Raw genomic sequence first — 66816 nt, 5'->3', positions numbered from 1 at the left:
GATTTGTGAAGACCGGCGGACTTCCGCGCCGACCGCGCCTGCTTGTCGGCCACGGTCTCAAATTTAGTCCCCGGCTTCGTCGCGGCCTAGTAGCAAAAATCCCGCCCCCGGGCCTGCCTGTCAGGGGTAAGGGCGGGACTGCCGACCTGACGTCGAATGTGAGGGCCGGAGCATCCTGTATGTTTCCTCCCCCCTCACTGATCACTGTGGGGACCCCATATTCCCGCACTTTTTCTAGCACCGCCCACGGCTCCACTCCTCCCCTGAGAGCTCCGTCAGCCATGTTTTTGGCATTCTGCCGGTGGAGGATTATCAGAGAAGAGCTCTGCAGCTCTGGGAGACCTAAGGCAGGGAATCTGGAGGACACACACTCCGCTTTTTAGCGGTCGGTAAGCCACACCGGTCACCCGGTGCTGGTCCCCCCTAGGGTGCCGGAATAGATACGTATTTATATACATATTTCTGTTCGGTCGGGCTGTATACCCCTTCCCATATACCCTCAGTGATCACTCTCCTAGGAGACAACAGCATGTCGTCCACAAGGAGAAAAGGTGCTAAGGCACAGGGTTTTTTTGCGACCTGTACCTCTTGTGGGGCTATGTTACCTGCGGGTTCCACCTACCCTCACTGTGAGCAATGCTCGACCCCTGTTTCGCTTGCTCAGCCGGAGCCTCGGTCACTACTGGGCCCCTCCGCTCAGGTAGACCCCCCTGCTCCCCCTGTCCAGGCGGCAGGGACAGAGTTTGCTGCGTTTGCTGAGAAACTCTGAGTCACTTTCACAATCCATGGCTCAGTCTATGGACAAATGGTCTGCCAAGCTGCTAGAAGCTTTGCAGTCCAGACCGGTCCTTACACAGGCCCCGGTCCCCGTTGGATCGTCGCCTCCAGGCCCCTCTCGGTCCGCGCCGCAGCGCGCTCCCAGGTTGGGCCCTAGGTCCCACGCGGAGGACTCCTGCTCGGACCACAGTCCCAGACCGGCTAAGCGGGCCCGCTGGGAATCTTCCCCGACTTCTTCACACTGCTCGGGTTCCCAGCTTGAGGACTCTCTGGAGGACGAGGTGGACATCGCAGCTCAGGGCTCTGAACCTGACGTTGCCCTCCATCTTGATACACCTGAAGGGGACGCCTTAGTAAATGATCTTATCTCGTCCATCAACCAGGTGTTAGATCTGTCTCCCCCGCCTCCACCTGTAGAGGAGTCGGCTTCTCAGCAGGAGAAACACCAGTTTCGGTTCCCCAAACGTACACGGAGTGCGTTTTTCGATCACTCTAACTTCAGAGATGCTGTCCAGAAGCCCAGAGCGGTTCCGGACAAGCGCTTTACTAAGCGCCTTACTGACACACGTTACCCCTTCCCCTCTGACGTAGTTAAGGGTTGGGCTCAGTGTCCCAAGGTGGATCCTCCAGTCTCTAGATTGGCGGCTAGATCTGTGGTATCGGTGGCAGATACTCAACAGACATGTGAGCACCAGACGGTTTCAGATGGAATCTCTCCGCTCGGTCATCGCCTCGATGTCACAAGGAGACTTCCTAGCAACGATCGACATCAAAGATGCTTATCTCCATGTGCCGATCGCACCCGAACATCAACGCTTCTTGCGTTTCGCCATCGGGGACGAACACCTTCAGTTCGTGGCATTGCCTTTCGGCCTGGCGACAGCCCCACGGGTGTTCACCAAAGTCATGGCATCCGTTGTGGCGGTCCTACACTCTCAGGGCCACTCGGTGATTCCCTACTTAGACGATCTCCTAGTCAGGGCACCTTCTCGGGTGGCGTGTCAACACAGCCTTACCGTCGCTCTGGCGACTCTCCAGAAGTTCGGGCGGATAATCAACTTCCCAAAATCCAAGTTGACACCGACCCAATCACTGACTTACCTCGGGATGGAGTTTCAGACACAGTCAGCGGTAGTCAAGCTACCGCTGGACAAACAGCTTTCTCTGCAGGCAGGGGTGCAATCTCTTCTTCGGGGTCAGTCACACCCCTTGAGGCGCCTCATGCACTTCCTGGGGAAGATGGTGGCAGCGATGGAGGCAGTGCCGTTCGCGCAATTCCATCTGCGGCCACTCCAATGGGACATTCTCCGCAAATGGGACAGGAGGTCTACTTCCCTCGCCAGGAACGTCTCTCTGTCCCTTGCAACCAAGACGTCTCTTCAGTGGTGGCTCCTTCCCAATTCTCTATCGCAAGGAAAATCCTTCCTACCCCCAACCTGGGCTGTGGTCACCACGGACGCGAGCCTGTCAGGGTGGGGAGCGGTTTTCCTCCACCACAGGGCTCAGGGAACCTGGACTCCGGTAGAGTCCTCCCTTCAGATCAATGTTCTGGAGATAAGTGCAGTGTATCTAGCCCTATTGGCTTTCCATCAGTGGCTGGAGGGCAGACAGATCCGTATACAGTCGGACAACGCCACTGCCGTCGCATACATCAACCACCGGGGCGGCACGCGCAGTCGTCAGGCCTTCCAGGAAGTCAGGCGGATTCTGCAGTGGGTGGAAGCCACAGCCTCCACGATCTCCGCAGTTTACATCCCGGGCGTAGAAAACTGGGAAGCAGATTTTCTCAGTCGTCAGGGCATGGACGCGGGGGAATGGTCTCTTCACCCAGACGTGTTTCGAGAGATCTGTCGCCGCTGGGGAACGCCGGACGTCAATCTCATGGTGTCACGACACAACAACAAAGTCCCGGCATTCATGGCCCGGTCCCAAGATCACAGAGCTCTGGCGGCGGACGCATTAGTTCAGGATTGGTCGCAGTTTCGACTGCCTTATGTATTTCCTCCTCTGGCGATGCTGCCCAGAGTGTTACGCAAGATCAGGTCCGACTGTCGTCGCGCCATTTTTGTCGCTCCAGATTGGCCGAGGCGATCGTGATACCCGGATCTGTGGCATCTCACGGTGGGTCAACCGTGGGCGCTTCCAGACCGCCCAGACTTGCTGTCACAAGGGCCGTTTTTCCATCTGAATTCTGTGGCCCTCAACCTGACTGTGTGGCCGTTGAGTACTGGCTCCTAGCGTCTTCAGGATTATCTCAGGATGTCATTGCCACTATGAGACAGGCCAGGAAACCAACGTCCGCCAAGATCTATTACAGATCTTGGCGGATCTTCTTATCCTGGTGCTCTGATAATGGTTTTTCTCCCTGGCCGTTTGCCTTACCCACTTTTCTTTCATTCCTTCAATCCGGAATGGACAAGGGTTTGTCACTCGGCTCTCTCAAGGGACAAGTATCGGCGCTTTTCAAAAGCGCCTGGCCAGGCTTCCGCAGGTCCGCACGTTCCTGCAGGGAGTTTGCCACATAGTCCCACCTTACATGCGTCCTCTGGAACCCTGGGACCTTAACAGGGTGCTAACGGCTCTTCAGAAACCACCTTTCGAGCCGCTGCGGGATGTCTCTTTATCACGTCTTTCGCAGAAGGTGGCATTTCTAGTGGCAGTTACATTACTCCGAAGAGTGTCGGAGCTTGCAGCGCTGTCATGCAAAGCCCCCTTCCTGGTTTTTCACCAGGATAAGGTGGTTCTGCGTCCTGTCCCAGAATTTCTCCCTAAGGTGGTATCTCCTTTTCATCTCAATCAGGATATCTCCTTACCTTCATTTTGCCCTAATCCAATTCACCAATGCGAAAAGGATTTGCACTCATTAGATCTAGTGAGGGCACTCCGGTTCTACGTGTCTCGGACGGCGCCCCTGCGCCGTTCAGATGCACTCTTTGTCCTTGTCGCTGGCCAGCGTAGGGGTTCGCAGGCTTCCAAGTCAACCTTGGCTCGGTGGATCAAGGAACCGATTCTTGAAGCCTACCGTTCTTCTGGGCTTCCACTTCCTTCAGGGCTGAAAGCCCATTCTACCAGAGCCGTGGGTGCGTCCTGGGCATTGCGGCACCGGGCTACGGCTCAGCAGGTGTGTCAGGCAGCTACCTGGTCTAGTCTGCACACTTTCATGAAACACTATCAGGTGCATACCTATGCTTCGGCAGACACCAGTCTAGGTAGGCGAGTCCTTCAGGCGGCGGTTGCCCACCTGTAAGAGGGGGCCGTTTCGGCTCTTTTTATCGAGGTATTCTTTTACCCACCCAGGGACTGCTTTTGGACGTCCCAATTGTCTGGGTCTCCCAATGGAGCGACAAAGAAGAAGGGAATTTTGTTTACTTACCGTAAATTCCTTTTCTTCTAGCTCCTATTGGGAGACCCAGCACCCGCCCCTGTGCCCTTCGGGCTGGTTGTTCTTTTGTGTACACATGTTGTTCATGTTGAATTGTTCTTTGGTTCATGGTTTAGTTCTCCGAACATCCTTCGGATTGAATTTACCTCAGACCAATTTATAAGTTTTCCTCCTTCCTGCTTTTGCACCAAAACTGAGGAGCCCGTGATGCACGGGAGGGTGTATAGGCAGAGGGGAGGGGTTACACTTTTTAAAGTGTAATACTTTGTGTGGCCTCCGGAGGCAGAAGCTATACACCCAATTGTCTGGATCTCCCAATAGGAGCTAGAAGAAAAGGAATTTACGGTAAGTAAACAAAATTCCCTTCTTTTCGGACCATAAGACGCACTTTTTACCCCCCAAATGTTGGGGGAAAGTGGGGGGTGCGTCTTATGGTCTGAATATGGCTGCGGGGAATGAGGGTGCTGCGGTGGAGCGTGTCATCAGGGGCACGAGCAGGTTGTAGCAGTGTACGTGGGCCCGCTCATTACATATGCACGCCCATCCTCCCGCCCATCTCTCAGCGGTGAAGCCGGCACTGACAGGTGGGCGGGATGATGGGCGGGGGGGTGCGCGCATAATTAACAGCCGGCCCGCATGATTACCCCTGGCAACTACAGCCTGGAGGGATCATGTGTGGCTGTATTCACTGCTCCCCGTGCATCATTATCAGCGCGGGGTGCAGTGAATCAGTACACTCACCCGTCACCGTGTGTGGAGCCGTCCCCCTGCAGCATCGCGATGTCTTCCTGTCTGTGCCGGTCAGCTGATCTGTGTAGAGAGCGGTGAGCACAGTGATGATGTCATCGCTGTGCGCGCCGCTAGTGTCCACACAGATCAGCTGACCAGCACAGACAGGAAGACATCGCGATGCTGCAGACAACGGTGACGGCTCCACTCAGCGGCGCTGCAGCTGAGACAGAGAGGAAGATGATCGGTGCTGCAGGGAGTGAGGAAAGGTGAGTATAAACGTTTATTTTTTTTTCTGTGCCATAGGATACAGGCCATATACTAGGATGGGGGAATTTTATGAGCAGGATGGGGATATATTATGAGCAGGATGGGGATATATTATGAGCAGGATGGGGGTATATGAGCAGGATGGGGGGTATATAGCAGGATGGGGGGTATATGAGCAGGATGGATGGAGGTATATGAGCAGGATGGATGGGGGTATAGGAGCAGGATGGGGGTATATAAGCAGGCTCATATACAAGGCAGGAGGATCGTTACCAGAATGGGGTACCTTAGTAGAGAATTTGGGGACATTACCCCCATAAATGTCAGCAGCAGATCCTCGCCCCATAAGTGTGTCATGACCACATTTTTTAGTTAAAATTTTATTTTCCTCCTCTAAAAACAGGGTGCGTTTTATGGTCAGGTGCATCTTATAGTCCGAAAAATACGGTATATATTTTTTCTCCCATGTCTACTTAATATTTATATCCTTTAATATATGGTCAGTAATGCCCCACATTTTCTTTGAGTATCTTTGTCTTTGATTTTATAAAAAATATAAAAATGTTGTGGTGTGTGGATATTTTGGATTATCAATAAAATATTTGGTATAATACACTAGTTTTTCTTGCGTCTGGTTAATTATGTGATGGGATTGGTCTATGAATGTAAAATATAGTGATACTTGTACTTTAAGGATTGCTAGTGTTACAATATGTATGGTGTTCTCAGTCAGGTAGAACCTAGACACATTTCAATGTGCCCTTCTCATGCTCCAAAATGTAGGACCAAATGATGTACAGTTTTGAATCCAGCTACTCTTCTTCCACTGAATTTAAAAGGGGAGAAAGCTAAGGAAAGTGACGTAATTATTGTCTAGCAGAGGAGGACACAGCAGACATACATGATTACATTGCAAACAGAAAGGTCAGGGTCAGACAGTGTCTCAGATGAGCACATTCAACGCAGATTTTTGAGTTTTTTGTAGATGAATCCAGATTCCAATATGCTGATGGATTCTACTCTGGATATGCTGTCATTACACAACATGAGGTTACAGAACCACTCCCTCTGCACATATCAGCACAGGAGGCAGAGCTGATGGTACTCACTGATGCGTGTAGAGCGGCAAAGAGTAAAGGCCACTTTACACACAGAGATAAATCTTTGGCAGATCTGTGGTTGCAGTGAAATCATGCACATATTGTTACATTTGTACACAGCCACAAACCTGGCACTGATTGTCCACAATTTCTCTGAAACCACAGATTTATCTCTGTGTGTAAAGTGGCCTTAAGACTGTCAATGTGCATGTAGACAGTAGATTTTTCCTAATTGCGTTTGATTGTATTGATCTCTTTTCAGGTTGGTCTGAGGCATATCCGGTGCACAAAGCCATGGCTAAGGAAGGAGGTGCTATGTAGATATTGGTTTCCTGAAGTGATTGAAAGTGATACTGGTTCACATTCTGCTTGGGAACACTTGAGGTTAAAGTTATGAGATCCAAGAATGATAAGAAAATAAAGAGTAATCAAATTATTGTGCATAAAAAGATGTTGCACAGATGTGAACTGTCAGTGTGAAATGTGTCACCAGTGGAGTGGGAACAGCCAGTGAACTGATTGGTAAGAGACGGGATGGAATTGGGAAGGAACAGCAAGAAAAAGAGTGACGATAAGTGAATAAAAAATGGAGGGAACTGAACACATATTTGATGTGTTGGAAAGGACAAGAGACATGAGAGTTGAGTTTGTTGTGCTGTCAGGGAAATCCTTCACCATATTAATTCATAAGATTATATATATCCCTTAATTCTCCATATCATCACACAACCCGTTCTACCTTCACCTACTGTATCCCCACCCTTCCCTGTAGACTGTGAGCGCTTGCGAACAGGGTCATCTCTCCTCCTGTACCCTCACCCATCACCTGTAGACTGTGAGCCCTTTTGGGTAGGGTCCTCTCTCCTCCTGTATCCTCACCCATCACCTGTAGACTGTGAGCCCTTTTGGGCAGGGTCCCCTCTCCTCCAGTACCCTCACCCATCCCTTGTAGACTGTGAGCCCTCGTGGACAAGGTCCTCTCTCCTCCAGTACCCTCACCCATCCCCTGTAGACTGTGATCCCTAGTGGACAGGGTCCTCTCTCCTCCAGTACCCTCACCCATCCCCTGTAGACTGTGAGCCCTCGTGGGCAGGGTCTTCTCTCCTCCTGTACCCTCACCCATCCCCTGTAGAGATATATATATATATATATATATATATATATATATACTGTGTTTCCCCTATTTAGGAGCAAAAAACAAAAGTCAATAAGGCATAACAGAAAAATATCCCTAAACAGTCCAATAGTCAAGGGTCCTACAGTCAAGATCCCTAGAGGTAACACTTCACCCTAGATTAGTTGATTCCGCATTGAGATATAGTTCTAATTATGTTGCCAATTACTATATTTGTGAGGAGGTTGTGATATTATCAACCCTCAACCCCTAGTCGACTAGGGGTTGAGGGTTGATAATATCACATCCCACTGGGACCCTCATGAAGAAGCACTGGTGAAACGTGCGTCAGGGTGACCTGTCCCTCCCTGCTTTATGCCTGCAGCACGGTATTTTCAGCCTGACTTATTCTCTACTTTATATGGCTGTCTTGCGCTTCAGCTCTGCATTCAGCTGATCTCTCCGCTTTTCTTGTCTTTGTTTTTGCACTAAAAGGGATTTGTGCAATATATTCTATATGTCTTCTTGCATTTACAATTTATTCCTTATGCAATAATTCTTTTTTTGGGGATGTGCAATATTTATCAGCTATCTGTATATATTTATTTTTTAGAATTTTTGCATGTATTATTATTATTTTTTATATACTGATTGATATTTATTGCACTTTATTTGTGGTTTCCTTTTTGGACACAATCTCTGATTGCTTTACTTGCTGTAACAAGTTACATGTTCCACTTGGATCCTTCTGACCCCTAGTGGTTATTTTGGGAAATGCAGCTGGTTGCTAAATATCTTTCTTATGATGCCATTTTTTGTTGTATTAATACAATTTTACATCTTTTTTCTGCTTCTGTGCTTTGGGCATATTTGGGAGGTGTATTTAAGTATATCCCAATTTTTCTATTATGTTTTTTTTTCAATAATAATTATTCTATTAAAAATATTTTTAATTAGTTTTTGGCTATTAACTCTCAATTGCTTGTAAGTTTTAGGATCCCGGTATAGTGCGGCTCCTATTTATCCTGCACTCTACACTGAGCGCTTGCACCAGGATTTCGTGTAAGGGTATGTGCCCACAATGAGGAATAGCAGCTTTTTGGACACAGCGTGTTTTTGCTGCGTCCACACCACTTCGTAGTGCAGTACAAGCACAGTGGATGGATTTATAGAAATCCCATGCCCACTGTGCTTCTTTTCTCTGCAGCGTAAACTCACCTGCGTTGTGGCTTCCCTAGATCCAGTATGTCAATTTATGCCGCGGAGATGTGCGTGTCCTCAGCTTGGAAAACAGCAAAAGTCCACAGCGCCCCAAACACTGATAGTGGGCGCTGGCAGCTGTATTCTCCTGTGGAGAACACTTGCGTTTCCGCAGGGGAAGCCACACTGCGTCCAGGACACGGCGTCTGCGGATCGTGGACACATAATTTAAATCTATGAAAAAATGTGATTCAGACAAAATTTCCAACGGTAAATTCACTGTTGTGAGGGAATCACTTTGACCTCGCATCAGGTCTGTGGTACCGGCGGTGTCCCATCTTTTTACGCCTCTTTTTAGGCGGGCACAAAAAGTGCAGTCATCAACAGTTTTGTTCACCTACGAAAAGACGGACACCACTGAACAGAGGCCAAACAGAACCCAGAGTAACTCTGCTGCCTCATTAGTAAATGGATCTATTGCAGATTTCACTTGAATCACGTATTGTGGAGATATAGATGGAAACCCCAATGTAAGCGCTCAGCATAGAGCACAGGATAAATGTGATCCAAAATGATCTGTACCAAAATCGCCACCAAAGAGCATTCAAGTGAACCCACAAAAACTCAATTCCCCACTCAGGTCCGTCATCAGTTAACGGAAATCTAAGGGGCTTCCACATTACTGGTAGCACAAAGGCTCTGGAAAAACACTATGGCTCCCCCCTCTCCCGTCAAAAAAGAAATCCAGCAAAATCTGCGCTTCCAAATACAAATTCCCCCCTCTCTTCTGAGCCCCACAATGTGTCTAAACCACCGTTAGCATCCACATGTTTGGCATTATTGCAGCCTGCCTAAATGTACAGGGTGCAGCTTTCCAGAAGCACGAGCTCGGCACAATATACAGGCACTATAATGTACTGGGCACTACAATGACTTATTCACTATTTTTAACTCTGCAACATTCACTGTGTTTCACACCATGGGTGTTGTCTAGAGACTAAATTGTCACTACACCCAGAGGTGAATTCCCAGTGGGGTTTAATTTCCAAAATTTGGTCACTTGAGGGGGTTTCTTCTGTTCTGGCAATTAGGGGCTCTGCAAATGGAGTCCGCCAACTGTCATAAGAAAATCTGTGCTCCAAAAATCAATTGGCGCTCCTTCCTTCCCGAGCCCTGTGGTGCATCCAAATAGTACTCCACTGTTTAGGCACCTCAGGGAGTCTCCAAACGCGACATGGCGTCCACTAATGATTGCAGCTAATTTTACTTTCAAAAATTCAAATGGTGCTCCCTCCCTTCTGTGCCCTGCCGTGCGCCCAAACAGTAGATTTCCACCACATATGAGGTATCCGCGCACACAGGAGACATTGTATGTGCATTTTCCTAACAAAAAAAATTATGTTTCAAAAATTGCACTGATATAAAGTAGAAATGTGGAAAATGTTATTTGGTAACTACTTTGTGGGACAGAATTCTCGGATTTATGGACATAAAATTGCAAAGTTTGAAAATTGCGAAATATTGTACATTTTTGCCAAATTTCCAATTTTTTTCACAAATAAACGCAAAACATAACGGCCTTAAATTTACAACTATCATGAAGTACAATATGTCACAAAAAAACCCCAATGTCAGAATCACCGGGATTCAATGAAGCGTCAGAAATGCAAAAATGTCCTGGTCATTAAGGTGTTTTCAGACTGGGAGTGAAGGGGTTAATGTGTGGGAAATGATGGCCGCCTGGAATTCCAATGACAATGATATTTAATTCATTAGGTTGCACACGGGGGATGTGGCACAAGGGATGGATCTAAACGCATCAATTACAGAACATGATTGAAAAGGACGGAGCATTGGGATTGTTGTGATTATGAAGAAATTTGCATATATTTATTTATATATTGTGTTTGGGAATTGGGTAGGGGCGGACACATCATTGGTGCAACATGTGCAGCCGCACAGGGGCCCATATATTGTTCTTGCACAGGGCCATATATTGTTCTTGCACAGGGCCCATATATTGTTCTTGCACAGGGGCCATATATTGTTCTTGCACAGGGGCCATATATTGTTCTTGCACAGGGCCATATATTGTTCTTGCACAGGGCCCATATATTGTTCTTGCACAGGGCACATATATTGTTCTTGCACAGGGGCCATATATTGTTCTTGCACAGGGCCCATATATTGTTCTTGCACAGGGGCCATATATTGTTCTTGCACAGGGCCCCATATATTGTTCTTGCACAGGGGCCATATATTGTTCTTGCACAGGGCCCATATATTGTTCTTGCACAGGGGCCCATATATTGTTCTTGCACAGGGGCCATATATTGTTCTTGCACAGGGGCCATATATTGTTCTTGCACAGGGCCCATATATTGTTCTTGCACAGGGCCATATATTGTTCTTGCACAGGGCCCATATATTGTTCTTGCACAGGGGCCATATATTGTTCTTGCACAGGGGCCATATATTGTTCTTGCACAGGGCCATATATTGTTCTTGCACAGGGCCCATATATTGTTCTTGCACAGGGCACATATATTGTTCTTGCACAGGGGCCATATATTGTTCTTGCACAGAGCCCATATATTGTTCTTGCACAGGGGCCATATATTGTTCTTGCACAGGGCCCCATATATTGTTCTTGCACAGGGGCCATATATTGTTCTTGCACAGGGCCCATATATTGTTCTTGCACAGGGGCCCATATATTGTTCTTGCACAGGGGCCATATATTGTTCTTGCACAGGGGCCATATATTGTTCTTGCACAGGGCCCATATATTGTTCTTGCACAGGGCCCATATATTGTTCTTGCACAGGGGCCATATATTGTTCTTGCACAGGGCCCATATATTGTTCTTGCACAGGGCCCATATATTGTTCTTGCACAGGGGCCATATACTGTTCTTGCACAGGGCCCATATATTGTTCTTGCACAGGGCCCATATATTGTTCTTGCACAGGGGCCATATATTGTTCTTGCACAGGGGCCATATACTGTTCTTGCACAGGGGCCATATATTGTTCTTGCACAGGGGCCATATATTGCTCTTGCACAGGGGCCATATATTGTTCTTGCACAGGGGCCATATATTGTTCTTGCACAGGGCCCATATATTGTTCTTGCACAGGGGCCATATATTGTTCTTGCACAGGGCCCCATATATTGTTCTTGCACAGGGGCCCATATATTGTTCTTGCACAGGGCCCATATATTGTTCTTGCACAGGGGCCATATATTTTTCTTGCACAGGGGCCCATATATTGTTCTTGCACAGGGGCCCATATATTGTTCTTGCACAGGGGCCCATATATTGTTCGTGCACAGGGCCCCATATATTGTTCTTGCACAGGGTCCATATATTGTTCTTGCACAGGGGCCATATATTGTTCTTGCACAGGGGCCATATATTGCTCTTGCACAGGGGCCCATATATTGTTCTTGCACAGGGGCCCATATATTGTTCTTGCACAGGGGCCCATATATTGTTCTTGCACAGGGGCCCATATATTGTTCTTGCACAGGGCCATATATTGTTCTTGCACAGGGCCCATATATTGTTCTTGCACAGGGCACATATATTGTTCTTGCACAGGGGCCATATATTGTTCTTGCACAGGGCCCATATATTGTTCTTGCACAGGGGCCATATATTGTTCTTGCACAGGGCCCATATATTGTTCTTGCACAGGGGCCCATATATTGTTCTTGCACAGGGGCCATATATTGTTCTTGCACAGGGCCCCATATATTGTTCTTGCACAGGGCCCATATATTGTTCTTGCACAGGGGCCATATATTGTTCTTGCACAGGGGCCATATACTGTTCTTGCACAGGGGCCATATATTGTTCTTGCACAGGGGCCATATATTGCTCTTGCACAGGGGCCATATATTGTTCTTGCACAGGGGCCATATATTGTTCTTGCACAGGGCCCATATATTGTTCTTGCACAGGGGCCATATATTGTTCTTGCACAGGGCCCCATATATTGTTCTTGCACAGGGGCCATATATTGTTCTTGCACAGGGGCCCATATATTGTTCTTGCACAGGGGCCATATATTTTTCTTGCACAGGGGCCCATATATTGTTCTTGCACAGGGGCCCATATATTGTTCTTGCACAGGGGCCCATATATTGTTCTTGCACAGGGCCCCATATATTGTTCTTGCACAGGGTCCATATATTGTTCTTGCACAGGGGCCATATATTGTTCTTGCACAGGGGCCATATATTGCTCTTGCACAGGGCCCATATATTGTTCTTGCACAGGGGCCCATATATTGTTCTTGCACAGGGGCCCATATATTGTTCTTGCACAGGGGCCCATATATTGTTCTTGCACAGGGCCATATATTGTTCTTGCACAGGGCCCATATATTGTTCTTGCACAGGGCAGATATATTGTTCTTGCACAGGGGCCATATATTGTTCTTGCACAGGGCCCATATATTGTTCTTGCACAGGGGCCATATATTGTTCTTGCACAGGGCCCCATATATTGTTCTTGCACAGGGGCCATATATTGTTCTTGCACAGGGCCCATATATTGTTCTTGCACAGGGGCCCATATATTGTTCTTGCACAGGGGCCATATATTGTTCTTGCACAGGGCCCCATATATTGTTCTTGCACAGGGCCCATATATTGTTCTTGCACAGGGGCCATATATTGTTCTTGCACAGGGCCCATATATTGTTCTTGCACAGGGCCCATATATTGTTCTTGCACAGGGGCCATATACTGTTCTTGCACAGGGCCCATATATTGTTCTTGCACAGGGCCCATATATTGTTCTTGCACAGGGGCCATATATTGTTCTTGCACAGGGGCCATATACTGTTCTTGCACAGGGGCCATATATTGTTCTTGCACAGGGGCCATATATTGCTCTTGCACAGGGGCCATATATTGTTCTTGCACAGGGGCCATATATTGTTCTTGCACAGGGCCCATATATTGTTCTTGCACAGGGGCCATATATTGTTCTTGCACAGGGCCCCATATATTGTTCTTGCACAGGGGCCCATATATTGTTCTTGCACAGGGCCCATATATTGTTCTTGCACAGGGGCCATATATTTTTCTTGCACAGGGGCCCATATATTGTTCTTGCACAGGGGCCCATATATTGTTCTTGCACAGGGGCCCATATATTGTTCTTGCACAGGGGCCATATACTGTTCTTGCACAGGGCCCATATATTGTTCTTGCACAGGGGCCCATATATTGTTCTTGCACAGGGCCCATATATTGTTCTTGCACAGGAGCCCATATATTGTTCTTGCACAGGGCCCATATATTGTTCTTGCACAGGGGCCCATATATTGTTCTTGCACAGGAGCCCATATATTGTTCTTGCACAGGAGCCCATATATTGTTCTTGCACAGGGGCCATATATTGTTCTTGCACAGGGGCCATATATTGCTCTTGCACAGGGCCATATATTGTTCTTGCACAGGGCCCATATATTGTTCTTGCACAGGGGCCATATATTGTTCTTGCACAGTGGCCATATATTGTTCTTGCACAGGGCCCATATATTGTTCTTGCACAGGGCCCATATATTGTTCTTTCACAGGGGCCATATATTGTTCTTGCACAGGGGCCATATATTGTTCTTGCACAGGGCCCATATATTGTTCTTGCACAGGGGCCATATATTGTTCTTGCACAGGGGCCATATATTGTTCTTGCACAGGGGCCATATATTGTTCTTGCACAGGGCCCATATATTGTTCTTGCACAGGGCCCATATATTGTTCTTGCACAGGGGCCATATATTGTTCTTGCACAGGGGCCCATATATTGTTCTTGCACAGGGGCCCATATATTGTTCTTGCACAGGGCCCATATATTGTTCTTGCACAGGGGCCCATATATTGTTCTTGCACAGGGGCCCATATATTGTTCTTGCACAGGGGCCCATATATTGTTCTTGCACAGGGGCCCATATATTGTTCTTGCACAGGGGCCCATATATTATTCTTGCACAGGGGCCATATATTGTTCTTGCATAGGGGCCCATATATTGTTCTTGCATAGGGCCCATATATTGTTCTTGCACAGGGGCCCATATATTGTTCTTGCACAGGGGTCATATATTGTTCTTGCACAGGGGCCATATATTGTTCTTGCACAGGGGCCATATATTGTTCTTGCACAGGGGCCCATATATTGTTCTTGCACAGGGGCCCATATATTGTTCTTGCACAGGGGCCCATATATTGTTCTTGCACGTGGGCCATATATTGTTCTTGCACAGGGGCCATATATTGTTCTTGCACAGGGGCCCATATATTGTTCTTGCACAGGGCCCATATATTGCTCTTGCACAGGGCCCATATATTGTTCTTGCACAGGGGCCATATATTGCTCTTGCACAGGGGCCCATATATTGTTCTTGCACAGGGGTCCATATATTGCTCTTGCAGAGGGCCCATATATTGTTCTTGCACAGGGGCCATATATTGCTCTTGCACAGGGCCCATATATTGTTCTTGCACAGGGGCCATATATTGTTCTTGCACAGGGGCCATATATTGTTCTTGCACAGGACCCATATATTGTTCTTGCACAGGTGCCATATATTGTTCTTGCACAGGGGCCATATATTGTTCTTGCACAGGGGCCATATATTGTTCTTGCACAGGGGCCATATATTGCTCTTGCACAGGGCCCATATATTGTTCTTGCACAGGGGCCATATATTGTTCTTGCACAGGGGCCCATATACTGTTCTTGCACAGGGGCCATATATTGTTCTTGCACAGGGGCCATATATTGCTCTTGCACAGGGCCCATATATTGTTCTTGCACAGGGGCCATATATTGTTCTTGCACAGGGGCCCATATACTGTTCTTGCACAGGGGCCCATATATTGTTCTTGCACAGGGGCCATATACTGTTCTTGCACAGGGGCCATATATTGTTCTTGCACAGGGCCCATATATTGTTCTTGCACAGGGGCCATATATTGTTCTTGCACAGGGGCCCATATATTGTACTTGCACAGGGCCCATATATTGTTCTTGCACAGGGCCCATATATTGTTCTTGCACAGGGGCCATATATTGTTCTTGCACAGGGGCCATATATTGTTCTTGCACAGGGCCCATATATTGTTCTTGCACAGGGCCCATATATTGTTCTTGCACAGGGGTATTTTCTGTCTGCCAGTGGAATTGGGGATATGGGTGTGTGGACCATCTAGGTTCCTAGTTCTTGATGTAGAACACATAGAGGCAGTGTGAACAGGGTAAATCCAGGGCAGCTCGTTGCTCTTTCCCTGACCTGGGAGGAATGTGCTGCAGTTTCGCCAGGAGATCAGGGCAGCTTTATCTTGGGGTGTGTGAGAACCTGAATTGCAGCTATACAGGGATTGTTCAAGGACGGTAACGCCTCAGACTGTGGAAAGAAGGAAAAGAAAAGGAGAAAGAAAGAAAAATCGGGTGAGAAAAGTATTGTACTGGTGTCAGTATAGAACGACGAGGTGGAATGGCAACAGGGTGGGGGGATAGAAGGATATTAGCATGTAAAAAAAAATGCCAAATGTGTGTGTGATTTTATATATATATATATATATATATATATATATATACATTCTTGGGTTGTGAAACAAATTGTCTGGACGGCTGGACAGTACCCACAGCAGTGAACGAGGTTCAGTCAATCCTTCAGCCTTAGGATCCCTCATTCCACCGGTCTAGGATTGGCCCTTAGGGCCCACTAATCCACTAAGGTCAGGCCTCCTCCACACACCTCCCTCAGATGTGCTCACATTCACGACTTGGGGACTCTCCTCCTGATTTTCTCCTGCAACTCCCTTTTGTCACCCTTGCTTCTTGCCACTCTCGCCTCCCGAACTCACAGAACCAGGGAAGTGGCCGAGCACACCATGGCCATCTTGTGGCCAAACAGTAAAATAGCATTACATGACAACCGAACTACAAGTTGCAGCCAGTCTACAGGTCTGGGGTGATCGGAGCCCAGCACCTTCCTTACATATACTGACAACATATCCAGTTCTACTGTTCCTTGTTGCTCCACAAATCAATCCAACCTCTCTGCAAACACCCCCAGTCCTTGCAACTTATCCTGACCTTAGAGAATCCACTGCACCCAGTGACGACATAACACCGTCTGAAATCACAGGGCTGTACTCTCTCTGACAGACCATACACTATACAGGGTGTCCACCCATATCCTGTATACACCGCACCTATATACAGTGTGTCCACCCATATCCTGTATACACCGCACCTATATACAGTGTGTCCACCCATATCCTGTATACACCGCACCTATATACAGTGTGTCCACCCATATCCTGTATACACCGCACCTATATACAGTGTATCCACCCATATCCTGTATACACCGCACCTATATACAGCGTGTCCACCCATATCCTGTCCACCACACCTATATACAGGGTGTCCACCCATATCCTGTATACACCGCACCTATATACAGGGTGTCCACCCATATCCTGTATACACCGCACCTATATACAGTGTGTCCACCCATATCCTGTATACACCGCACCTATATACAGTGTATCCACCCATATCCTGTATACACCGCACCTATATACAGCGTGTCCACCCATATCCTGTCCACCACACCTATATACAGGGTGTCCACCCATATCCTGTATACACCGCACCTATATACAGGGTGTCCACCCATATCCTGTATACACCGCACCTATATACAGTGTGTCCACCCATATCCTGTATACACCGCACCTATATACAGTGTATCCACCCATATCCTGTATACACCGCACCTATATACAGCGTGTCCACCCATATCCTGTCCACCACACCTATATACAGGGTGTCCACCCATATCCTGTATACACCGCATCTATATACAGGGTGTCCACCCATATCCTGTATACACCGCACCTATATACAGTGTGTCCACCCATATCCTGTATACACCGCACCTATATACAGGGTGTCCACCCATATCCTGTATACACCGCACCTATATACAGTGTATCCACCCATATCCTGTATACACCGCACCTATATACAGCGTGTCCACCCATATCCTGTCCACCACACCTATATACAGGGTGTCCACCCATATCCTGTATACACCGCACCTATATACAGGGTGTCCACCCATATCCTGTATACACCGCACCTATATACAGTGTGTCCACCCATATCCTGTATACACCGCACCTATATACAGTGTATCCACCCATATCCTGTATACACCGCACCTATATACAGCGTGTCCACCCATATCCTGTCCACCACACCTATATACAGGGTGTCCACCCATATCCTGTATACACCGCATCTATATACAGGGTGTCCACCCATATCCTGTATACACCGCACCTATATACAGTGTGTCCACCCATATCCTGTATACACCGCACCTATATACAGGGTGTCCACCCATATCCTGTATACACCGCACCTATATACAGTGTGTCCACCCATATCCTGTATACACCGCACCTATATACAGTGTATCCACCCATATCCTGTATACACCGCACCTATATACAGCGTGTCCACCCATATCCTGTCCACCACACCTATATACAGGGTGTCCACCCATATCCTGTATACACCGCATCTATATACAGGGTGTCCACCCATATCCTGTATACACCGCACCTATATACAGTGTGTCCACCCATATCCTGTATACACCGCACCTATAGACAGTGTGTCCACCCATATCCTGTATACACCGCACCTATATACAGTGTGTCCACCCATATCCTGTATACACCGCACCTATATACAGCGTGTCCACCCATATCCTGTATACACCGCACCTATATACAGGGTGTCCACCCATATCCTGTATACACCGCACTTATATACAGGGTGTCCACCCATATCCTGTATACACCGCACCTATATACAGTGTGTCCCCCCATATCCTGTCCACCGCCATTAACTTGAGAACGGCGGCAGCTATAGGCATAGAAGTGGTGTCTAGGTATAGTAAAGTAGCCATGCGCTGCACAATGAAACCACCTATAGCGCCACCTGGTGGAAAACAACAGAGTTAGCATTTTTATCTCAAATTGAACGAGAAAGAGAAAAAAAGTGAATTACAAAATTGTAGGGCATCATCAATTCAATACGAATCCACACCTTGCACAGAAATGCTATGATATGAAACCCATGACCCCCCCCCAAAAAACATTGAATGCTGGTCACGCATATGGCGCTCATTAGTGGCACCCGTCAGCTGCAATGCACATCTGGGCTCTGCACAGCATACTGTATCTTGCTGCAATGCACATCTGGCCTCTGCACAGCATACTGTATCTTGCTGCAATGCACATCTGGCCTCTGCACAGCATACTGTATCTTGCTGCAATGCACATCTGGCCTCTGCACAGCATACTGTATCTTGCTGCAATGCACATCTGGCCTCTGCACAGCATACTGTATCTGGCTGCAATGCACATCTGGCCTCTGCACAGCATACTGTATCTGGCTGCAATGCACATCTGGCCTCTGCACAGCATACTGTATCTGGCTGCAATGCACATCTGGCCTCTGCACAGCATACTGTATCTTGCTGCAATGCACATCTGGCCTCTGCACAGCATACTGTATCTTGCTGCAATGCACATCTGGCCTCTGCACAGCATACTGTATCTTGCTGCAATGCACATCTGGGCTCTGCACAGCATACTGTATCTGGCTGCAATGCACATCTGGCCTCTGCACAGCATACTGTATCTTGCTGCAATGCACATCTGGACTCTGCACAGCATACTGTATCTGGCTGCAATGCACATCTGGACTCTGCACAGCATACTGTATCTGGCTGCAATGCACATCTGGCCTCTGCACAGCATACTGTATCTGGCTGCAATGCACATCTGGACTCTGCACAGCATACTGTATCTTGCTGCAATGCACATCTGGCCTCTGCACAGCATACTGTATCTGGCTGCAATGCACATCTGGCCTCTGCACAGCATACTGTATCTGGCTGCAATGCACATCTGGCCTCTGCACAGCATACTGTATCTTGCTGCAATGCACATCTGGCCTCTGCACAGCATACTGTATCTGGCTGCAATGCACATCTGGACTCTGCACAGCATACTGTATCTGGCTGCAATGCACATCTGGCTTCTGCACAGCATAAAGTATCTTGCTGCAATACACATCTGGCCTCTGCACAGCATACTGTATCTGGCTGCAATGCACATCTGGCCTCTGCACAGCATAAAGTATCTTGCTGCAATGCACATCTGGCCTCTGCACAGCATAAAGTATCTTGCTGCAATGCACATCTGGCCTCTGCACAGCATACTGTATCTTGCTGCAATGCACATCTGGCCTCTGCACAGCATACTGTATCTTGCTGCAATGCACATCTGGCCTCTGCACAGCATACTGTATCTGGCTGCAATGCACATCTGGACTCTGCACAGCATACTGTATCTGGCTGCAATGCACATCTGGACTCTGCACAGCATACTGTATCTGGCTGCAATGCACATCTGGCCTCTGCACAGCATACTGTATCTTGCTGCAATGCACATCTGGCCTCTGCACAGCATACTGTATCTGGCTGCAATGCACATCTGGCCTCTGCACAGCATACTGTATCTTGCTGCAATGCACATCTGGCCTCTGCACAGCATACTGTATCTTGCTGCAATGCACATCTGGACTCTGCACAGCATACTGTATCTTGCTGCAATGCACATCTGGCCTCTGCACAGCATACTGTATCTTGCTGCAATGCACATCTGGACTCTGCACAGCATACTGTATCTTGCTGTAATGCACATCTGGCCTCTGCACAGCATACTGTATCTTGCTGCAATGCACATCTGGCCTCTGCACAGCATACTGTGTCTGGCTGCAATGTACATCTGGACTCTGCACAGCATACTGTATCTTGCTGCAATGCACATCTGGCCTCTGCACAGCATACTGTATCTGGCTGCAATGTACATCTGGCCTCTGCACAGCATACTGTATCTTGCTGCAATGCACATCTGGACTCTGCACAGCATACTGTATCTTGCTGCAGTGCACATCTGGACTCTGCACAGCATACTGTATCTGGCTGCAATGCACATCTGGACTCTGCACAGCATACTGTATCTGGCTGCAATGCACATCTGGCTTCTGCACAGCATAAAGTATCTTGCTGCAATACACATCTGGCCTCTGCACAGCATACTGTATCTGGCTGCAATGCAAATCTGTCCTCTGCACAGCATAAAGTATCTTGCTGCAATGCACATCTGGCCTCTGCACAGCATAAAGTATCTTGCTGCAATGCACATCTGGCCTCTGCACAGCATACTGTATCTTGCTGCAATGCACATCTGGCCTCTGCACAGCATACTGTATCTTGCTGCAATGCACATCTGGCCTCTGCACAGCATACTGTATCTGGCTGCAATGCACATCTGGACTCTGCACAGCATACTGTATCTGGCTGCAATGCACATCTGGACTCTGCACAGCATACTGTATCTGGCTGCAATGCACATCTGGCCTCTGCACAGCATACTGTATCTTGCTGCAATGCACATCTGGCCTCTGCACAGCATACTGTATCTGGCTGCAATGCACATCTGGCCTCTGCACAGCATACTGTATCTTGCTGCAATGCACATCTGTCCTCTGCACAGCATACTGTATCTGGCTGCATTGCACATCTGGGCTCTGCACAGCATACTGTATCTTGCTGCAATGCACATCTGGACTCTGCACAGCATACTGTATCTGGCTGCAATGCACATCTGGCCTCTGCACAGCATACTGTATCTTGCTGCAATGCACATCTGGACTCTGCACAGCATACTGTATCTTGCTGCAATGCACATCTGGCCTCTGCACAGCATACTGTATCTTGCTGCAATGCACATCTGGACTCTGCACAGCATACTGTATCTTGCTGTAATGCACATCTGGCCTCTGCACAGCATACTGTATCTTGCTGCAATGCACATCTGGCCTCTGCACAGCATACTGTATCTTGCTGCAATGCACATCTGGCCTCTGCACAGCATACTGTATCTGGCTGCAATGCACATCTGGACTCTGCACAGCATACTGTATCTGGCTGCAATGCACATCTGGACTCTGCACAGCATACTGTATCTGGCTGCAATGCACATCTGGCCTCTGCACAGCATACTGTATCTTGCTGCAATGCACATCTGGCCTCTGCACAGCATACTGTATCTGGCTGCAATGCACATCTGGCCTCTGCACAGCATACTGTATCTTGCTGCAATGCACATCTGGCCTCTGCACAGCATACTGTATCTGGCTGCAATGCACATCTGGGCTCTGCACAGCATACTGTATCTTGCTGCAATGCACATCTGGACTCTGCACAGCATACTGTATCTGGCTGCAATGCACATCTGGCCTCTGCACAGCATACTGTATCTTGCTGCAATGCACATCTGGACTCTGCACAGCATACTGTATCTTGCTGCAATGCACATCTGGCCTCTGCACAGCATACTGTATCTTGCTGCAATGCACATCTGGACTCTGCACAGCATACTGTATCTTGCTGTAATGCACATCTGGCCTCTGCACAGCATACTGTATCTTGCTGCAATGCACATCTGGCCTCTGCACAGCATACTGTGTCTGGCTGCAATGTACATCTGGACTCTGCACAGCATACTGTATCTTGCTGCAATGCACATCTGGCCTCTGCACAGCATACTGTATCTGGCTGCAATGTACATCTGGCCTCTGCACAGCATACTGTATCTTGCTGCAATGCACATCTGGACTCTGCACAGCATACTGTATCTTGCTGCAGTGCACATCTGGACTCTGCACAGCATACTGTATCTTGCTGCAATGCACATCTGGACTCTGCACAGCATACTGTATCTTGCTGCAATGCACATCTGGCCTCTGCACAGCATACTGTATCTGGCTGCAATGCACATCTGGGCTCTGCACAGCATACTGTATCTGGCTGCAATGCACATCTGGGCTCTGCACAGCATACTGTATCTGGCTGCAATGCACATCTGGCCTCTGCACAGCATACTGTATCTTGCTGCAATGCACATCTGGCCTCTGCACAGCATACTGTATCTTGCTGCAATGCACATCTGGCCTCTGCACAGCATACTGTATCTGGCTGCAGTGCACATCTGGCCTCTGCACAGCATACTGTATCTGGCTGCAATGCACATCTGGCCTCTGCACAGCATACTGTATCTTGCTGCAATGCACATCTGGCCTCTGCACAGCATACTGTATCTGGCTGCAGTGCACATCTGGCCTCTGCACAGCATACTGTATCTGGCTGCAATGCACATCTGGCCTCTGCACAGCATACTGTATCTTGCTGCAATGTACATCTGGCCTCTGCACAGCATACTGTATCTTGCTGCATTGCACATCTGGCCTCTGCACAGCATACTGTATCTTGCTGCAATGCACATCTGGCCTCTGCACAGCATACTGTATCTGGCTGCAGTGCACATCTGGCCTCTGCACAGCATACTGTATCTGGCTGCAATGCACATCTGGCCTCTGCACAGCATACTGTATCTGGCTGCAATGCACATCTGGCCTCTGCACAGCATACTGTATCTGGCTGCAATGCACATCTGGCCTCTGCACAGCATACTGTATCTTGCTGCAATGCACATCTGGACTCTGCACAGCATACTGTATCTTGCTGCAATGTACATCTGGCCTCTGCACAGCATACTGTATCTTGCTGCAATGCACATCTGGACTCTGCACAGCATACTGTATCTGGCTGCAATGCACATCTGGCCTCTGCACAGCATACTGTATCTTGCTGCACGTTGTGTAATATGGTAGGTGACATGTTTGCACAGGCATCTGTGATACGTGGTGGTAGGTCCTGCAATGTTGGTGGAGGGGTCGCTGCTGTGTGATGTGACCTCACAGAAAGAAGTGCAATGGGGTCAGGTCAGGTGAGCAGAGGCCACTGCACACAGCCCCATACCCAATGACTTGTAGGAGGTCTCCATGAGGTGTCGCTTCACGTCCGCAGCCTTGTGAGTGTTACACACGTTCTAATCACAGCATTTCTGTGCAGGGTGTGGATTTGTATTGAATTGATGAAGCCCAAAACTTTGTAATTCACTTTTTTTCTCTCTTGTTCCGTTTTCGAGATAAAAATGCTAACACTGTTGTTTTCCACCAGGTGGCGCTATAGGTGGTTTCATTGCGTAGCGCATGGCTACTTTACTATACCTAGACACCACTTCTATGCCTATAGCTGCCGCCGTTCTCATGTTAATGGCGGTGGACAGGATATGGGGGGACACGCTGTATATAGGTGTGGTGTATACAGGATATGGGTGGGCACACTGTATATAGGTGCGGTGTATACAGGATATGGGTGGACACGCTGTATATAGGTGCGGTGTATACAGGAGATGGGTGGACACACTGTATATAGGTGCGGTGTATACAGGATATGGGTGGACACGCTGTATATAGGTGCGGTGTATACAGGATATGGGTGGACACGCTGTATATAGGTGCGGTGTATACAGGATATGGGTGGACACGCTGTATATAGGTGCGGTGTATACAGGATATGGGTGGGCACACTGTATAGAGGTGCGGTGTATACAGGATATGGGTGGACACACTGTATATAGGTGCGGTGTATACAGGATATGGGTGGGCACACTGTATATAGGTGCGGTGTATACAGGATATGGGTGGACACACTGTATATAGGTGCGGTGTATACAGGATATGGGTGGACACACTGTATATAGGTGCGGTGTATACAGGATATGGGTGGATACACTGTATATAGGTGCGGTGTATACAGGATATGGGTGGACACACTGTATATAGGTGTGGTGTATACAGGATATGGGTGGACACACTGTATATAGGTGCGGTGTATACAGGATATGGGTGGACACACTGTATATAGGTGCGGTGTATACAAGATATGGGGGGGACACACTGTATATAGGTGCGGTGTATACAGGATATGGGTGGACACACTGTATATAGGTGCGGTGTATACAGGATATGGGTGGACACACTGTATATAGGTGCGGTGTATACAGGATATGGGTGGACACGCTGTATATAGGTGCGGTGTATACAGGATATGGGTGGACACACTGTATATAGGTGCGGTGTATACAAGATATGGGGGGGACACACTGTATATAGGTGCGGTGTATACAGGATATGGGTGGACACACTGTATATAGGTGCGGTGTATACAGGATATGGGTGGACACACTGTATATAGGTGCGGTGTATACAGGATATGGGTGGACACACTGTATATGTAGAGAGCGAAGGTCACCTCCTCTGTCTGCAGAGTTATTATCCTATAAATAAGTGAATGCTAAATTACTAAATGCTCAGGGGTTAAAGAGCCGCTGTTTCCAACCCACAGTGTGTACAGGCGGGTGCCAATGCATTGCATTGTAGATATATGGGTGTAGCCCTGTTACTTGGCTATTAATGCCGCTGCTGGTGATCTGCCGTTATACTGTGATATGTTAAACAGTAACGAGAAAGATTATACCAGTGACCTAAGATCAGACTGCGCAGAAAAAGCCTGGATCAGAGCAGGATCCCCGGAGACTGCAGCGCACGAGACATGGGGAGTCTGCCGCATATTCTGCTGCTTACCACATTGTTTATATCTACAACTGGAACAGGTGAGAATCAGGTGCAGAATGCTAGAATCTAATAGCGATATTATTACATCTAGGGGCAGTATTATAGTAGTTATATTCTTGTACATAGGGGCAGTATTATAGCAGTTATATTCTTGTACATAGGGGGCAGTATTATAGTAGTTATATTCTTGTACATAGGGGCAGTACTATAGTAGTTATATTCTTGTACATAGGGGGCAGTATTATAGTAGTTATATTCTTGTATATAGGGGCAGTATTATAGTAGTTATATTCTTGTACATAGGGGGCAGTATTATAGTAGTTATATTCTTGTACATGGGGGCAGTATTATAGTAGTTATATTCTTGTACATAGGGGGCAGTATTATAGTACTTATATTCTTGTACATAAGGGGCAGTATTATAGTAGTTATATTCTTGTACATAGAGGCAGTATTATAGTAGTTATATTCTTGTACTTAGGGAGCAGTATTATAGTAGTTATATTCTTGGACATATGGGCAGTATTATAGCAGTTATATTCTTGTACATAGGGGCAATATTATAGTAGTTATAATCTTGTACATAGGGGGCAGTATTATAGTAGTTATATTCTTGTACATAGGGGGCAGTATTATAGTAGTTATATTCTTGTACATAGAGGCAGTATTATAGTAGTTATATTCTTGTACTTAGGGAGCAGTATTATAGTAGTTATATTCTTGTACATATGGGGCAGTATTATAGTAGTTATATTCTTGAACATAGGGGGCAGTATTATAGTAGTTATATTCCTGTACATAGGGGCAGTAGTATAGTAGTTATATTCTTGGACATATGGGCAGTATTATAGTAGTTATATTCTTGTACATAGGGAGCAGTATTATAGTAGTTATAATCTTGTACATAGGGGGCAGTATTATAGTAGTTATATTCCTGTACATAGGGGCAGTAGTATAGTAGTTATATTCTTGGACATATGGGCATTATTATAGTAGTTATATTCTTGTACATAGGGGCAGTATTATAGTAGTTATATTCTTGTACATAGGGGCAGTATTATAGTAGTTATATTATTGTACATAGGGGGCAGTATTATAGTAGTTATATTCCTGTACATAGGGGCAGTAGTATAGTAGTTATATTCTTGGACATATGGGCATTATTATAGTAGTTATATTCTTGTACATAGGGGCAGTATTATAGTAGTTATATTCTTGTACATAGGGGCAGTATTATAGTAGTTATATTATTGTACATAGGGGGCAGTATTATAGTAGTTATATTCTTGTACATAGGGAGCAGTATTATAGTAGTTATAATCTTGTACATAGGGGGCAGTATTATAGTAGTTATATTCCTGTACATAGGGGCAGTAGTATAGTAGTTATATTCTTGGACATATGGGCATTATTATAGTAGTTATATTCTTGTACATAGGGGCAGTATTATAGTAGTTATATTCTTGTACATAGGGGCAGTATTATAGTAGTTATATTATTGTACATAGGGGGCAGTATTATAGTAGTTATATTCCTGTACATAGGGGCAGTAGTATAGTAGTTATATTCTTGGACATATGGGCAGTAGTATAGTAGTTATAATCTTGTACATAGGGGGCAGTATTATAGTAGTTATATTCCTGTACATAGGGGCAGTATTATAGTAGTTATATTCTTGGACATATGGGCAGTAGTATAGTAGTTATATTCTTGTACATAGGGGCATTATTATAGTAGTTATATTCTTGTACATAGGGGCAGTATTATAGTAATTATATTCTTGTACATAGGGGGCAGTATTATAGTAGTTATATTCTTGTATATAGAGGGCAGTATTATAGTAGTTATATTCTTGTACATAGAGGCAGTATTATAGTAGTTATATTCCTGTACATAGGAGCAGTATTATAGTAGTTATATTCTTGTACATAGGGGGCAGTATTATAGTAGTTATATTCTTGTACTTAGGGAGCAGTATTATAGTAGTTATATTCTTGTACATAGGGGGCAGTATTATAGTACTTATATTCTTGTACATATGGGGCAGTATTATAGTAGTTATATTCTTGAACATAGGGGGCAGTATTATAGTAGTTATATTCCTGTACATAGGGGCAGTAGTATAGTAGTTATATTCTTGGACATATGGGCAGTAGTATAGTAGTTATAATCTTGTACATAGGGGGCAGTATTATAGTAGTTATATTCCTGTACATAGGGGCAGTAGTATAGTAGTTATATTCTTGGACATATGGGCATTATTATAGTAGTTATATTCTTGTACATAGGGGCAGTATTATAGTAGTTATATTCTTGTACATAGGGGCAGTATTATAGTAGTTATATTATTGTACATAGGGGGCAGTATTATAGTAGTTATATTCCTGTACATAGGGGCAGTAGTATAGTAGTTATATTCTTGGACATATGGGCAGTAGTATAGTAGTTATAATCTTGTACATAGGGGGCAGTATTATAGTAGTTATATTCCTGTACATAGGGGCAGTATTATAGTAGTTATATTCTTGGACATATGGGCAGTAGTATAGTAGTTATATTCTTGTACATAGGGGCATTATTATAGTAGTTATATTCTTGTACATAGGGGCAGTATTATAGTAATTATATTCTTGTACATAGGGGGCAGTATTATAGTAGTTATATTCTTGTATATAGAGGGCAGTATTATAGTAGTTATATTCTTGTACATAGAGGCAGTATTATAGTAGTTATATTCCTGTACATAGGAGCAGTATTATAGTAGTTATATTCTTGTACATAGGGGGCAGTATTATAGTAGTTATATTCTTGTACATAGGGGGAAGTATTATACTAGTTATATTCTTGTACATAAGGGGCAGTATTATAGTAGTTATATTCTTGTACATAGGAGCAGTATTATAGTAGTTATATTCTTGTACATAGGAGCAGTATTATAGTAGTTATATTCTTGTACATAGGAGCAGTATTATAGTAGTTATATTCTTGTACATAGGAACAGTATTATAGTAGTTATATTCTTGTACATAGGGGCAGTATTATAGTAGTTATATTCTTGTACATAGGGGCAGTATTATAGTAGTTGTATTTTTGTACATAGGGGGAAGTATTATAGTAGTTATATTCTTGTACATAGGGGCAGTATTATAGTAGTTATATTCTTGTACATAAGGGGCAGTATTATAGTAGTTGTATTCTTGTACATAGAAACAGTATTGTAGTAGTTATATTCTTGTACATAGGGGCAGTATTATAGTAGATATATTCTTGTACATAGGGACAGTATTATAGTAGTTATATTCTTGTACATAGGGGGCAGTATTATAGTAGTTATATTCTTGTACATAGAAACAGTATTGTAGTAGTTATATTCTTGTACATAGGGGGCAGTATTATAGTAGATATATTCTTGTACATAGGGACAGTATTATAGTAGTTATATTCTTGTATATAGGGGCAGTATTATAGTAGTTATATTCTTGTACATAAGGGGCAGTATTATAGTAGTTATATTCTTGTACATGGGGGCAGTATTATAGTAGTTATATTCTTGTATGTAGGAGCAGTATTATAGTACTTATATTCTTGTACATAGAGGCAGTATTATAGTAGTTATAGTCTTGTACATAGGAGCAGTATTATAGTAGTTATATTCTTGTATATAGGGGGCAGTATTATAGTAGTTATATTCTTGTATATAGGGGGCAGTATTACAGTAGTTATATTCTTGTATATAGGGGCAGTATTATAGTAGTTATATTCTTGTATATAGGCGGCAGTATTATAGTAGTTATATTCTTGTACATAGGGGGCAGTATTATAGTGCTTATATTCTTGTACATTGAGGCAGGATTATAGTAGTTATATTCTTGTACATAGTGGCAGTATTATAGTAGTTATATTCTTGTACATAAGGGCATTATTATAGTAGTTATATTCTTGTACATAGGCAGTATTATAGTAGTTATATTCTTGTACATAGAGGCAGTATTATAGTAGTTATATTCTTGTACATAGGGGGCAGTATTATAGTAGTTATATTCTTGTATATAGAGGGCAGTATTATAGTAGTTATATTCTTGTACATAGAGGCAGTATTATAGTAGTTATATTCCTGTACATAGGAGCAGTATTATAGTAGTTATATTCTTGTACATAGGGGGCAGTATTATAGTAGTTATATTCTTGTACATAGGGGGCAGTATTATACTAGTTATATTCTTGTACATAAGGGGCAGTATTATAGTAGTTATATTCTTGTACATAGGAGCAGTATTATAGTAGTTATATTCTTGTACATAGGAGCAGTATTATAGTAGTTATATTCTTGTACATAGGAGCAGTATTATAGTAGTTATATTATTGTACATAGGAACAGTATTATAGTAGTTATATTCTTGTACATAGGGGCAGTATTATAGTAGTTATATTCTTGTACATAGGGGCAGTATTATAGTAGTTGTATTTTTGTACATAGGGGGAAGTATTATAGTAGTTATATTCTTGTACATAGGGGCAGTATTATAGTAGTTATATTCTTGTACATAAGGGGCAGTATTATAGTAGTTATATTCTTGTACATAGAAACAGTATTGTAGTAGTTATATTCTTGTACATAGGGGCAGTATTATAGTAGATATATTCTTGTACATAGGGACAGTATTATAGTAGTTATATTCTTGTACATAGGGGGCAGTATTATAGTAGTTATATTCTTGTACATAGAAACAGTATTGTAGTAGTTATATTCTTGTACATAGGGGGCAGTATTATAGTAGATATATTCTTGTACATAGGGACAGTATTATAGTAGTTATATTCTTGTATATAGGGGCAGTATTATAGTAGTTATATTCTTGTACATAAGGGGCAGTATTATAGTAGTTATATTCTTGTACATGGGGGCAGTATTATAGTAGTTATATTCTTGTATGTAGGAGCAGTATTATAGTACTTATATTCTTGTACATAGAGGCAGTATTATAGTAGTTATAGTCTTGTACATAGGAGCAGTATTATAGTAGTTATATTCTTGTATATAGGGGGCAGTATTATAGTAGTTATATTCTTGTATATAGGGGGCAGTATTACAGTAGTTATATTCTTGTATATAGGGGCAGTATTATAGTAGTTATATTCTTGTATATAGGCGGCAGTATTATAGTAGTTATATTCTTGTACATAGGGGGCAGTATTATAGTGCTTATATTCTTGTACATTGAGGCAGTATTATAGTAGTTATATTCTTGTACATAAGGGCATTATTATAGTAGTTATATTCTTGTACATAGGCAGTATTATAGTAGTTATATTCTTGTACATAGAGGCAGTATTATAGTAGTTATATTCTTGTACATAGGGGGCAGTATTATAGTAGTTATATTCTTGTACATAGGGGGCAGTATTATAGTACTTATATTCTTGTACATAGAGGCAGTATTATAGCAGTTATATTCCTGTACATAGGGGGCAGTATTGGTTATATTTTTCTCCTTATGGGTAATATTGTCATAGTTATTAGTACATTCGTAGGAGTTGGTATTATGGCTGTTCCTGTCCGATGGGTTCAGTAGTTATAATTAATACTTGTACAGTAGGGTTAGTAAATATATTGCAGTAGCACACGCTGTATGCAGGAGCAGGAGGAGCCATTAAGGACAGGAGAATGTGAAACATTAATTGTATTGTTAATTGTCCCAAAACATTTTTTGATTTCTATGTGTGAAAGATGTAAGACCTTTAGTAGCCACTAAATATGGAGAGCTGCGGGGCGTTTCGGTGCCAGTGAAGGAGACCTCTAGAGCCGTTGATGTATTTTATGGAATCCCTTTTGCAAAACCTCCTGTGGGAAAACTGAGATTTGCTCATCCAGAACCTCCTGAGCCCTGGAAATCTGTAAGAGACGCCTCCGAGCCTCCTCCAATGTGAGTCTCATGTATTTGTGATGAGGTCGTAGTAAAGTATCGTGTATACAGAGGGTGAAATAAGTATTGAACACATGATCAATATTTTAAGTAACTATATTTCTAAAGCTGCTATTGACATGAATTTCTCACCATATATTGGTAATAACCCATCCTATCCACACAAGTGAAGAATTCATAAATTTAGTGATGTGTAATAATAAGAAATGACACATGGAAAAAGTATTGCACACGTTGCTATAATTTATTTAATGCTTTGTATAAAAGCCGGGTGTTGGTGATGAAATGCCCCTCACGTTTATGAAAAGTCGCACAATACACAGGTAACCTTGGCACACCAGCCTGACTAAAGAACTGAGGCGAATTTCCAGGGTTGCTGAGCAGAGATGGAAGGTATCTCATTCCAACCAACATTTCACCACATAGAAACAGTCGCTCACTACTTTCAAGTCCACACTCACTACTGCAGAAAAAACCTACTTCTCATATCCTTCCTGTCTCGCAACCCTAAACTGCTCTTCAACATCTTCAATTCTCCCCTCTGTTCCCCAGCACCTCCTCCCTCTCATCTCACCTGAAGACTTTGCTTCATTTTTCAAGCAGTCCTCTTCCTCAAAAAACAACTTATACACAATGACAGAGGATAAACATTCTTCTTTATGCTCCAGATCACATCTCACCACTTGTGCACTTGACCCTATCCTGTCCCACCTCATCCCCAATCTCACCATAGTCTTCATCCTGACCCTAACCCATCTCTGCAACCTATCACGAACAACAGGTGTCTTCCCCTCATGTGTTAAACACGCCTCAATCACACCCACCCTCAAAAAGCCCTCCCTTGATGTATCCTCTGTGTCTAGCTATCACCTCTTATCACTTCTCTCCCAGCCTAAAAAAACTACTGGAACAGCATGTCCATCTGGAATTGTCCTCATACCTCTCCTCCTGCTCCATCTTTGACCCGCTACAATCTGTCTTCTGACCGCATCACTCCACTGAAACTGCCCTAACTAAAATCACCAACGACCTACTAACCGCTAAAGCCAAGTGACACCATTCTGTCCTCCTTCTCTTGGACCTGTCCTCTGCCTTCGACACAGTGGACCATTCCTTCCTACTACAGATTTTCTCCTCTCTGGGCATCACAGACTTGGCCCTATCTTGGATCTTTTTATACCTAACCGACTGAACATTTAGGGTCTCCCACTCACAAACCACCTCCTAATCTCGCCCCCTATCTGTCGATGTCCCCCAAGGTTAAGTTCTTGGACCCCTCTTCTTTTCCATCTCCACCTTCGGCCTGGGACAGTTCATAGAGTCCCACGGCTTCTCACCTCTCATGCTGATGATGCGCAGATCTATCTCTTTGGACCCAATATCACCTTCATGCTAATCAGAATCCCATAATGTCTGTCTGCTATTTCACCCATTTTGTTCGCTTGATTTCTAAAACTTAACGTGGATAAAACAGACTATCATCTTTCCCCAATCTCACTCAACCAACAGACCCATCCATCAAAGTCAATGGCTGCTCACTCTCCCCATTTCATAAGTTTACTGCTTCTGGGTTCCCTCGACTCGGCTTTCTCCTTCAAGCCTCATTTCCAATCCCTTTCCACCTGCTGCCGACTACAACTCAAAAATATCTCCCGGATCCGTACATTCCTTAACCAAAAATCTTCAAAAACATTAGTGCATGCCCTCATCATCTCCCTCCTTGACTACTGCAACCTCCTGCTCTGTGGCCTCCATTCTAACACTCTTGCACTCCTCCAATCTATCCTAAACTCTGCTGCTCGACTATTCCACCTGTCCCCCCGCTATTCCCCGGCCTATCCTCTTTGCAGACTTCTTCACTGACTTCCAATTTCCCAAAGACTCAAGTTCAAAACCCTCACCGTGATATGCAAAGCCATCCATGACCTGCCTCCTCCTTACATCTGTGAGCTAGTCTCCTGGTACATACCTGCATGCAACCTCCGATCCTGACAAGATCTCCTTCTCACCTCCCATCTTTTCTCATCTTCCCACAATTGCATACAGTATTTCTCCCGTGTATCCCCCATATACTCTGGACCTCTCTACAGTAACATTTCAGACTCTAACCTACCGTGGAAACCTTCAAAAGGAACCTGAAGACCCACCTCTTCCAATAAGCCTACAGCCTGCCATAACCCTCAGTCCACAATACCTCTGCATGACCAGCTCTACCATCAGCTACTGTATCCTCACCCATCCCCTGTAGACTGTGAGCCCTCATGGGCAGGGTCCTCTCTCCTCCTGTATCCTCACCCATTCCCTGTAGACTGTGAGCCCTCGCGGGCAGAGTCCTCTCTCCTGCTGTACCCTCACCCATCTACTGTAGACTGTGAGCCCTCGCGGGCAGGGTCCTCTCTCCTCCTGTATCCTCACCCATCCCCTGTAGACTGTGAGCCCTCGCGGGCAGGGACCTCTCTCATACTGTACCCTCTTCCATCCCCTGTAGACTGTGAGCCCTCTTGGGCAGGGTCCTCTCTCCTCCTGTACCCTCTCCCATCCCCTGTAGACTGTGAGCTCTCTTGGGCAGGGTCCTCTCTCCTCCTGTAGACTATGAGCCTTCGTGGGCAGCGAACTCTCTCCTCCTGTACCCTCTCCCATCCCCTGTAGACTGTGAGCCCTCGTGGGCAGGGTCCTCTCTCCTCCTGTATCCTCACCCATCCCCTGTAGACTGTGAGCCCTCGCGGGCAGGGACCTCTCTCATACTGTACCCTCTTCCATCCCCTGTAGACTGTGAGCCCTCGTGGGCAGGGTCCTCTATCTCCTCCTGTACCCTCTCCCATCCCCTGTAGACCATGAGCCCACGTGGGCAGGGTTTTCTCTCCTCCTATATCCTCACGCATTCCCTGTAGACTGTGAGCCTTCGTGGGCAGGGACCTCTCTCTTCCTGTACCCTCTTCCATCCCCTGTAGACTGTGAGCCCTCTTGGGCAGGGTCCTCTCTCCTCCTGTACCCTCTCCCATCCCCTGTAGACTGTGAGCTCTCTTGGGCAGGGTCCTCTCTCCTCCTGTAGACTATGAGCCTTCGTGGGCAGCGAACTCTCTCCTCCTGTACCCTCTCCCATCCCCTGTAGACTGTGAGCCCTCATGGGCAGGGTCCTCTCTCCTCCTGTAGACTGTGAGCCTTCGTGGGCAGGGTCCTCTCTCCTCCTGTTCCCTCTCCCATCCCCTGTAGACTGTGAGCCCTCATGGGCAGGGACCTCTCCCATCCCCTGTAGACTGTGAGCCCTCGTGGGCAGGGACTTCTCCTATCCCCTGTAGACTGTGAGCCTTCGTGGGCAGGGACCTCTCTCCTCCTGTACCAGTCTGTGCCTTGTATTATTCATGATTACTATACTTGTTTTATGTGTACACCTTTTCACATGCAAAGCGCGATGGAATAAATGGCGTTATAACAAATAATAATAATGAAGCTTCCAAATGCCTCCAGTATGGAGACACTAGTCGCCTGCATTGCTCAGGTGGATTTTGGCCCATTCTTCCACCCAAACACTCCTCACATCCTGCAGGTCCCGGCTCCTTCTATGATCTCTGGGCTTTAGTTCCTTCCATACATTTTCTATTGGATTCGGCTCCGGTGATCGGCTCGGCCATTCTAGTAGCTTCATTTTCTTTCTTTGAAACCAGTGTAGAGTTTCCTAGGCCGTGTGTTTGGGGTCATTGTCTTACTGAAATGTCCACCCTCGTTTTATCTTCATCATCCTTGTAGATGGCAGCAGATTTTTATCAGCAATGTCTCTGTACTTTTGTCCATTCATCTTCATCAATCACATGTAGTTTCCAGTACCGTCTGTTGAAAAACAGCCGCACACCATGATGTTCCCTCCACCACACTTCACTGGTGTTGGTGTTTTTGGGGTGACTTGCCTTTTGGCCTCCAAACCTGGTGTGTATTATGGCAGCCAAAGAGTTAACTTTAGCTGTCATCTGACCAGACTATATTCTCCGGTATTTCACAGGCTTCTCTAAATGCTGTTGTGTAAACTTTGAACGCCCTTGAACCTGCTTTCTGTTTAGCAATAGAGTCTTGCATAGAGGAGCGTGCATACATGCCCTTGGAAGGGGGAAGTGCATTACTTAGTTTTCTGTTGTCCCTCCTGATTATAGGTCTTTCTGTTGCTCTCAACAGTTGGTCCTTGGCACTTGGACAACTCTTCTGATACTTCTTTTCATGCTTCTCTCTGAAATCTTGCGGGGAGCTCCTGGTCATGGCCAGTTTATGGTGAAATTATATTCTTTCCACTTCTGGATTTAGTCTCCAACAGTGCTCACTGGCATTAGTATGTTTTAAAAAAAATAGGTCTTGACACAGCTCACTGGTTTTACCCATCATGAGATGTTTCTTGTGTGGCACCTTAGAAATAAGACACTTTTTTAGGCCATCAGATGAGCCAGCTGATATTATTTTTCACTAAATGGCACAATTGCTTTCTAATTACTGATAGATTTCAGCTTCACTTTGCATGGCTTTATGCACTTCAATTTTATAATGTGTTCAATACTTTTTCCCTGCGTCATTTCTCATTATTACACATCACTAAATGTATGGCTCAAACAGTGCTCACTGGCATTAGTATGTTTTAAAACAATATGGTTGCATAGGTCTTGACACAGCTCACTAGTTTTACCCATCAGGAGATGTTTCTTGAGTGGCACCTTAGTAATAAGACACTTTTTTTAGGCCATCAGATGAGCCAGCTGATATTACTTTTCACTAAATGGCACAATTGCTTTCTAATTACTGATAGATTTCGGCTTCACTGTCCAGGGCTTTTTGCACCTCTATTTCTTCATATGTTCAATACTTTTTCCTTGCATCATTTCTCATTATTACACATAACAAAATGTTTGCTCATCTCTGGCTTGATTTCTTTGTCTGTGTGAATTGGATGGGTTGTAACTGACATCTGGTGAGAATTTCATGTCAATATCACCTTTAGAAATATATTTACTTGGAAAATCGGTGACGTGTTCAATACTTATTTCACCGGCTGATCATTTCTGTGACGCAAGTTTATTCTGTTTATTTCAGATGTTTACAGGTAGAAGAGTTCATGATAGGGGTAGCAGAATATTACCAATCCTCTCTAAAGCTTTCCCGTTCCTCTGAAGATTGCCTGTACCTGAACGTGTTTACTCCGGCCGACAGAGACATGAAATCTAATTTACCTGTAAGTATTTGCGGTGTTTACTTCTCCTGAGGCCCGGAGCACGTCCTCACCGTTGCCGGGGATCGGGGAAGCGCGTCCTCACCGTTGCCGGGGATCGGGGAAGCACGTCCTCACCGCTGCCGGCGATCGGGGAAGCACGTCCTCACCGCTGCCGGGGATCGGGGAAGCGCGTCCTCACCGCTGCCGGGGATCGGGGAAGCACGTCCTCACCGCTGCCGGGGATCGGGGAAGCACGTCCTCACCGCTGCCGGGGATCGGGGAAGCGCGTCCTCACCGCTGCCGGGGATCGGGGAAGCGCGTCCTCACCGCTGCCGGGGATCGGGGAAGCGCGTCCTCACCGCTGCCGGGGATCGGGGAAGCACGTCCTCACCGCTGCCGGGGATCGGGGAAGCGCGTCCTCACCGCTGCCGGGGATCGGGGAAGCGCGTCCTCACCGCTGCCGGGGATCGGGGAAGCGCGTCCTCACCGCTGCCTGGGATCGGGGACTTTGCTTCCAAGTCTCTCTTGATTAAATATTTGTTTAATTCTTTGCTTTCACCTTCGCTTCCTACATTTATTCTTTGTTACATTTCTCTGGCTTCTGTAATATTAAATGTGTGAGTGATTATCTACTGCCGCACACAACACTATATGCCGTGTTACGAGACGCTTACTAGGGGTAGGCCGTGAAGAGTAATGCCATTTTATTCAATTGTTGTAATGTTCCCTTCTTTCCCCAGGTCATGGTCTTTATACATGGTGGGGGGCTGCTGTTCGGGTTCGCCAACATGTTTGATGGTTCTGCACTTAGCGCCTATGAGAACGTGGTGCTTGTGAGCATTCAGTACAGGCTGGGAATCCCAGGATTCTTCAGGTAAATATTCCCGCTCCTCCATAATGTATATCCTCCCTTATTCATAATTTACCATTTTACAGGTAGGAATAATTTACAAAAACAATCAAATTAGTTTGTAAATCTCCACAAACAGAATAATGAGTGCAGCTCTGGAGTATAATACAGGAGGTAACTCAGGATCAGTAATGTATGTGTCGCGGGCGGGGGGGTGCGCTGCTCGACCGCGCGCTTGCTGCTCGGGTCCGGCTGCTGCTGCTCGGGGGCTCGAGCGGTGGGCCGGATCCGGGGACTCGAGCGGCGCTCCTCGCCCGTGAGTGAAAGGGGTGGTCTGTTGGGGTTTGGGATGTCGGTTTGTGACGCCACCCACGGTTTGTGGTGAGGTTGGGGACACCACCGCTGCTCTGTACGGGGATTCTGGGAGCGATGACAGGGAGCAGCTGGGATGTTTCTCTCCCCAACGTGCATAGGGGGATTTTGGTAGTCCCGGGGCCCGGAGTTGTTGACTGTAAGGTGGATTGCGGGGCTTGGCCGGATGCAGGGTTGCGGGGCAGCGCAGTGCCAGACGGCACGGTGGTACTTACTCAGCCAGTAACGTACACGGAGTCTCTGGTAAAACAAACGGCTGGATAGACGAGTCCCACAGACGGCTGCGGCGGTCATTCCCGGTAGGTTGGCGGTAACTGTCTCTCCCTGCACCGGTGTTGTGTTCTCGGCCCCGATGGCTTCCCACCGGTAACCCGCTCCCCAGCGGTATATTTGCCGGAGGAGCCCCTTTTGCCCGCAGGCGCTGGCCCTGGGAACTCTAGCTGTGGCGGTAGCTGTATTTCCCTTCACAGTTGAGCGGTTGCCTTTAGTCAGGTCTTTACTGCTGGGAAACCCCTGAGGTTCCCATCGCTGACGGATTTGACCGGTTTAACGGCGACTCCAAGCCTGGTCGGGGTCCGCAGGCCCTGCCGAATGGTGCTGGCCTCTCTTCGCTCCCCGGTCCGGTACCGGCGGGCCACCGCCCATCCCCGGTCCTTACGGTTGTGCGTCAATCGGCCTCGCCTGCAGACGGTCACCACCGCCTGCCAACCTTGCTGTTTCTGTGCCCGGGCCACAGACCCGGACACGGCCAGTCAGCTCCTCCACTACTACCTCACTCCTCTCCTAACTCTCAAAACTCTTCTCCCCTCTTTTCCCGCCTCCAGGACTGTGAACTCCTCAGTGGGAGGAGCCAACTGCCTGGCTCCACCCCACCTGGTGTGGACATCAGCCCCTGGAGGGAGGCAACAAGGATTTTGTGTGTGCGGCTGATGTGCCTAACTGGGGTGTGGGGTGTGTTGTTGCAGAACCTGTGACGTCCTGGCTTGTCCAGGGCGCCACATATGTACACAGTGACTGCAGCAGCATAATAGTGAGTGCAGCTCTGGAGTATAATACAGGAGGTAACTCAGGATCAGTAATGTAATGTATGTACACAGTGACTGCACCAGCAGAATAGTGAGTGTAGCTCTGGAGTATAATACAGGAGGTAACTCAGGATCAGTAATGTATGTACACAGTGACTGCACCAGCAGAATAGTGAGTGCAGCTCTGGAGTATAATACAGGAGGTAACTCAGGATCAGTAATGTATGTACACAGTGACTGCACCAGCAGAATAGTGAGTGCAGCTCTGGAGTATAATGCAGGAGGTAACTCAGGATCAGTAATGTATGTACACAGTGACTGCACCAGCAGAATAGTGAGTGCAGCTCTGGAGTATAATGCAGGAGGTAACTCAGGATCAGTAATGTATGTACACAGTGACTGCACCAGCAGAATAGTGAGTGCAGCTCTGGAGTATAATACAGGATCAGTTATCTTTATGTACATTTATTTAATGTATTTTGTAAGACAATGATCCCTAACTCCAGGCCTCAATGCCCACCACCAGTGAATGTTTTCAGGCTTTCCTTAGTATTGGGCCTGTTTCACATGTCAGTAAAAAACACAGACGTTTTTCACTGACGTGCTAAAAGCGCCTATGTCCCTCCATGTATTGTGATTCATGGCACACGTCAGTTGTCCATGTACAATTCGTGATACGTTATCTGTACTCTGTGATTGCACATGGCGAGATACTCACCTGCCCCCGTTCCTGCTGTGCGTGGTGCTGAAGTCTCCCGCGATGCAGCATCCGGCCGCTGTGTCTCACACCTCTGCAGCTACTTCCGGGTCGGATCTAGCTGCATACATGAATATGCATGCAGTAATGAACCGGCCAGGAAGAAGCAGAGAGCAGCGGCCGAACACAGCATTGCTGGAGAAGGTGAGTATGAAATGCTTTTTATTTTCAATGCACGTTTTTTTCTGGCACGTGTTTCACGGATTACACCATAGTGTGGTTCGTGGGACGTCAGAGATGCCAGAAAAAAACGGACTTGTCTCCGTGCGGCAATCACGGATACGCATGTACGCCGCACGGAGTCGCGGTCAGTCAAAAATCACTGATGTGTGCACAGACCCATTGATTATAATGGATCTGCATTAGTGATGAGCGAGCATGCTTGTCACTACTCGGTACTCGCACGAGTATCGCTGTACTCGGGCTGCTCGGCGGGGACCGAGTAATCTCGCGATACTCGTGCTGTACTCGTGGTCTTCATTTCTGCATGTTGGCGCTCTTTTGAGAGCCAGCCCTCATGCAGGGATTGGCTGGCAGACCACTGCAATGCCACAGCCCTGTTAGTTGTGGAATTGCAGTGATTGGCCGGCCTGCACAGCGTCACCGAGCCTTTATATAGGCCGGCGCGCTGTGCTCTGCTCACAGCCATCCAGACAGTGAGTGCAGGGAGAGTGTCGCTGATTCAGGGAAAGCTTTGCGGCCCTTTATAGTTAGTTCCGGAGCAGGGCTGCAAACAGTGTGACCAGAAGTCCTTCTCAGGACTATTCTAGTTGTATACAGGCAGGCAGGGTATAGCCAGGTCGGAGTACAGTAGCAGAGTCCTTCTCAGGACTATTGTTGCTATATACAGGCAGGGTATAGCCAGGTCTGAATACAGGCTAGTGACCAGAAGAGTCCTTGTCAGGACTATTGTAGCAGTATACAGGCAGGCAGGCAGGCAGGGTATATAGCCATTCCTAGTGGTGACCGTATACCAGCCTTCATCATATCTGGGGCTGGTGTACACAGTGTAAAACAGTCCAGATAGTGTCAGACTTCTCAGTAATTGTCGCTCCTAAAAACCAGTTAGGTTCTTATTGCGTCCGTGCTTGCATTTAAAAACAGCACGTGTGTGGCAGTCGGTGGCAGCGTACAGGTGCGCGTTTTGCACAAACTATTATATAACGCACAAGTCTAGTGTATAATACACGTCAGTCAGCAGTGTCTGATAGTGTCAGACTTCTCAGTAATTGTCGCTCCTAAAAACCAGTTAGGTTCTTATTGCGTCCGTGCTTGCATTTAAAAACAGCACGTGTGTGGCAGTCGGTGGCAGGGTACAGGTGCGCGTTTTGCACAAACTATTATATAACGCACAAGTCTAGTGTATAATACACGTCAGTCAGCAGTGTCTGATAGTGTCAGACTTCTCAGTAATTGTCGCTCCTAAAAACCAGTTAGGTTCTTATTGCGTCCGTGCTTGCATTTAAAAACAGCACGTGTGTGGCAGTCGGTGGCAGCGTACAGGTGCGCGTTTTGCACAAACTATTATATAACGCACAAGTCTAGTGTATAATACACGTCAGTCAGCAGTGTCTGATAGTGTCAGACTTCTCAGTAATTGTCGCTCCTAAAAACCAGTTAGGTTCTTATTGCGTCCGTGCTTGCATTTAAAAACAGCACGTGTGTGGCAGTCGGTGGCAGCGTACAGGTGCGCGTTTTGCACAAACTATTATATAACGCACAAGTCTAGTGTATAATACACGTCAGTCAGCAGTGTCTGATAGTGTCAGACTTCTCAGTAATTGTCGCTCCTAAAAACCAGTTAGGTTCTTATTGCGTCCGTGCTTGCATTTAAAAACAGCACGTGTGTGGCAGTCGGTGGCAGCGTACAGGTGCGCGTTTTGCACAAACTATTATATAACGCACAAGTCTAGTGTATAATACACGTCAGTCAGCAGTGTCTGATAGTGTCAGACTTCTCAGTAATTGTCGCTCCTAAAAACCAGTTAGGTTCTTATTGCGTCCGTGCTTGCATTTAAAAACAGCACGTGTGTGGCAGTCGGTGGCAGCGTACAGGTGCGCGTTTTGCACAAACTATTATATAACGCACAAGTCTAGTGTATAATACACGTCAGTCAGCAGTGTCTGATAGTGTCAGACTTCTCAGTAATTGTCGCTCCTAAAAACCAGTTAGGTTCTTATTGCGTCCGTGCTTGCATTTAAAAACAGCACGTGTGTGGCAGTCGGTGGCAGCGTACAGGTGCGCGTTTTGCACAAACTATTATATAACGCACAAGTCTAGTGTATAATACACGTCAGTCAGCAGTGTCTGATAGTGTCAGACTTCTCAGTAATTGTCGCTCCTAAAAACCAGTTAGGTTCTTATTGCGTCCGTGCTTGCATTTAAAAACAGCACGTGTGTGGCAGTCGGTGGCAGCGTCAGGCTCCACGTTGTCCCTGGATAGAGACGTGCATGAGGGCCTGTAAACCTGAAGTGCCCATTGGAAGGAAGTGGGTCTATTGTAGTATAGCCCTTAGGCAGGGCAGCCAAAAATTGGGAGGCTCCACGTTGTCCCTGGGTAGAGACGTGCATGAGGGCCTCAAAACATTGTTCCCATTGCAAAGGAGCGGGTCTCCTGTCGTTGTAATGTCCATTCTGCAAAGAATGGGCGAAAAAATTTACCACTGGGGGTATACCTGAAACAAAGGCCTAAGTATTGCAATTTGTAACGGTCATCATCATGGTGGCGCATGAGGAGAAGGAGGAGCAGTCCAGCGATTATCCAAAGTCCAGAAGTGTGTACCCATGGGTGAGTGGAGGTACATGGCAAACTTTAAATTCCGCTCTCATTTGCTGGTGGTGTGGTGAAGTCTGGCCCAATCCAACCCTTGTTCATCTTGATCAGAGTCAGCTTGTCAGCATTTTCAGTTGACAGGCGGGTGCGTTTATCTGTAATGATTCCACCTGCGGCACTAAAAACACGCTCTGACAAAACGCTAGCAGCAGGGCAGGCCAGGACTTCCAAGGCGTAGAGAGCCAATTCATGCCACGTGTCTGTCCAGCTTGGATACCCAATAATTGTAAGGCACAGAGGAATGTCGGAGTACAGTTGTTTGATCTGCAAGGTACTCCTTCAGCATCTGGGCAAACTTAGGATTTCTTGTGGCACTACCCCGCACCTCAGGGGCTGTGGTACGTGAGGGGCTGAGAAAACTGTCACACATCTTAAAGACTGTTCCCCTACCTCTGGCGGATTGGACTTGTGCCTCTCTCGGCTGTACGCCTCGGTTGTCCACTGATTCATGACCTATGCCGCTAGCGTTTTGTGAGGGGAATGCTTTGCCTACTTCCGTGACTATGGCCTTCTGGAACTGCTGCATTTTGCCTGACCTCTCCGCCTCGGGAATAAGAGACATAAAGTTCTCCTTTTAGCGTGGGTCTAACAGTGTTACCAACCAGTAATGATTGTCGGCCAAGATGTTCTTAACGCGAGGGTCACGAGACAGGCAGCTTACCATAAAGTCAGCCATGTGTGCCAGACTCTTAACAGCCATCACTTCAGTATCCTGACCAACACGATGACTGAACATGCTGTCCTCCTCCTCCTCATCATCTACCCTGTCCTCTGGCCAGCCACGCTGAACCGAGGATATGACTGCATGTCATATCCTCAATTTGGCCAGAGAGTTGCTCCATGTCTTCATCCTCCTCCTCGTCATAGTCCTCCACTGCACGTTGTGATGAGACGAGGCTGGGCTGTGTGTTATCATTCATCACCCACACCCACTACTGTTTCTTGCTGAAACTCATCGCGCTCCGCCTGCAATGCATCATGTTTGTTTTCTGAGCAGAGACCATTTTAGAAGGCAGAGAAGCGGTATGGTGACGCTAATAATGTCGTCATCGCCGCTCACCATCTTGTTGTAGTCCTCAAAGTTTTGGCGGATGGTGCATAGGTCGGACATCCATCTCCACTCCTCAGGTGTTATGTGTGGAGTTTGACCCATTTCCCGACGGCTTAGGTGATGCAGGTACTCAACAACTGCCCTCTTCTGCTCACATATCCTGACCAACATGTGCAGAGTTGAATTCCAACGCGTGGGGACATCACACACCAGTCTGTGTGCCGGAAGATGCAAACGGCGTCTTAAGCCGGCAAGGCCGGCTGAAGCAGTAGGTGACTTTCGAAAATGTGCAGACAGGCGGCGAACTTTTACCAGCAGATCAGACAGCTCTGAGTATGACTTTAGAAACCGCTGAACCTCGAGGTTGAGCACATGGGCCACGCATGGAACATGTGTCAGCTGGCCTCGCCTCAAAGCCGCCACCAGGTTCCGGCCATTGTCACACACCACCTTTCCTGGCTTTAGGTTCAGAGTTGTGAGCCAGTGATCTGCCTGCTGTTTCAGAGCTGTCCACACCTCTTCTGCATTGTGGGGTTTGTCACCTATGCAGATTAGCTTCAGCACTGCCTGTTGCCGCTTCGCCGAGGCAGTGCTGCAGTGCTTCTGTGTCGCCCTGGACAAGCCAGGGGCCACAGAGCACAACACTTAAACACCCCACACTCCCTGCAGGCATATCATAGTCAAAACACAAAATCCTTGTTGCCTTCCCCAGGGGCTGTTGTCCACACCAGGGTGTGGAGCCAGGCGGTTGGTCTCCACCCACCGAGGAGGAGGGAAAACACAGGCAGTGAGAGTTAAGCTAAGGAAGTGGAAGGAGGAAAGTAGTAGAGAGGAGAAAAGTGACAGCAAAGAGCCTGAAGTTGGTCCGGGTGTGTGGCCCGGACAGGACAGCAAGGTTGGCAGGATGTGGTGACCGTCTGCAGTGGAGGCCGATTGGAGTCTGCCGTAAGGACCGTGGACGGGTGGTGACCCGGCCGTACCGGACCGGTATACAAAGAGAAGCCAGCACCATTGGCAGAGGACTTTCGGATCCCGGCAAGGCTTGGTGTCGCCGTGAATTTGCCAAATCCGTTATTGAAGGGGACCTCAGGGTTTCCAAACAGCCAAGTCCAGATAGAAGGCAACCGTACAACCGTGAAGGGGAGACACAGCCACCGCCAAGGGCAACCGTCTCCCAGGGCCAGCGCCTGTGGGCAAAAGGGGCTCCTCCGGCCCATATCCAGGTCAGGGAGCGGGTTACCGTTGGGAAACCATCACTACCAACACTTAACTTAGGTGCAGGGAGAGACAGTCATCACTAACCTGCAGGGAGGAACAACCGCAGCCGTCCGAGTGACCCGTCCATCCAGCCACTTGTTTTACCCTGAACTGTGTCATCATCATTGGGCTGAGTGAGTACCTCCGTGCCGTGCGGCACAGCGCTGCCCCTGCGACCATGCACTTCATCAGGCCCCGCAACCCGCCTGTCATCCATCTCTACCCCATCACCAGGCCCCGGGACAACCAACCCCCCTACCCACGGAGGGGAGAAATAACAACAAAGCTGCTCCCTGTCACAGGCTCCCGGGATCCCCGTCCAGAGCAGCGGTGGTGTCCACACAATCACCACAACCGTGGGTGGCGTCACGGACAATATCCCCAAAACCCAAACCACCCCTTTTCACTCACGGGCGAGTAGCGCCGCTCGAGTCCCCGGGATCCGGCCATCGCTCGAGCCAACGAGCAGCAGCAGCCGTAGAGCTGCGTCAGCCGGACCCGAGCAGTGGGAGAGCGCACCGTCCCCTCCTCCGCCAGCGACACTTCCAGCTTGGGACTGGTGTGGAGGGTAAAGTGGATCAGGATGCGCAGGAGGAGGAGGAGGCTGAGGAGCATGACATTCCGGAGCTGTAAAGTGTGTGTGAAACCCTGACTGAGGTAGGGCCTGCAAAACTTGGTGTGTGAAGGACGTGTTCCGTCCCTCGCTCAGACTGGGTCCCAGCTTGCACAATATTAACCCAGTGTGACGTCAACGAGATGTAGCGTCCTTGCCCACATGCACTTGTCCACGTGTCTGTGGTTAGGTGGACTTTGGCTGAAACAGCGTTGTTCAGGGCACGTGTGATGTTTTGTGACACGTGGTTAGTTATGCAATGCGGGGACGGCACACAGGGAGAAATAGTGGCGTCTGTGGACCGAGTAACGTGGGACAGCTGCCACCATCAGTTCGCGGAATGCTTCTGTCTCAACCAGCCTAAAAGGCAACATTTCCAGCGCAAGCAGTCGCGAAATGTTAGCATTTAGAACTGTGGCATGTGGGGTGTTGGCAGTGTATTTGCGCCTGCGCTCAAAGGTTTGCTGAATGGATAACTGAACGTTGCGCTGGGACAAGGACGTGCTTGATGATGGTGTTCTTTCTGCGTAGGCAACTGCAGGTGCAGGAGTGGAGGAGGCTTGTTCGCAGGCAGCATGGACAGGGGATTGGCTCGCATGCACAACCAGCGAAGATGTAGCAGTGACATCAGCAAGCACTGCTCCTCGACTCTGTTGTACTTCCCACAAAGTCGGGTGCTTGGCTGACATGTGCCTGATCATGCTGGTGGTGGTCAGGCTGCTAGTTTTGGTACCCCTGCTGATGCTGGCATGGCAGGTGTTGCAAATGGCCTTTTTAGAATCATCTGGAGCCAACTTAAAAAACTGCCAGTGTCAGAGTTCCGGGTTTTCCAGTTTTCTTTTGAAAGAGCTTGCCCTTTGTTAACATGGAGTTTTCTGTTCTGTTGCCCTACTTCCTGTCCATCTGTTTAAAAGCCGCCCCTAAAGCTTAGTCCAGTGCCTGAGTATACTGCTTCCTGTGTGCTCCTGCCCTGCTGCTTTTGGTTCCTGATTGTTATTCGGATCCTCTTGGAAAACAACCGACACCGACTCTGGACTTCATCTGGTATCATCTAGCTGTACCTGGACTCCGTTTGCCGTCTTTGGTCGGAACTTCTGCCCGGTTCCTTCCGTTTAATACCACTCTGGACTCACATCACGTACAGACATTTTTCGACTTACCTATTGCCCTTTTGTGTCCCGGCTGCTGCGCATTTAGGGCTTCTGGGGTGATTGCCAGACAGTCCCTGTATAGGGGTTTGCTGTTGGTGGTCTCCCTGGGGGAGTCCGGTGCGCGGTCCCGGGAATTCCCTTTCGCTCAGTCCCTGGAAGGTATTTCCTGTATTTATGTTCTACTGTGTTTTTGTTCCGTTTATGTACATATTTGCTGGTTGCATATTATAAATGTCTTGCACCAAGAACTCGTCTCTGGTTGTCATTGCCCTAACGCAATCGAAATCCTCAATACATACAATAGTATTACAGCCAGACTCGGGAAGACCTAACATTTGTACAGGCACCTTGTGTCGTGTTTTTCCGGGGAACAGTTGCCTGACGTCTGCCTGGGGCCACCACTCTGCTTCTTACTGCCTGTTGGGATGCTACGCCTCCCTCCCCCTGTGCACTGCTGTCCTCGCTCTGCATATCCTCCTGCCAGGTTGGGTCAGTTACTGGATCATCCACCACGTCGTCTTCCTCTTCCGCACCCTGCTCCTCCTCCTGACTTCCTGACAATTGTGTCTCATCATCGTCCACCCCTTGTTGAGACACGTTGCCAACTTCGTGAGAACGTGGCTGCTCAAATATTTGTGCATCTGTACATACAATCTCGTCATGGCCCACTTCAACAGGAGCTGGCGAGAGGCCAGAATTTGTGAATGGAAACGTGAACGAACAGCTATTCCGAGTGTCCAAGTGTGGGATCAGTAATGTCCGTGGACGTGTACTCGGCCTGGTGGTAGGAAGGAGGATCAGGTTCTGAAATGTGCGGTGCAGTATCACGGCTACTGACACTTGACCGTGTGGAAGACAGAGTGTTTGTGGTGGTGCCAATCTGACTGGAAGCATTATCCGCTATCCAACTAACAACCTGTTGACACTGGTCTTGGTTCAAGAGCGGTGTACTGCTGCGGTCCCCAAGAATTTGGGACAGGACGTGCGAGCGACTAGATGTGGCCCTTTGTTGTGGCGAAATTAGAGCTTGCACACAACCTCGGTGTCTGCCTGCACCACCATCACGTCCACTTCCTTGTTCGTTGACAACGCCCTTGCGCATTTTGCAATGCTGTGCTGATGTGTATTCACTAGACTTGTGTGTTATATCCAAGTTTTTGCAAAACTCACACAAATGCAGCGGAAAGCTGCCACCAACAGGCACACACGTGCGGTTTTTAAATGCAAGCACGGAGGCACTAAGAACCTAACAGGTCTCTATCCAGGGACAACGTGGAGCCTCTCAATTTTTGGCTGCCCTGCCTAAGGGCTATACTATAATACACCCACTTCCTTCCAATGGGCACTTCAGGTTTACAGGCCTTCATGCACGTCTCTATCCAGGGACAACGTGGAGCCTCCCAATTTTTGGCTGCCCTGCCTAAGGGCTATACTATAATACACCCACTTCCTTCCAATGGGCACTTCAGGTTTACAGGCCTTCATGCACGTCTCTATCCAGGGACAACGTGGAGCCTCCCAATGTTTGGCTTCCCTGCCTAAGGGCTATACTATAATACACCCACTTCCTTCCAATGGGCACTTCAGGTTTACAGGCCTTCATGCACGTCTCTATCCAGGGACAACGTGGAGCCTCCCAATGTTTGGCTTCCCTGCCTAATGGCTATACTATAATACACCCACTTCCTTCCAATGGGCACTTCAGGTTTACAAGCCATCATGCACGTCTCTATCCAGAGACAACGTGGAGCCTCCCAATTTTTGGCTGCCCTGCCTAAGGGCTATACTACAATAGACCCACTTCCTTCCAATGGGCACTTCAGGTTTACAGGCCTTCATGCACGTCTCTATCCAGGGACAACGTGGAGCCTCCCAATTTTTGGCTGCCCTGCCTAAGGGCTATACTATAATACACCCACTTCCTTACAATGGGCACTTCAGGTTTACAGGCCCTCATGCACGTCTGTATGCAGGGGCATTGGTGAACCTCACAATTTAGGACTGCCCTGGCAAAGGAAAATACTACAAAGACTCACTTCCTCAAAATGGGCACATTAGACTCAAGAGGCCTTCATGTACGTCTCTTCTCAGGGACATCGGAGTGCCACACAATGTTTTCACGTAAAATCTTTCATGTATTAATCTCAAAAAGTAACATACACCAGCTCTATCTCACTATTGGGTATGTGCCCTTAACATTTCCGCCATGAAAAATCATTTTGGGGTCATTTTGGAAGGTTTTCTGATGAGTCCGTAAAAATGGCGTAAAACGCGGACAAAATTGTTCACAGCTGTGACTTTTGAGTGATAAATGCTTCAAGGGGTCTTCCCCATGCTGTTGCCATGTCATTTGAGCACTCTTCTGAGACTTTTGTGCCATTTTTAGGGTTTCTCCATGCTGCCGGGAGGTCATTTCACAAAAATACTCGGGTCTCCCATAGGATAACATTGGGCTCGTTGCTCGGGCCGAGTACACGAGTATCTTGGGAGGCTCGGCCCGAGCTTCGAGCACCCGAGCTTTTTAGTACTCGCTCATCACTAATCTGCATATGTCCGTGATTCTGGTACGTATAAAAACTGCCACATACGTACCAGAATCACTGACGTCTGGTGTTGGAGTCCTCACCTGTGTATGTGATTAAACTATCATCTGTGCAATACTAAGGAAATCCTGAAAATATGCGGTGTTGATGGGTCTTGAGGACTGGAGTTTGGGGGTCCTGCAGAAAGGGACAGATATTAGTTTCAGGCTCTGTTTCTCTATCACATTTGTTTTTTTTTCAGTACTGGAGATAAGCAATTACCTGGCAATTATGGATTTCTGGACCAAGTTGCCGCCCTTCAATGGATACAGGAAAACATTGCAGATTTTGGGGGTGATCCCAATTCTGTCACTATATTCGGTGAATCTGCCGGAGGGATCAGCGTCTCCGCTCTTGTAAGTTCAATATAGTGTGTGTCACGTTATCGTCCCTGGGATTAAAGTATTTGTCTGCTCATTGACTTCATATAGGGGTCTTTTTTTTAATCAGATAACTTTATATTAACCTTTTCAACATCCAAACATAGGTGCATTTATAACATATCGAAAGAAGCCGCCTCATCCCTACTGTGACCCTAATAACAGGGCCAACATATTCCGCATCCCTCACCATTAGGGTGTGTTCACACAAGGCATTTTTGCTGTGTTTTTTTTGGCATGGTTTTTGCATTGGTTTTATGCAAATCCATGCTAATATACCGCTGCCTTCACAGTCCCAGCAAAGTCTATGAGATTCCAGTAAGCTCATGCGCATGCGCGCGCACACACACACACATATATATACACATACACACACACACACATACATATACACACACACATACATACACACACACATACATACATATACATACACACACACATACACACACACACATACATATACACATACACATACATATACACACACATACATATACACACACATACATATACACACACACACATACATATACACACACACATACATACACACACACACACACACACACACACACATATACATACACACACATATACATGCACACACACATATACATACACACACACATACACACACACATACACACACACACACACATGCACACATACATACACACACACACATATACATACACACATACACAGACACACATATACATACACACACACACATATACACACACACACATACACACACACATACATACACACACACATACACACACACACACATATACATACATATACACACACACACACACACACACACACACACACACACACACACACACACACTGGGTGCGGTCCCCTCCAATTTTGATACCCAGCCATGATAAAGCTGGGAGCTGATATTTTCAGGCTGGGGAGGCCCATGCTTATTGGGCCCCAGCCAAAATATAGCAGCCTGCAGCCGCCCAGAATTGTCGTATTTATTAGATGTGACTATGTGTCGCCCTGGGCAAGCCAGGGGACACAGGTCACAACACCACCACACCCCACACTCCAGGTAGGCACACCTGCTAACCAGAAATCCTTGTTGCCTTCCTCCAGGAGTCTGTGATGCACACCAGGGGGTGGGCCAGGCGGTTGGCTCCGCTCACCAAGGAGCTCACAACTCTGGAGGCAGGAAGTAACCAGGCAGTCAGAGTCGAGGGAGAGAACTGTCAGGGAGGAGGAAGTGGAAGGAGTGAGGAGTAGCCCAAGCAGGGGCTAGAGTAAACAACCAAGAAGTGAAAGTGGAGGAAAGAAAAGGAGTAAAGGAGGAAAGCAAGAAGTGGTGACAGCGCAGAGAGTGTGCAAAGCCTGAGAGCCCAGCTGTGTGTAGGGCTAGAACAGCAAGGTCAGCGACGGCGGTGACTGTTTGGAGGGGGACAGTTTGGAAGTTCCTGGAAGGACCCCGTTGGCTGTGTGCCCGGTGGTCTGGAGCAGTGTTCCGAAGGACAGTCAGCACCAGGGCAGGGGCCTCTCGGACCCCGGCAAGGCTAGGAGTCGCCAAATTTGCCAAATCCGTCAGTGACGGGGACGCAGATCCCCCAGCAACCAAGTCCCGATTGACGGCAACAGCCCGACCATTACCGGGGAGACACCGCCACCGCCAGGGCACCAGTTTCCCCAGGGCCAGCGCCTGCGGGCAAAGTGTAGAGCTCCTCCGGCCCAGATTGCAGTCGGGGAGCGGGTAACCGGAGGGAATCCACCGCTACCATCAGACAACATAGGTGCAAGGAAGAGAAACGTCACCGTCACCTACCGGGAGTGCAGGTGCAGCCGTCTGTGGGACCGTCCTACCAGCCGTTGGTTTACCGTACAGACTGTGTCCGTGTGTCAGGCTGAGTGAGTACCATAGTGCCGCAAGGCACAGCGCTGCCCCCGCGTCCCTGCGCCCTCCAGGCCCTACACTTCACATCTCATCACCGGGCCCCAGGATCACCAACCCCTACCCACGGAGGGGCAACACAACACCTGGCTGCTCCGCATCACCATCCCCGGGACCCCCACACTGAGCACTCACGGGCGAGGAGTGTCGCTCGAGACACCCCGGGATCCGGCCCACGGCTCGAGCCACCAGGAGCAACTGCCGGACCCGAGCAGAAGGGGTGAGCGCGGTGTGCTGACACCCTCCTCCCCGCCCGCGACAACTATCCCAGAACTTTACCCGGCTCTTCCCGATTGCCCTGGTGAGGTTGACTTCAGGGTAATAAGGGGTTAATTTCTGCTCACAGCTGCCCATAAGGCCTAGATTAGTAATGGGAGGCATCTATTACTAATCTGTAAGTGAAAAGAAATAAAGATAAACACCGAAAAAATCCTTTTATTTCAAATAAAAGACATAAAACACCCTTTTTCTCCACTTTTTAAACCCCAAAAATATCCCTGAAGGTCCGACGTAATCCACACGAGGTCCCACGATGATCCCGGCTCTGCTACATATGAAGTTACATCGAGCAGCCATAGAACATGATCGCCTTCTGTAACTTCAGGCAGAGACTGAGCCTCAGCAATCAGAGGTGACGTCACCCAGGTTAGTTGCAGTCACAGCTGGAGGTTCCCACAGTCCTCCACCTGTGTCCACAGGTAACCTGACCTCAGAGTACTTCATTAAACTTAGTGACTTCACCTCTGAGTAAGGGAAAAGAGGAAAGAGAGAGGGGAAAAAAAGGTAGGGGGATGGAGGCATGGGAAGGGAAAGCCGGAGGTCAGAAGCCAGGGGATACCGTCAAAGTCAGGGGCATGGGCAGAGAAGGGTAACAAAAGTCTGAGTAAGGGAGGCAATATCAGAACAGCAAAACTCACGGGAGCCAGAGAACTCACTGCAGAGCAGGAACTACGACTGGCAGCGTTCTGAGTGAAGTTGCTTTCTAATGAAGCCAAGCACTCACTCGGAATGAGGCGCCTGAACACAGGCCCCTCCCCTCACCAGCGTAGGACCGTGACATGGATCATAATACAGAACATTGGCTCTGCTGTAGAGCAGAGCACTGCGGATCATGATGTAGCGCCGCTGAAACCATCAGGATGCTACAAGGTTCTGCATCCCCACAAAGATGCAGGGCCTACCCCCTTAGGGACCCAGAAAAGCAGTGCCGGTACCAACAAAAAGCCAGGTAATCACAGTTTTCCCCAACAATCCCCCCATACAATGGTACATAGTTAGGGTGGGACCAATGGATGGCCGCCTAGAGGTGGAGCCAGTCCAGTCCACTAGTTGACCAGGTGGGAGGGGCAGACTGTGGAGAGTAGTCAGTTGAGAGTTGACAGCAGGAGTGTGAAGGTGGAAGCAAAGTGACGTCCTGACTCGGGTCGACGGTGACCTGGTACCCAGGAGAGGTGGTTGCCGGTGGAGTACTCCCGGAACTATGCACCGACGTGGTACAGGACCCTAGGACAGGAAAGAGCTCCAGGCCGACCTGTTTAAACCTGCACAGCGAGGGGACCATCAAGGACCTCACTGACCCTAAAGAATCTGAAGATTCAGTAGCAAAGGCAGAACCGGGGACAGGACCAGAGACTCCAACCCCACAGGGTTCTCGCTACCGTCAGGCGGACAGAAGTGGACAAACCACAGAACGGGGACCCCCAGTGTTCTATACCATGGGGACCCTCTTACCAGAGACAGGTGCAGGGGAAGAAGGTACCAGAGAACTAAACTGGCACTGGGACGAAGGGGACCTGGAGGTGAAACCAGCCGGCCTCGGGCAACCAGTCAACATCTACCAGCAGTGAGTAAACCAGTTGCATTGAATACCTGTGTGGACTACCTTCTTCTGATGCCCACCGCACCATTCACCCGCTGGGGCAATACCCTACTTGCGGAGGGACTACCATACTAGCTGCAAAAACCATCAGCCCCAGTAGAGACATTCTGCAGCGACGACTCCCTGCATATAGCCGCAACACCGCAAGTGGCGTCACATGTGAACATTATCATATTCTCCCCTATAAATATCCCCATTACAAACGGAACCGGGTAACGGCCACCACCCCGACACTCCCAAGAGAGACACTGCCCGGGACCGAGTACCCCATATCCCCGGGTGCTACAATGACAACATTCATCATCAGACATGTAACATACATGTGACCTGATAGGGGTCCAACATCCGTTAGTATATTATATTCAACTTAAGCATAGAAGAGTCCAAGCTGTGTAAGCAGAAGTTTCATACAAAGGGGAGGCCATGTGTATCAGTCAGGTCTCGGGGGTCCGCAGCGTCTTCTCATATCGGTCAGGTCTCAGGGGTCCGCAGCGTCTTCTCATATCAGTCAGGTCTCGGGGCTCCGCAGCGTCTTCTCATATCGGTCAGGTCTCGGGGGTCCGCAGCGTCTTCTCATATCGGTCAGGTCTCGGGGCTCTGCAGCGTCTTCTCATATCGGTCAGGTCTCGGGGCTCCGCAGCGTCTTCTCATATCGGTCAGGTCTCGGGGCTCCGCAGCGTCTTCTCATATCGGTCAGGTCTCGGGGCTCCGCAGCGTCTTCTCATATCGGTCAGGTCTCGGTGGTCCGCAGCGTCTTCTCATATCGGTCAGGTCTCGGGGGTCCGCAGCGTCTTCTCATATCGGTCAGGTCTCGGGGCTCCGCAGCGTCTTCTCATATCGGTCAGGTCTCGGTGGTCCGCAGCGTCTTCTCATATCGGTCAGGTCTCGGGGCTCCGCAGCGTCTTCTCATATCGATCAGGTCTCGGGGGTCCGCAGCGTCTTCTCATATCGGTCAGGTCTCGGGGGTCCGCAGCGTCTTCTCATATCAGTCAGGTCTCGGGGGTCCACAGCGTCTTCTCATATCGGTCAGGTCTCGGGGGCCTGCAGCGTCTTCTCATATCGGTCAGGTCTCGGAGATCCGCAGCGTCTTCTCATATCGGTCAGGTCTCGGGGATCCGCAGCGTCTTCTCATATCGGTCAGGTCTCGGGGGTCCGCAGCGTCTTCTCATTCTGATCCAGCCAGGTGAGCGCATCTTTAGGAGCGTCAATGGCTAGTATTTCTCGCCGTCACCGTCAGCCTCGCCTGGTATAGCATACAGTAGGGGACTCAGATTTGGCGCAGTCTATGCTTCATGTCCTGAAATTGACTTCTCTGTTGCACCTCAGTAGAAAATCTGGGAATAGAGACACGTTATGTCCTTTAATGGGTAAATTCGAGCAGTTCACTTTGTTTACTATGTTCCTATGATGTTAATTGATAAATTACACATCAATGTTCAAAAACTGTGTAAAAAAAATATATAAATAAGAACAATAAATGAGTCTAATCCACAGGATAAAAGCCAAAATAACCAAGATTGTCTCCTCTTCTAGGTGGTGTCTCCTTTATCCAAAGGTCTGTTCCACCGCGCCATCGCAGAGAGCGGGAATGTGGCCATGAAAAGCCTGGTGGTCAGCGCGTCTGAAGACCTCCGCCACGTCCAAAATGTAATTATAACCCCCCACCCAGAGAGACATTACACCCGTGTGTGAGCGGTTACATATTATTAGAGGTTGGGGGAGGGATGTGCGACCGAATAAACGTTACAACCTTTGTAATCGTGGCCTCTGACCCTCCTATTTCTACTGTATTTGCCAAACTGAGAAACAAGATAAAATTAAAGGGGGGACTCCGGGGAGATAAAAAAAATCTTCTACTGTCCCTGCCCCTCTAGAGGGGAGAAGGAGCAGCAAAGAGCAAATCCATTATCCCCCCCCCCCCCGAATTACAGGTAGTGCGAGGCTATGGAACAGCATTAGTATACTAGCAAAATACCTACGGCTTCACTATCAATAAATATATATACAGTGAAGGAAATAAGTATTTGATCCCTTGCTGATAATGTAAGTTTGCCAATTGACAAAGGCATGAACAGTCTATAATATTAAGGGTCGGTTAATGTTAACAGTGAGAGAATATCCAAAATAAAATCCAGAATATCACATTGTATAAATTATATAAATGTCTAGTTTGTCAGAGGATCAAATACTTATTTCTCTCTGCAAAATGCAAATAAATTTAGATAACTTATACAATGTGACTATCTGAATTTTATTTTGGATATTCTATCTCTTTCTGTATAAACTATCCTCCCCTTAAAATTATAGATTGTTCATGTCTTTGCTAGTGGGCAAACTTACAAAACCAGGTGGGGATCAAATAATTATTTCCTTCACTATGTATGTATGTATATATATATATATATATACGGTGTATATATATATATATATATATATATATATATATATATATATACGGTATATATATATATATATATATATATATATGGTGTATATATATATATATATATATATATATACGGTATATATATATATATATATATAGCGGCAATAGAAGATTTTTTCTTTGTCGCTCCATTGGGAGACCCAGACACTTGGGTGTATAGCTTCTGCCTCCGGAGGCCACACAAAGTATTACACTTAAAAGTGTAAAGCCCCTCCCCTTCTGCCTATACACCCTCCGTGCATCACGGGCTCCTCAGTTTTTATGCTTTGTGCGAAGGAGGCTGACATCCACGCATAGCTCCACATCTTAGTCAGCAGCAGCTGCTGACTATGTCGGATGGAACCCGACATTCATGGCACGGTCTCAAGATCACAGAGCTCTGGCGGCAGACGCCTTAGTTCAGGATTGGTCGCAGTTTCAACTCCCTTATGTGTTTCCTCCTCTGGCACTGTTGCCCAGAGTGTTACGCAAGATCAGGGCCGACTGCCGTTGCGCCATCCTCGTCGCTCCAGACTGGCCGAGGCGGTCGTGGTACCCAGATCTGTGGCATCTCACGGTCGGCCAACCGTGGGCACTACCAGACCGACCAGACTTGCTGTCTCAAGGGCCGTTTTTCCATCTGAATTCTGCGGCCCTCAACCTGACTGTGTGGCCATTGAGTCCTGGATCCTAGCGTCTTCAGGGTTATCTCAAGAGGTCATTGCCACTATGAGACAGGCTAGGAAACCAACGTCCGCCAAGATCTACCACAGGACGTGGAGGATATTCTTATCTTGGTGCTCTGATCAGGGTTTTTCTCCCTGGCCTTTTGCCTTGCCCACTTTTCTTTCCTTCCTTCAATCCGGATTGGAAAAAGGTTTGTCGCTCGGCTCCCTTAAGGGACAAGTCTCAGCGCTCTCTGTGTTTTTTCAGAAGCGCCTAGTTAGACTTCCACAGGTACGCACGTTCCTGCAGGGGGTTTGTCACATCGTTCCTCCTTACAAGCGGCCGTTAGAACCTGGGATCTGAACAGGGTGCTGATGGCTCTTCAGAAACCACCTTTCGAGCCAATGAGGGATATTTCTCTCTCACGCCTTTCGCAGAAAGTGGTCTTCCTAGTAGCAGTCACATCACTTCGGAGAGTGTCTGAGCTAGCTGCACTGTCATGCAAACCCCCCCCTTTCCTGGTGTTTCACCAGGACAAGGTGGTTCTGCGTCCGGTTCCGGAATTTCTCCCTAAGGTGGTATCCCCCTTTCATCTCAATCAGGATATCTCCTTACCCTCTTTTTGTCCTCATCCAGTTCACCAATGTGAAAAGGATTTGCACTTGTTAGATCTGGTGAGAGCACTCAGACTCTACATTTCTTGTACGGCGCCCCTGCGCCGCTCGGATGCACTCTTTGTCCTTGTCGCTGGCCAGCGTAAAGGGTCACAGGCTTCCAAATCAAGCCTGGCTCGGTGGATCAAGGAACCAATTCTCGAAGCTTACCGATCTTCTGGGCTTCCGGTTCCCTCAGGGCTGAGGGCCCATTCTACCAGAGCCGTGGGTGCGTCTGGGCTTTGAGGCACCAGGCTACGGCTCAGCAGGTGTGTCAGGCAGCTACCTGGTCGAGCCTGCACACTTTCACGAAACACTATCAGGTGCATACCTATGCTTCGGCAGATGCCAGCCTAGGTAGGCGAGTCCTTCAGGCGGCGGTTGCCCACCTGTAGGAAGGGGCCGTTTTACGGCTCTATTACGAGGTTTTACTTTACCCACCCAGGGACTGCTTTTGGACGTCCCAATTGTCTGGGTCTCCCAATGGAGCGACAAAGAAGAAGGGAATTTTGTTTACTTACCGTAAATTCCTTTTCTTCTAGCTCCAATTGGGAGACCCAGCACCCGCCCCTGTTCCCTTCGCGCTGTTGTTCTTTGTGTACACATGTTGTTCATGTTGAATGGTTTCAGTTCTCCGAAATTTCTTCGGATTGAATTTACTTTAAACCAATTGATAACTTTTCCTCCTTCTTGCTTTTGCACCAAAACTGAGGAGCCCGTGATGCACGGGGGGTGTATAGGCAGAAGGGGAGGGGCTTTACACTTTTAAGTGTAATACTTTGTGTGGCCTCCGGAGGCAGAAGCTATACACCCAATTGTCTGGGTCTCCCAATTGGAGCTAGAAGAAAAGGAATTTACGGTAAGTAAACAAAATTCCCTTCTTTTGTGATCTCCCCTGACTACCCCTGTAAATGAGGGGGGGTGTCAATTAAATAAAGTCACCCTGAACTGTCTGTATGTGATATATTGATATAAATCCATTCTTTCTGTGCAGGTGATAACGCAGTTATCGGGCTGTGATCCGGCCTCCATAGCCGACTGTCTGAAGAAGAAATCAGAGGAAGAAATTTACTCTATTACCAAAAAAATGGTAGGTGTCGTGCTCACTACAACAGTATCACCGCCCGGGGGACTATTAGGACAATATTTTAGATCCAATCGCTCTATTTCTACTAATTATCCATTTCTTTTTTTGTTTATTAAGGTTTTTCCTTCTGCTGTTTCCTTTTTTTTTTTTTTATTTCATAGCTATTTATCTGCCAGGATCATTATTGGTGTAGACATTTAGTGATGTATATTGTTAGGCGGGCTTTGCACACTACGACATCGCAGGTGCGATGTCGGTGAGGTCAAATCGAAAGTGACGCACATCCGGCGTCGCAGTCGATATCATAGTTTGCAAATCCTTTTTGATACGATGAACGAGCGAAAAAGCGTCGTTATCGTATCATCGGTGCATTCTCCGACATTTCCATAATGCCGGTGCAGCGACAGGTACGATGTTGTTCCTCGTTCCTGCGGCAGCGCACATCGCTGTGTGTAAAGCCGCAGGAGCGAGGAACATCTCCTACCGGCGTCCCGGCTGCAATGCGGAAGGAAGGAGGTGGGCTGGATGTTTACATCCTGCTCATCTCCGCCCCTCCGCTGCTATTGGCCGCCTGCTGTGTGACGTCGCTATGACGCCGCACGACCCGCCCCCTTAGAAAGGAGGCGGGTCGCCGGCCAGAGCGACTTCGCAGGACAGGTAAGTGCATGTGAAGCTGCGGTAGCGATAATGTTCGCTACAGCAGCAATCACAAGATATCGCTGCTGCGACGGGGGCGGGGACTATCGCGCTCGACATCGCAGCATCGGCTTGCGATGTCACAGCGTACAAAGTACCCCTTAGTCTCGACAGCTGTGCAATTGTATGGAGCGAGCTCAGAAGCAGGCAGATGCCAGTTGTGCTGTACAGCCAGCACCTTAATATGACAGCACAGATCAGAGCGAGCTCCGAGCGCTGCTGCCTAACCACTTAAGTGCAGCGGTTTCTCTCTGACAGAGGCATATAAGTCTCATGTTCCCATGTATTGACCCCATTCCTATGAAATTATCTTGGGTGTTCATGGATTGCTGTAACAGCCTGGGGTCTTCTGAAGACCCCCCACCCCTCACCACCATCCTATTTCTCCTGAAAATCTCCGGCACAAGTTGGGCTTCATAAGAGACCAAGACTTTCACTGTATACTGTAATACTGAATCATTGCAGTATATAGATAAATCGATCAGGCATTCAAAGGTACAAAACCCTTGGAGAAAGTAAAAAATAAAGTTTACAGTAAATATAAAAAGTTTAGAAAACATAAAAAGAAAATTAAAATCCCCCTTCACCCATTTTCTTGATTATAAACTAAAAGCGATAAATATAATAATCATTGGTGTCGCCTCGTCTGCTAAAGTCCAAGATATCAAATATCAAAGTATTTGACCTTGAAGATAAACACAATAAAGAAAACCAATCCGCTCCAATTCTGGATTTTTATTGCTGCAGCTCCTTTAAAAAAATGCAATAAAAAGTGATTAAAAGATTGTAAGGACCAAACTATGTGCAATAACCGTGCAGATCACTGTGGAAACAAACAAGTCCGTACAGAGCTCCACTGATTAAAGATAAAATGAAAAAGTTACATACTTGGAAAATGGCGACACAAACCAAATATTTGTTCTTTACAAAATTCTGCATTTTTTTCACTATTTAAGGTGTCTATCACACATCAGTGAAAAACACACATTTTTCATGGATGTGATGAAGGTGCGTATGGCGCTCCTTGTGCTGTGATTTTGGAACACGTGTGTTCTCCATGTGCTATCCGTGAAAGCACATGGAGATCAAGAGGTTTTTATTCACCTGTCCCTGGCGCTGCTGTCTGTGGTGCTGATGTCTCCCGCTCTCCGGTCACACTTGCTTCTGGGTCCGCGGTGCAGTGAATATTCATGAGCATAATGAGCGGTCCTGGAAGCAAGTGACAGCAGCGCTGGAGACAGCCGAGTATACAAATTTTTTTTCAAAGACACGTGTTTTCTCCGGTGCGTGTCACACTGACGTCACACCGCTGTGTGGTCTGTGTAAATGTAGCACCGCACGGGGCAGGTGGTTAATCTACTCGTTGCCAGGCTGTTGACAGTCCGGTCAGGCGATGTCACGGTTGGCCTTGCCCTGTTCAGTTTCCCCGAGGCATACAGTAAATGGTGGGGAGATGGGGTGAATAGGAATGTCAGTGGTGACGCCATCTGTGGTATGCAGCCAAGGATTAGCCGCCGCTGCAGGGTTCTTCAGCGGGGCAGATGTTTGGGTGTAGCCTAGATGGTGTCGCTCTCCACAGGAGGAGCAGGCCATGGGAGGATGGCAGGGGTGGCAGTCCCAGGGTGTGCTGGAGTGCAGGGCGACGGCAATTAGAGTCAGAGTCAATAGATGCAGGTTACAGATATTTACTTACTGATTCAATGCCGCACCCCGGGTACTGGTCTTTGCCGTGACAGGCTCTGGTCGATATCGGGCAGGTTAGATGTTAGGTGGTCGATCCCGGGCAGGTTAGATGTTAGGTTCGGTATGGCAGTCTGTCGGCCCTTGATGCGCTTTGTAGTGCGGGTCCCTTTGGCTTGAAGCTAATATGGGTCCTCGTGTACTAGGTAGAGTACTGTTCCCTATGCCAGTAGCGTGGATTTCCTTGAGTCTGACCATGATCTAGGCCCCGGAATCCTAGGTGCCACTTGGCTCTGGAAACTTGTAGCAGTCAGAGCGGCATTAAAGCCCTACGTCCGGCAGAGTCTGATGGTACAACGTGGAATAGTACCACCCTGAACAGTGACGGCCCCGGGGGAACTGGCTCGGTATCCCCACAGCGACCAAGAAAACTCCTATGTCAAACAAGATCCATCAATACCGGGCTCCTTTCCTCCCGATGTCTCCAACCTGCCCCTGGTCTGGCCGATTCTACCCGGAGAAGCTCTGAAGCACGCTCTCCGGGTGACCGTGTTCTTCTGTGTCCCAGACTAATCTGAGGTAAATCTCTCTCTGCTCATGTACTTTCCCAGTGCTCCCCCACATGAATCACAAAGCTGGGGAAGTCCCGTTGTTATGGCAATCACCTTCAGCCTAATTAGTGGAGAGCACCTGCTGTATGACCCATTTTCTGACTGTGTGGTGTAAGTGAGACATACCAGACATTAACCTCCTCATACCCGGGATGGATACTGTGCCTTAAATGAGACACAGTACCCTGTGGCGACCGAGCCTCAGGGGCGCCATATAAACATCAGTGCTGCCGGAGTAAAACGGACTTGTCTCCGTGCGGAAGACACGGACATGGACACACGGTCCGTGAGAAATCACTGATGTGTGCGCACACCCATTCATTTTAATGGGTCTGCGTATGTCCGTGAGGCCAGTACATATACAAATGCACTTACCCACTGATCCATCACAATATTCTGTCTCATGTCCTGCCTGTCTCTGCAGGGCATGCTGTTTCTTCCTGCCTGTGTGGACGGCGTTTTTCTACCAAAACCAGCGATGACGATGTTGGCTAACAAGGAAAGTAACCGGGTCCCGTTCCTCATGGGAATGAACAATCAGGAGTTCGGTTGGATATCTCTATCGGTAGGTGGATGTGTATACCAGCACACCACAATATGGCGGCCACATATGTTACATGAAGACCAAGGAAAGGGGTCACAAATACATAGAGAAAAGTGGCAACCAAATGTAGCAATGCCGACTATTTGCATCTAATACTATATTTTTGTATCTAGCTATTAAACGTAACGGGAGTAAGAGCCGGAATGACGCGGGAGACTGTGATGACGAAGCTCCAAAATCTTCCTTTGCTGGTGAGATAAGATGAACACGGAGCATTTATTGTCCAATTAATTATCAATAAAAAATAATTTCTGTTCTTTATATTACTGTTATTGTTTTTAGACTCTGAGCCCAGAAGCCATTCCTCACATTGTTGAGGAGTATCTTGGTGACATCAATGATCCAGTGGAAATTCGCGACAGATTCCAGGATTTGTGTGGCGATATCATGTTCGTTATTCCGACTCTAAAAATTGCAAAATACCATCGAGGTACGAGCCCGTCACATTGTAGCCTAGACATGCTGGGAGTTGTAGTATTACTTGATTGTGGGGAGGACATATTATTGGTGCAACCTGTGTGTTCACATATGGGCTCTAGAGGTCAAGGAACCCATTTCCACCTGCAAAATAGGCTGAAGATCTGAAGCCTCTGTCACTCCAGCTCTATTACTCGCCTAACTCCGCCTCCTTCTGCTTGACTGACAGCCTCTATCCTGTGTGATTTAAAGCAAAGGGCCCTTCAGTCAAGCAGCAGGAGAAGACGCTGCTAGGCAGGGAATAGAGCTGGAGTGACAGAGGCTTCAGATCTACAAATAGCCTCATTTTTATATCCATAATAAAAAATATTGACACCCCCCCATAAGTGTCCATATAATATAATAAAGCAGTAGGGGCGGCCGTGCTGGCTGAGGACCCTCACAGATACCTTCTGTTTTGTTCAGTGGCTCGAAACCTCCACAATGCCCAGGAGATGACTGTCCCCAATCTCACGTAGGAACAGCAGCAACACGCGCCGAGCATCATCACTAGTGACATATCACAGATTGTACAATGTCATGATGCGGACACACGACTCTTGGTCTTATTTCTCCTTAGATATGGGGCTCCCTGTGTATTTATATGAGTATCAGCACCCCCCGAGCTTACTAGCTGATGTGAGACCAAACTTTGTGAAGGCCGATCACAGCGACGAGCTCGTTTTTGTGACCGGAGGACCCTTCCTGAGGGATGGCGTGTTATACTCTGGTGAGTCAATAAACACAAACCTCGGTGTTATCCAGTATCCGGCTGAGAGCTCAGCATGTTTCCTATACAGAGGAGCACTGCAAAAAGTAAGCCTACAGTTGTGCTCAAAAGTTTACACACCCCGGCACATTTTTTGCTTTCTTGGCCTTTTTCCAGAGAATATGAATGATAACACACAATCTTTTTTTCCACCCATGGTTAGTGGTCGGGTGAAGCCATTTACTGTGTTTTCCCTTTTTAAATCATAATGACAACCAAAAACATCCAAATGACTCTGATGAAATGTTCACACACCCCGGTGATTTTAGCTGATAACATGCACAGAAGGTGACACAAATGGGTGTGAATGGCTAATTAAGATAACATCCTCACCTGTGACCTGTCTGCTTGTAATATGTGTGTGTGTGTGTGTGTGTGTGTGTGTGTGTGTGTGTGTGTGTGTGTGTGTGTGTGTGTGCGTATAAAAGCTGAGTGAGTTTCTGGGGTCCAGACAGACTGTTGCATCTTTCAAGAATTGTCAACGGATCTACGGGAAAAGATAGTTGAAATGTATAAAACAGGAAAGGGATACAAAAAGATGTCTAAGGAATTGATTGTGCCAGTCAGCAGTGTACAAACTGTGAAAAACAAATGGAAAATCAGGGGCTCTGTAAAAAATAAACCATGATCAGGTAGACCAACAAAAATTTTGGCTACAACTACCAGGAAAATTGTTCAGGATACAAATAAAAACCCACAAAGAACATCAGCTGAAGTACAGGACTCACTGAAAACTAGCGGTGCGGCTGCTTCAAGATGCACAATAAGGAGGCACTTGATGAAAAATGGGCTGCATGATCGAGTCGCCAGAAGAAAGCCATTACTGCACAAATGCCACAAAGTATCTCGCCTAGAATATGCCAAACAGCCCAGAGACAAGCCTCCAAACTTCTGGAACAAGGTAATTTGGAGTGATGAGACCAAAATCGAACTTTTTGGCCACAACCATAAATGTTACATTTGGAGAGGTGTCAACAAGGTCTATGATGAAAGGAACACCATTCCTGCTGTAAAACACAGAGGTGGATCACTGATGATGTGGGGATGTGTGAGCTACAAAGGCGCAGGAAACTTGGTCAAAGTTGAAGGAAAGATGAATGCAGCACGTTATCAGCAAATACTAGAGGCAAATTTGCCCTCATCAGCCCGGAAGCTGCGTATGGGACATACTTCGACGGTCCTACATGACAATGATCCAAAACACAAGTCGACCTGTCATTGGCTACAGCAGAAAAAAGTGAAGGTTCTGGAATGGCCATCTCAGTCTCCTGACCTCAATATCATTGAGCCACTCTGGGGAGAACTCAAGCACAGCGCAGTTCATGTAAGAAAGTCCAGGAATTTACAGGAAATGGAGGCACCAAGAAGAATGGGCAGCTTTACCATCTGACCAAGAAGAATGGGCAGCTTTACCATCTGACCTAGAAGAATGGGCACCTTTACCATCTGACCAAAAAGAATGGGCAGCTTTACCATCTGAAAAAATAAAGAGCCACATCCACAACCACCACAAAAGACTTCAAGCTGTCATTGATGTTAGAGGGGGCAATACACGGTATTAAGAACTGGGGGATGATAACTTTTCATCAGGGTCATTTGGATGTTTTAGGTTGTCATGATTTAAAAAGAGAAAACTCAGTAGTTTGACAATAAATGGCTTCACCCGACCACAAACCATGAGTGGAAAAAAAAGATTGTTATCATTTATAGTCTCTGAAAAAAGACCAAGAAAGCAAAAAATCTGCCAGGGTATGTAAACTTTTGAGCAGAACTGTACTGTGTGGTTTACTTTTATTTCACAAATTTGCCCTATCGTGGAGGAATCCTTTATTCCCTCATGGACTCGGCCTCCGTCACTGATGTTTTCTTTTTCAGGACATGCGACCCAAGAAGAGAAAGTCCTGGCCAAAACCATGATGAAATACTGGGCAAACTTCGCTCGTACCGGGTAAGATCATACACTAGACAAGAATAACTGCACATTGGCTGCAGCGGCGTCCCCTCAATATCCCGCCCAATAATAATAGTAATCACGCAACATTGTTTTCTGCAGGGACCCCAATTCTCCTGGTCTGACAACATGGCCGGAGTACGGCGCAGACGAGCGCTACCTAGAGATCAATTTGAAGCAGAAATCGTCTTCAAAACTGAAGGAGGAAAAGTTCCGGTTCTGGACCGAGATCCTTCCAAAGAAACTTCACTCCAAAATGGTGGATGGCGATGATCGCACCGAGCTGTAGAATTGAACCAAGAAGTTTCTACATCGGAGAAAAAAAAACGCACAATATGAGGAGGGGCCCGAGGTGCGGGGAACCCCGAATCATAGCCACGCAGTAATTTTTTCTGTTTTTTTAATTTTACTGTTATCAAATCTTAATCCTTTTTTGTGTACATTGAGCCTCTGTCTTCTAGGATATAACTATTTGAGTCGACAGATCAGTGACACCCTACAGTTATCCCCTAAAATACCAGTGGCCTCCCACAATGTCAGAAAAACCCTTCTGCTGAAATACTCTGTATATTAGAGACCCTGTTCCTTCCACAAAGCCACTCTGTCTGTGATCTCACACAAGGATAGCACGGGTCTGTCTTCATTTCATGTTTGTGGTATCCATCTTGTCTTATAACTCCTGTATCATGGTGATCAAATAACACTGAAGTTTCACATCTCGGTTCCTGCCCCTTTAGTCCCTATTGGCTCTTATTTCGGAGGGAATTTTGCTTTCTCAGGCACCATTAATAAAGGAGAAGTCCTGAGTACACCATACAAGGCTGTGCTGTATTGATTTCCCGACAGCTCGTAAAACAAATATTATCAATTTGGAGATCAAAAGGCAAAAAAGAAAGTGGAGCCAGAAGAAGGACCAGATACACATTATACCATCCGGATCTACATTGAGAGTGGACGCACCAGAAAACGTAAAGCTCAGAAGCTTATTCTTACATTCTTGCTTTATGTTTTCTGTGAGCTTGGTGCTATTCTATTCTGGGTGATTTTGCATTGAATCGTCTGGTCCAAAAATCAGAGAGTTACCTATGCTTTGTGAACCGTGTGCATGTGCTGGGATTAGTCTATGAATGTGAAATATAGCGATACTCGTACTTGGATGATTACTAGTGTTGCTGTGTCTTGCTTGGCTATAGAGAAGGATCAGCTCAAGAGCAAGGGTATCTTGTAGTCTATTTACTGTTTTTTGTGTTTATTTATGATGCATTGATTTTGTCCTATACCTAGATTTAAAGAGATATGTTAATAATTTTGACAATTTTTTTTTTCCCAAAGATCCCTTTATCAACAGTGATCTCCACCGAACTCCGGGAGCCTCACAACTCCTCTTTTTGGAGCACTAAAAGGCTCTATAAATGTTTCATTAGTGACATTGACTTTATTAAATCCACTAGTATTAACAACTGGGAAAACATTACATCTCCCCCACATCTGTCGACATGTGGTGAGGATGGGGATGAATGTAACACAGTAGGTGGGCACTGATGAAGATCACTTTCAACAACTGACTATGCCGAATGGGGGACATAGACTACTACTCCTCAGGCATGAGGGCCTGCCCCAACAACAACTGACTATGCTGAAGGGGGTGCATAGACTAGTATAACTTAGACCTGAGGGCCTGCCCCTACAACAACTGACTATGCCGAAGGGGGGACATAGACTACTACTCCTCAGACATGAGGGCCTGCCCCAACAACAACTGACTATGCCGAAGGGGGGACATAGACTACTACTCCTCAGACCTGAGGGCCTGCCCCTACAACAACTGACTATGCTGAAGGGGGTGCATAGACTAGTATAACTCAGACCTGAGGGCCTGCCCCTACAACAACTGACTATGCTGAAGGGGGTGCATAGACTAGTATAACTCAGACCTGAGGGCCTGCCCCTACAACAACTGACTTTTGCCGAAGGGGGGGACATAGACTAGTATAACTCAGACCTGAGGGCCTGCCCCTCCTAAAAGACTATGACAGAGTACAAGTCCTAGAGCTTAATAGATCTGTTAGCTATGCAGGAACAGTTGCTAATCCTGATGAGAAGACTGATCCTCTTTCTTCAGAAATCCAATGTCAGACATAACTGTACAGATATAGAACCTTGAGGCATTGGAGACTACACACATAAAGTAGG

At 47.1% G+C, this 66816-nt stretch overlaps 1 protein-coding gene across 1 annotated transcript; it reads left to right on the top strand.

Annotated features, from left to right (window-relative positions):
* The first annotated feature begins 25188 nt into the window (after positions 1-25188).
* On the top strand, positions 25189-65753 carry LOC142254860 (fatty acyl-CoA hydrolase precursor, medium chain-like). Its single transcript, XM_075326203.1, has 13 exons — positions 25189-25264; positions 30955-31150; positions 36221-36359; positions 37079-37212; positions 49033-49186; positions 54559-54672; positions 57764-57859; positions 61268-61408; positions 61561-61638; positions 61730-61877; positions 62484-62633; positions 64548-64620; positions 64726-65753. Exons 1-13 carry the CDS (start codon positions 25204-25206, stop codon positions 64910-64912), a joined length of 1671 nt encoding a protein of 556 aa, XP_075182318.1. The 5' UTR covers positions 25189-25203; the 3' UTR covers positions 64913-65753.
* Positions 65754-66816: the final 1063 nt, after the last annotated feature.

This window comes from Anomaloglossus baeobatrachus, chromosome 10 (assembly GCF_048569485.1).
Source record: "Anomaloglossus baeobatrachus isolate aAnoBae1 chromosome 10, aAnoBae1.hap1, whole genome shotgun sequence".
NCBI lineage: Eukaryota > Metazoa > Chordata > Amphibia > Anura > Aromobatidae > Anomaloglossus > Anomaloglossus baeobatrachus.
This window is presented reverse-complemented; position numbering and strand designations above follow the sequence as displayed.

Excerpts from the sequence above, each read along its gene's own strand:
- LOC142254860 (XM_075326203.1), top strand. The coding sequence starts at position 25,204 with ATGGGGAGTCTGCCGCATATTCTGCTGCTTACCACATTGTTTATATCT. Across the intron at positions 36,360-37,078 it reads ACATGAAATCTAATTTACCT|GTCATGGTCTTTATACATGG; the intron begins GTAAGTATTTGC and ends TTCTTTCCCCAG. Across the intron at positions 61,878-62,483 it reads AATTGCAAAATACCATCGAG|ATATGGGGCTCCCTGTGTAT; the intron begins GTACGAGCCCGT and ends ATTTCTCCTTAG.